At 36.5% G+C, this 72,089-nt stretch overlaps 2 long non-coding RNA genes and 1 other non-coding gene across 3 annotated transcripts; 2 read left to right on the top strand and 1 right to left on the bottom strand.

The window, feature by feature from the left end:
• The first annotated feature begins 15,887 nt into the window (after positions 1-15,887).
• LOC134731412 (uncharacterized) lies at positions 15,888-64,215 on the top strand. Its single transcript, XR_010113639.1, has 3 exons — positions 15,888-16,054; positions 62,643-62,788; positions 64,123-64,215. It is a non-coding gene; the product is annotated as an uncharacterized lncRNA (long non-coding RNA).
• On the bottom strand, positions 40,677-40,741 carry LOC129490906 (small nucleolar RNA SNORD37). Its single transcript, XR_008660376.1, has one exon. It is a non-coding gene; the product is annotated as a small nucleolar RNA SNORD37 (small nucleolar RNA).
• Positions 54,354-56,703, top strand: LOC134731411 (uncharacterized). The gene is made up of 3 exons (XR_010113637.1): positions 54,354-54,374; positions 55,480-55,525; positions 56,375-56,703. It is a non-coding gene; the product is annotated as an uncharacterized lncRNA (long non-coding RNA).
• Positions 64,216-72,089: the final 7,874 nt, after the last annotated feature.

The raw sequence follows: 72,089 nt of genomic DNA, 5'->3' as shown, positions 1-72,089 counted from the left end.
AATAAAATGACATGCAGTATAGCATAAACAAAGATGAAATTTGCACATATATCATATTTTATCTTTTATGAATTTTATCATATTTTATCTTCAGGTCAACTCTGTTCATTATTCTAAGATTTATTATCCCCATTTTATAGTTGGATTCATCGAACTGCCTGCTCAATTTTTCAACCTGGATACCTAGTAGAAATCTCAGACTCAAAATATGTTCAAAAGTGAACCTTTAATATTTGCCATTCTCCCCAAATGGTTTAACCCACGGACTTCTCCATCTCAATTGATCTGACTCCACTGTAGGTTGTTTAGCCAAAAATCTTAGTTATTCTTGACTCCTTTCTTTATTTCCATTCCACATTTAATCTACAAGAAAATCTCATTGGCTCTACCTTGAAAATATAGCCATATTTTGACCACTTTCCATTACTTTTATTACCTTCACTTTAACCTAAGCCATTGTCATCTCTTACCAGATTCACATAATATACTTTCCTAATAGGTACCCCTGCTTCTATCTTTGCCTGCCCACAGTGTAATCTCAACAGAGCAATCAGAATGCTCCTTTCAAAATGCAAGTCAGATTATGTCACTCCTTTACTCGGGATATGTGAAAAACCTGCAGTTTCTCCTGTTTTACTGAATGGAGTCCTACAATGAACTAAAAACTTTCCAAGCTCTTCCTTCTGTCCTCATTATTTCTCTGGCCTCATTTTCTCTTTCTTCCTTGCTCATTCTATTCCAGACACACCTGACTCTTTGCTCTTTATTGAACAGCACAGGCCTCAGGGCCTTTGCATAGGATGAGATTTCCTTTGCTGAGGTTGCATGTTCCCCAGGTAGACATGTGGCAAACTCCTTTATCTCCTTTAGGTCTTTTCTTAAATACTGCCTTTGTAAAGAGGCCTAACAACCAAAGTTAGAATTGCAACCTGTCCTGACTCCCTCATCCCCTTTACTCTATTTTTTAAAATCACACTTACCAACATATAGTATGTTATATAATTTACTTATTATTTACTTTGTATATTTTAAAATGTCTAGGTGTCTGTTTCCTCCCTCTAGATTGTAAGGCTTTTCTTTGTTCATTGATGCATTTCAAGCATGGAGTTGGCTTTTACTAAATTTTACTGAATTTTATTATGTAAACTTTGGTTTTTGAAAGTTTAAATATCTTGTTCCAATTCAAAAGAGACAGGTTTAAATAGCTCTTACTTCAAGTCCCTTCAATCTTTGAACTGTTCTATAAGGTTATAATTAGTACCTTAAGAGAGGTACAAATAATGGAGAATTATGTTCAGTAGGGTGAAGTCAAGAAATGTTACCTGACGGAATGACTGACCTTGGAGGATGGAATAAATTCCAAGTTAAAGTGAGGGAAAGGGCATTCCAAGAACAAGGAAAAGAATAAGCAGAAGCATAAATGGAACTGTTCAGGAGATGTGTCTAAGAAGCAGCTCATGGGCTGGATAGATCAGAGTACAGGGGGGATAAAAGACCACTGGGAAATAAGGCACCAATGGTTGGCTGCTGCTTGCTCTGGGGAGCCTTGGGTGCTAGGGTGATAACTTAGCATTTCATTTAGTAGTCACTGGAAAGCCATTTGACATTTTCAAGCAAGGGGGTGACACTATTAAAGATAAAGTTTAGAAAGATTAATATGTTGGTTGAGAGTAGAATACATTAGAGTTTGAAAAGGATAGGTGGAGAGTCAGTTAGAAAGCTATTATGGTTGTCCAAGTGAGGAGTAATGAGTGCTTCTGTAACGACTGTGTAAGTGAGAGTGGAAAGAAGGGGAGAGATATGACCTTGTAAAGGCACAATGAATAGAAGGGAGTGGAAGGAATATAAATTGGCAAATAGTATAAGGAGTGCTAGAAGAGTGGCTAAACATGATGACAAAGGTTTTAAACTAGAATGACTGAGCAAATAGAAAATTAGAAGAAGCTAGTTTAGGAGGATCTGTTATGTCCTCTTTCTAGATGCTGCACTCAAATGATTGAGAGCTCAGGTTGGCAAAAAAATAAAAAATAAATTTAAAAAAAGCCCTCCATTTGACCTGGAGGGCAGCAATCCTCCCAGCATTCTTCTATTTCTCCATTCACTTATATAAGTGTTCCATCCACTTATATACTGTGAATAGAAAACTGTCTTTTACAAAATTGTTTTCAAGCACTGGTATAGTTCACTGGGTATACAAGATGCAAATTTTACACTCTAATATATAGGAAAATGTTTCTAGGGGATTTGCATGCTTGTGTGTGTGTGTGTGTGTGTGTGTGTGTGTTTCTTAATGCATTGTAGTGGAATGTATCAACCCCAAACTCTCTTCCTAACAGCACTTGTTCCTAAGGTGTATTAACTCAGCTGTAGTAGCCTTCTCCTTGATGTCTCTTTTTATTACCTTGTTCCACCTCAACTAGGTCAGGACAGGACTACAAAAATACCTTAATTGCTGCAATGATGGGAACTGAATTAATCTATAGCAGATGAACGAGGATAATAAAATCATTTTCTTTTCTCTCAATGGTCTGTGCAGCATCATCTCTTCTGATACACTTCAGTGTCTGACCTTTTTAGCTGACAGGATGTTCACTGCTGAGGCTTTTTAAAGACATCTATCTCTCCACAGAAAAATGGAAGCCAGACATCCAAGACCGACTTATATTTGTCTGTGAATCAAGCTGTCATTTTTTGTTCTGCCAGAGTCTGTTATCACGTCTGGACAAGTAATTATTCTCTAGGTTAGGTTCTTACAACCTTGAATTTTTAGGAAAGTCCTTGAGACTGAAAGCAGTCACTCTCTTACTGCTACAGTTCATGCATACTGGTGAGTTATGTGGTGGCTTGGCAGCTATTACTGCGATTAAGAATTTAGTCTATTAAGCACACAATTCTTTTAACTTTGCAAGAGCTTCTAGCCTCCATCTGTTTCCCTTATTTATTAAAATCCCTATTTAGTTCTCCTACTGCATTTAGGCAACTGGTAGTACATTTCCTAAAGAGTAAGTGTACGCTGGGACACCGAAGGACATGATGGAGCGAGAACAATTCACAAGCTTCTTTAAGTTCCTTATGTAGCCCAGCTGGAATCATGAAGTGGCAAAAAAGGGAGTTTCCAACTTTCTTCTTTCTCTACTGGAAACAAAGGAAACCTGTTACGTGTTGCAAAATGAAGCATGGGCACAGCAAAGTCAGATGGAGTTGATGACAAAGAACAGGAGGTCACGGATTCATTTGCAGATGTTGGAAACACACTTCAGTACTAGGAACATGAAATCAAATCCAGAGTGATGCAGCTCACTTAAGTTGCTAAGCATTCCATATCAACTGAGAATTCAGGAGTTTCCAATGAAAAACCTTAGGTCAGATTTCAGGGGAAAAAGTCCTCAGTGAGAGATTTAATAATGTATAAAGAGGCCTGTACCTCCTACAGAATTCTGTTTGAAATAGAGAATTTCTAAAATAAAATTCTCATTACCTACTTCTTGGAAGAGAAAGCATTTGCAGGCAGTTAGACAGTCACTCAGTCACAGATATATTGTAGTGTGAATTTAAGTGTGGTAGTTTGATAATATTTCAACTACATTTTGAAAAGACCTTCCTCCTTTATCATGCTAACTTTTCCTTAGAAAGTCACATTCATAGGCAGAAGCTCCCTCTACCCCTTTCTGCTCTCCAGCCCCAATGACCCTGCTCCTGAGGATGTCATGATCAGCAGGAACTGGCACATCATCCAGAAATTTAATCTTTAAAATGTCATCAATAATATAAGGTCACAGCTCAGCACCCAAAATAAAGATTGGAAGGGACAGGAGGATTGAGAGTGAGAGCGGGGGACTCAGTCCATGTTGTAGATTGATAAGAATGAAGAGGAAGGCATACTTTCCAGTTCTGAAGAATGACAGCACAGGCAAAGGGCCTGCATAGATCCTGGTGCACATCTTCATCTCCAAGTGATATGTGACCTTGACCGCTCACCTTCTCTTCATATTTCAGGATGAATGACAGCCATTTCTTCTCTTGTCATTTGTGCATGAAAGGCCTAAAGAATATGTATTGTTAGATAAAACACTATTAAAACAAAATATAACATGATCACTAGTTTTTCCCATATGGATGTCAGAAAGGCACTAAATTTGAGAAAATTAGACTGCTTCTAAGAATTGCACTTTCTTTTCTAAAATCTGCTTCCCTCTTTAGCCTAGGAACTAGCTATTTTGTGTTGAGATAGCCTCATCTGAATACTTTAAAATAAAACAAAGAATATAGGACACTCAATTCATTAACAAGATTCACACGAAACATGACTAATATTACGGGTATCTTTATAAATGTATGTATTTGACAGCAATTATTCAGTGATACCAGTATGATACAGGTACATACTTATCAGCACTTCCTGGTTGTATCACTGACTTGTGTCCCTCATTTCTAATTTTCCTTATGCCTCTTTCACTTAGGACTAGAGCAAGAACCACTGCCCCTTCATTGGTTTTATTCTTAGTCTTGGGACATACACAACAGTGATTTTCAAATGCTTTGCCATTTGTTTGCAAATCAATTATTGAGTTTCCAATATTAACGGACTCTCATTATTTATCATAAGTAATCTTTGTCTACCAGTATGTCCAACCAAAACAAGGAGGAAATTCTAAGAGCAAACTTGTTTTCTGTATCATGTAATCTAAACAGTTTGGGGAAAGAAACAATTTTTAGTTGTCTTTCAGGCTTAAATTTTGTGAGATTAAAAGAATTCTTCTTCTTGTTCTATAAGCTCGTGGTTAAATTTTTTCTAAATATTGGACTCTGAAGGCCTTAATTATTCAGAAAGAAAATTCAATTTCTTTAGGAAATTATCTTCCTCCTTCTTTTAGGAATCTGAGCTTTGCCAAACAGAAACAATAAATAGGAAATAGGATGTCTTTTTGAAGTAATTGGAAAAGCCAGAATGCCATCTTTCAACTTGCATTGTGCATTACCAAATGGGAACTGATTTCTACAAAACATAAAAGGTTATTTTCCATGTGTTACTTGGCTTAGTGCTTGAAAAAAAAACATTTTGTATTTAGAAAAGAAAATTATTAATTGAACTCCACAGCATGTCTCATCTAATCCTCAGGAAAATGCTGTATTTCTGAATAAAGGCTGGGGAGTGCAGCAGTTGTACATGAGATCGATATAAACAAACATGCACCTTGAGATACCATATACCGGTTGGCATTACAGCAATAATGAAACTGTAATATAAGCTTCAGGACAGATTTCTCTAATAGGCAACTTCAAAAAATATTTTTGCAGTTGAAAGCTGTTTTCAGAAAACTGGAGGCACAGAATAAATGTTATTCCAAGGTCATTATGCCCAAGTTCTGCTCTCAATTTGGGTGCTGTTTTCTTTCTTTTTAAACTCTTTCTCTGAAATACAAGGATGTCTAGGATTCAGTTGTTTTAGGACATAGGCAAACCTGATACATCCACTCTGTTTCATGCTGTGTGTTTGTAGTGAGATTTGAGCCCAATGTCCTCAAAAGGTGTTTCACTTGAGCTGTCTGGATTCAAGGAAGCACTTTTAACATACATCACTGACTTTTACTTAAAGCTGTCTATTATAGTGGCTGCTACCTAAGACTATTGTGTAACCATCGCCCTTGGTTTGTGAAAGGACGTGTCTGTCTTTGCTCTTGATCATACCATCTGCCCACAGAAGGAAAATTTCCAGGCCAGTAATTATGTTTTGCAACATCCACATTTTTTACCATCCCCACTCCATAGCAGCCAAAAAGATACTGTTATACTACAGAGATGACTGTTGACAATTCCATTCTTTCCACTGGGGATTGAGCCCTTGGCAAGTGGTGGCTACTTAGAGAGGCTGACATTTGGGATTTCCCTTGCCAAGGTAGAGTAGGGTTCGAAAGGGCTAAGGAAGTTCTTGACCTAAGAGCAGCGACTGATCCTACCAGTGTGGACATTGCAATAATGCCACGCAAGCAATCAGTACAGAAATGCCTTTCTTATCTTTTACAACATTACCACTGTGCTGAAGTGATGACTCCTGAAGGAAGCTAAAAACATTTTCTGGACAGTGCTCCCCTGAATACATGAATACTTTAGAATGCCACCCCCTGCAACTTAAAACCCAGCTCCAAACAAATAGCTCAAATCAAATTAGAGGAAGTTAGTCAATATCTCTCTCTCCATGACACTGGGGATTTTCTGGTAAGTCATGATTCAATCCTTTGTTAGAGGGAAGAAAAAAATATAAATTAAAAATATCTCAGCCAAGCCATTCCCAGCAGCAATAACCGAACTCTCTGCTGGCTAAACAAGAGGCCACCAGACTGCTATCATAACCTCTCTGTTTGCTATGAGTTTAGACCACAATTAATTTAAAATTTCTGCTTCCAAAGTAAAGTAAGGGAATACAATAATCCCAATTTACTTTTATAATAAAAAGCTTAAGTGGAAAGAGCCCACTGGGAATGCTCAGCCCGGGCCAAGGTAATTCTCATCGTGAGGAGAGGCGCCGGTTTAAAATGCACAGTCACAGGGCAGCCGGCGTCTCTTCCCAGAATGCTTCCTCTGGGCTTAAGTGGGTTCTTTTATCTGTTTTTCTCTTTTTGGTTTTTAAAAAAGTAAAGTTGGACTTGCAAACACTAGCAACGATTTCCTTAGAAAAGCAATTCTAAAAAATCAGGAGTCCCTGTTCAAAGAATGCTCTCCAAAAGCTATAGGGAGCAGATGAATTAAGGAGCAGATCGTAAAACAAAATACATCAAACATATAAAGCATCCAAGTAGGAGGCTTTAGATCTCCATGAACAGTTGGACACATCAGCCATAGCAGAGCAGGACTGGGCAATTGGATATATACAGAGAAATGGGGGCAGGCATCCAAGAGGCCTTGCTCAAGAAGGTGGTCGGGGTCAACAAGAACCAAGCATGGGTCACAGATGGCATCTGAGAAGGTACAGATTTTTCCTGGGACTCTACTATCTGGGCTAACTAATGAGAGCAAAACAAGGTCCTTCTCTGCAGCACCAGAACTAGTGTAGCAGGCTAATTATTCAGGTTTGTTCTTAGGCATAGCGAATGGGAAATAGGCAGAGCTAATGAAACTTGGTGTAAGATGGAGGCATTGTCACAAAAACAAGTTCCCCAGTGAAATCCTAATGCCTATATTTAATGGGTAGAATTTTTATTTGACCCTCCTGTGGATGATGACAATCACATCCCTTGTTTCTATGCCAACAGAGTTTTCGGTTTCTCTTCCCATCCTTCTGCCCATACTCAGTCTCCTTCACTCCGTACTCCCATATGGCCATGTTTCAGTGTTTCCAAGAGTTCTCTCAGTGGCTATCATTCTTTCACATGTTCCACTCCTCTATAGGTTTATCAGCAATAAGTAAATGACTGTCTAATCAGCTCCCACCCTTTTGAAAGCATTATACTTACATAACCAAGGATCTGCCAGAAATCTTCACCTGCATCCTAAAGGCACTTGAAATTAATCACCATATTTAAAATTAAACTTATACTCTCCAATCTTTCCCCCATCCTTCCCAGGCAAACTTGCCTTTCTCCTTCATTTCTCTGTACAGTTTTCACATTGTCATCTGCTATGGACAGAGTCACGTCTCCCCTTAATTTGTATGTTGAGGCCGTAAACGCTCAAGGTGATGGTATTTAGAGATGGAGCCTTTGAGATGCAATTGGGTTCCATGAAGTCAAAAGGATAAGGTTTTCATGATAGTGATATGAGATAATCACTTATGAAAAGAGATATGAGAGACCTTGCTGTCTCTTTCTCCCTGCATGGGTACAAAGAGGAGGTCATGCGACTGTACAAGTGGCAGCCATCTACAAACCAAGAGAATTGGCCTCGGAAAAAAACCTTGGTCTTAAACTCCTGGCCTCAAAAACTGAGAAATAAATTTCTGTTGTTTAAGGCACTCAATCTGGTATTTTTGTATGGCAGCCCAAGCTGACTAATACACCATCTTCAGTCACCTGGGATAGAGAGCAAATATTAATTTCAGTTTATTTTGTCTCACTTACCTTCCATATTCAATCAACTTCTAAATTATTGACTCATCCTCTCTGATTTTTAAATGTGTCCTCTTTCCTCTGACTCCACTGCTTCTTCTTTAATTCAGGTCATATTTTATATATATATATATATATATATATATACACACACACACATATATGTGTATATATAGTATATATATTTATATATATGTATGTATGTATGTGTATATGTGTATGTATATATATGTGTATATATGTGTGTATATATATGTATGTATATATATTTATATATATGTGTGTATATATATGTATCTATGTTACATATGTTAAGGACACAGTAACATACAGAACATCACAATGACATTAAATTAAGAATTAACAACAATTAATATTAGAAATTAAACATTTCTACGTTTGGAAACTGAAAACACTAGCAATGAATTAACAAAGTAATCACAGTAAAATTACATGTTTTAAAGTTAACAAAAATAAAGGGATTACAAATTAAAAGTTGTGGGAGTCATCTATTAAAATTTATTTAAAATAATTACATATTTTAAGTATAGTCAGCAAAATAGGAATATGATGTTTGCAGATGTACAATTAATCTGGTGTCATAAGATGATATGGCAGAAGATAAAATTAGAAAATAAGACAATTTTCTGTCTGGTGATCAGACAGGGAAGTTTTTGTTGTCATTGTTTTTAAAGAACACAGAATTATTCAGATTTTACCCTAAAGCTGTTGGTAAGACATTGAAATGCATTACATGGTCAAATTTGCATTTGGAAAGATCAGTCTGTTACCATTATGGAAGACCGAGAAGTATGTACATGGATTGGGGGCAGTGTAAAGGAGAGCCGTCAGAAGGCAGAGAGATAATTTATGAGGCTATCAAAATAGTCCAGATAAATATAGTATGTCCTGAATTTGGCCACTCACGGTGATTCACGCCTGTAATCCCAGCACTTTGGGAGGCCAAGGCAGGTAGATCCGTGAGGTCAGGAGTTTAAGACCAGCCTGGGCAACATAACAAAGCCCGAATCTACTGAAAATACAAAAATTAGCCAGGCATGGTGGCAGTGCCTACAATCCCAGCTACTTGGAGGCTTAGGCACAAGAATCGTTTGAACCTGGGAGACAGAGGCAGAGGTTGCAGTGAGCCGACATCACGCTACTGAACTCCAGGCTGGGTGACAGAGCGCGACTCCATCTCAAAAAAAAAAAAAAAAAAGTATATATATGTGTGTATACGTGGGTGTATATATGTATACACGCACACATGTATCTGTGTATGTATAGTATATATTGTATGTATTATATATAACATATATAAAACAATATTTGTTTTGCATAATATTAATAGCAAAAATAAATCTGTACAACAAACCCCTGTTACGTGAATTTACCTATATAACAAATCAGCACATGTACCTCTGAATCTATTTTGTTTTCTTTTATATATATATTCTTTTACTTCTATTAATACCTTTTGTTCTGCTAGGAAAAGTTCAATATTTTCTTTGAAGTTGTAATTTTTTTCCTCTGAATTAAAGGTTCATCTTTTTGAAGGTTTATATTTAATAGAAGTTTTCATCATTTTGTGTGTGTGTTGTTATTGTTTTGTATTTAGTTTTAGATTTCCTGCCTGCCTTTTCTTTCCATATCTTTACACAAATTTTTTCAACTTTGTAGTAATCTCTAACCTCACCTGTCTTACCTACGATTCAGACATAGGTTTTAAAAACAATTTTTCAGGATTCCTTATGTATAATATTTATGTTATCACAGGTAAAATTACTTGCTTACTCTTCCATTTAGTAGAGAAGATATTTTTATTTATTTATTTTATTTTTTATCTTTTTTTGAGGCAGAGTCTTGCTCTGTCCCCCAGGCTGGAGTGCAGTGGTGGGATCTCAGCTCACTGCAAGCTCCGCCTCCCGGGTTCATGCCATTCTAGCCAGGATGGTCTTGATCTCCTGACCTTGTGATCCGCCTGCCTCGGCCTCCCAAAGTGCTGGGATTACAGGCGTGAGCCACTGCGCCCGGCCCGAGAAGATATTTTAAATAATTTTTCTGATCATAAAAGTATTAATAATACATGTTTGTTGTCAAAATATAAAAACTTACTAAGAAGAAACAAAAAGCTCAAATTCTACCATACAGATATAGCTACTTCTAACTATGTTTTTGTAATTTTCTGAGCATACCCATCCACTTACATAATTTTATATTTGGTGTTTCAATGTATAATGTTATGTAAGCATTACTCAAGACATCTAATCTCTTTTTTTTAACTTTTAAGTTCAGGGGTACATTTACAAGATTGTTACACAGGTAAACTTGTGTCATGAGGGCTTGTTGTACAGATGATTTCATCACCCAGATATTAAGGCTGGTACCCGTTAGTTATTTTTTCCTGATCCTCTCCCTCCTGCCACCTTTCACTCTCTGAAAGGCCCCAGTGTGTGCTGTTCCCCTCTATGTGTCTATGTGTTCTCATCATTTAGCTCCCACTTACAAGTGGGAACCTGTATTTGGTTTTCTGTTTCTGCATTAGTTTGCTAAGGATAATCGCCTGCAGCTCCATCCATGTCCCTGCAAAGGACATGATCTTGTTCTTATTTATGGCTGCATAGTACCATGGTGTATAGGTCCCACATTTTCTTTATCCAGTCTATCATTCATAGACATTTGCATTTATTTCATGTCTTTACTATTGTGACTAGTGCTGTAATGAACACACATATGCATGTGTCTTTATAATAGAATGATAATTATTTTTTTTGAGACAGAGTCTTGCTCTGTCACCAGGCTGGAGTGCAGTGGCACAATCTCAGCTCACTGCAACCTAGGCTCACTGCAACTTCTGCCTCCCAGGTTCGAGTGATTCTCCTGCCTCAGCCTCCTGAGTAGCTGGGACTACAGGCAAGTGCCACCACGCCCAGCTAATTTTTGTATTTTTAGTAGAGACAGGGTTTCACCATGTTGGCCAGGATGGTCTTGATCTCTTGACCCTGTGATCCACCCGCCTCGGCCTCAGGTTCTGGGATTACAGGTGTGAGTTTCTATTCCTTTGGGTATATATCCAGCAATGGGATTGATGCGTTGAATGGTATTTCTGTTTAGGTTTTTGAGTGTATATTAGTTTAGCCATTGTGGAAGACAGGGCAACATTTAATCTTTTTTGAAAAGATAATTTTAAAATACATATAACATTAAAAGGTGAAGGTACCATAATCTATAGAGCCATTGCTCTATTGTTGGATATTTAGATTACTTCAATTTCCATATGGCTGTTAAAAAGTGCTGTCAGTTGCAGCACATAATTGCATATATATCCTTTTCATATGTTTAATTACCTGTTTAAAATTATTTTCAAGTAGAATTTCTGTTTTAAAGATGGACACTTTAAAGCTAATTTTTATATTGTCAAAGTTCCACAGAGAAATGTCATACTAATATCTACTTTCATCAATACTACAGACTGTTCCAATAGCAACATATTTTATAACTTGCTTCCAATGCTATTGAATTAAGTACTGTTCATTCTGTTCTATTTTTTCTTATTTCTGTGGCTTAGAAGGGGCAAAAAAAGAATTGTTCAGGAAACATTGAAATATTGAAATGGTTACATTGATATTTCTCTTGATTTTATATTAAAGAAAATTAATTTATATCCTGCTCTTACTGTCTGTATTCCCCCATAAAAATGTAAAGAAACACATTAGATGACATTAGATGAGAGTTGAATACATACCAACTCCTAAGAGCCAGCAACACTTGATGCTATAATTTACTTAGGACTTCTTTTTTTTAATTTTTTTTATGGGCAAAGACTATAAGACTGTCTATCAAAGCTGAGCCTTTCCTAGACCTGTGTACATATCAATATACCATAATGAATATTTTTGTATTTTTTTAACAGTAATGGGAAGAGTTGATTATATAAATACCTGTTTTATGTGATTTTGATCAAGGGGTTGAACAAACAGATGAAACATTCTTCTTTTCTGCTATAAATACACTTTCTTTTTCACGAGCAAAGTGAACCTGGGTAAGAGCTATCTTGAAATGTGCTGACCTTGGCACTATCCAATTTTGGATTAGGGTCTGGCATTATATATGTCTAAACAACCTAGACTTGGGAGTATATGCTGACGTCTGACAATTGTTTCATTTATTTCGAGGTCACAGAATCTGCGGGTAAGGTTTGATTTCACCAGAAAGAAATGGAGATAAATATCTGCTTTAAAACATCTAGAGAACCAATCAACCTAACAATGTGTAGTGGTGACCTTAGCCAGAGATGAGGCAAAAAAAAAAAAAAATCTTTCTGAGTCTTGGGATTTGGGCAGGCTCAGAGCTGGAAGTGGACATGTTCCACTGTTGCTGGGACTTGGGGAGAAAGTCTTGAAGAGGTCAAATACCAGAGAGGAATGTCAGATATTTACACAATAAAGGGCAATGTGGAGTCCTTATGTTATTCTCTGGTAGTTCTTATCTTCTCATGTGTTGAATTCTACAAAAACAAAAAAGTCTTATGAAATATTACCACCCCCTCAATGTGGTCTGCAGGGGATTAAAGTTAAGGCCTGACCCATGTTTAGAACAAAACAATACAGGAGAGAGAAGCAGCCTTCAGTGTATCAATTCATGGTGGCCAAGACAGTTCACAGGATCCAGGAGTCCAGATCCAGAGAGCAGGATTAGGATCCATAGTGCAATGGGTATGAATTTATAAACATGCCCCAGGAGGTTCCAGAAACAATTAGAAAGAAAATCATAGCAGAAAAAAATGTGTCTAAAGTCAAATTAGGTGAAGATTTATATTGTTAAGAGATGAGTATAAAAAGAAAGTGTGACCCAATATTTAGCATAGTGTAACCTTGAATAATCTGTTTAATTCCTCCATACTATTACAGTAAACTTAATCTCCCACACTTTGTTTTCAGTATAAATAGTAATCTTACTTCTTTTCACTTTTTTAAACCCTTTTAGGATTCTCTGTGTAGAGTTACCAGATTAACTATTTTGATTAACCAAATTCAATGACATGATTGATTTAGCTGAATTATATCTCATGGTAGAGACATATTTGATCAGTTGTTTTGGAATGGTAAAAAGACAATTAATTCTACCTTAGGTCTCTGCTTGCCAAATTAAAACATGCAGGTTACTCAATGTTTTCTTCAAATTGAATGAACAGACCCTTTATATCTTCCCCTGGGTTTTTTCTAAATTATTTAAAACTCCTCATCAAAAATGTTCAGTTGTGAAAATTAAATTTGACCACTACATTCTAAGGAGTGGTCTGGCTAGCTCTGAATATGAGGAATCACCACTTTCTGGATCTATTTGAGATCAGCAAGTAAAAATAATAATCATCATCATCAAAGTTTGTATGTTTAGAAGCTTAGATTGTTCATAAAAGAAAAATGTCATATACTAGACTTCAGTAGTCAGTTTCCTAGCATGCCAAAGATAAGATAAAGGAAAAATGCTATCTTGATTCATCACTAAGAATGCAATAAAAATATTAATTCACACATGTATTGAAAGTATTTAAGTAAAATATATCTGATATATACAACACACTGATGGACTAAAGGTTGTTCATGAGCATCGAGCCTGTCTACCTTCCTTGGAAGCAAAAATTGAAGAGATTATTTTTTTTCTTTCCTAAAGCCCTTTTCATTGCAACAGAACAAACAATGAAATTTAGCTTGTTTTTTGATCATTTCTTTGGTTGCAAAAAGAGAGAGCATTAGGTGAAGTATATCCTCGATAAAAGACTCTGCCATAGGGTGAAACCAGCACCTTCATTATGAAAACAGTTGTAAGGGAAGACAATATAATCATTGAGAGAAAATGAAGTTTCATCTTCCCATAAAGATTTTTTTTAAAAATAAAAAATAAAAATAAAGTATGTATTAGCTTTGTAGAAGATGGTCTCATGGTCTTATAAGACGCCTCTCATTATTGTGTTTCTGTGAACACACAATTTCCAAAGGAAACTTACTAGTGTTTCCATATTTGATCAGCATTAGATTTAAATTTGTTTTAAGATTTAGAACAAAATATGCTCATTCACTTTCAAGTTATAAAAAAAGTTAGATAATATTTCATTCTTTTTAAAAAATCTACCTCCTATGTGCTGCTTTAGCTCAAATGTTAAAATTTTAAATAGCATTTATGACAAGATTATCATTCTTAGCAAAGCAAGAAAATTAACTTGGGTTAAAGGCTTTAGCTTTTCCAAGGGTTGTCAGAATTTCAGCAGGAACTGGATTCTTGTACAAGACGGTTCAGGAAAAACACAGCCACTCTAAATGACATTCTTTCTTCCTCACCTTTTATATGAGAGTCAAGAAAGGATATGGCCAAATCATAACAACTCTACAGATCCTTCTTAGGCCCTATGTTGTACATAAAGATTTTGAGATTCAGTGATAACAGCAGAGGAATAAATGCAGGATGAGAGGCAGAGTGAATTGAATTCATTATTTTCTACAAGAATAAACATAAGGATGAAAATACAGACCAAAGGACCATTATCTGTCAATTCAATGTGGCTTCCGTGGATACTCTAAAAAACCAGTGACATTTCCAAACAAAAGTATGGAGTGGGTAAAAACTTCCACAATAGTGGCCCTCTACTTCTGGAAGATAAATATTGTCCTCTTTGCGTGTCCCACTTCCAGACTTTATTGCTAGTCTCTCCTTTTTATTTCATATTTTAAGATATAATGGAAAACAAATGAATAAACAAACTTCTACACTCAAACAGGTCAAACAGTCCTTATGTAGACAATGTAAATGCCATATTCGCTACCATTCTCAAGTTTATGTTAACTGAAACCACCCAGCTAGAGATGAAACACAAATAAAGGCCCCAAGCTGATGAGTCTAATTAGAAGAAGGAGTTAAAATTTTATAGTGTTAGAATATTAACTTGCAGGAAGACTCTTTGTATTACCATGAAATCCGTACTAAATTTAAGATGCTTATCTCAGCCTCTGTTTCTCCTTAAAGGAACTCTTTTCTTGTTCAAAATCACACTTAGAGAGTAGAATTAGTCAGATTCCCCAGGGAGATGAAATAGGTCTTCTGATTAATGTTTTGTTTGGGTGTATATCACTTACCCGAATCAGAAAGGCTTGTTGTGGAATTGAAATGTCTTTGATGTAGGCTGTTTACTGTCATGTTCACACTTTCCCAGGAGACTCTAAAGTGGCTCTGCTGTTGATGGTTGCCTTGCTCACTAAGGAGAGACCTGTTAATCAACTATCAGAATCAGTCTTAATGTTAATTTTTGTTGGACCATGGATTGACAGAACAATTGGTGGTGACATGAATTAAAATGAATCTGTTGCCTGCACCCAAAACTAAATACCTCTGTTTAAAAAGAAGTGAAAATGTTAAACATACAGAGCACAGGAAAGAAAAAAAAAAAAACATGAACTCTCAAGAATTAATTGAAGACGTTATTCCTAAGAAAGCTAAGATCAATTGAAATGATACAGGGAAACTAGCTTCCAGAGAAAATGGATGTTTACTGAGAATCCCAGGTATTAGATAGAAATGCTCTATAATCAGCAAAAAACTGAAATCACACTAGTTCATGTAGTTCTAGGCTTGAATGGCACAGAATATGCAATTTTGCAGCAAGAATTCCAAATGCCAATATTACCTTCATTCAGAGACTTGAACCAAGTGATACATTAAAGTTTCTATTTGTTTTGGAAACATATTTCAAATGCTTCAGAGTTTTTCTTTAACCATTTTTTTTAAAATGCATGAATTTGGTTCTGATTTGTATATGGGATAAGATGTAGTTCATGATTAAAACGTTAAGTATTGAATTTGTTTTTAGTTTGCTTCAGAAGTCTTTCTAGTTTGATCTAAGTTGGATTTTAAATTTTTCTAGGTGAAATATTGCTTCAGTATACTGATCCTAAGCAGGTAGATGGCCGACCACGAAGAGATACTTGGAGGAAGTGTGAGCCTAATATACCATTCTAACTGTGAGTAATGGATTCTGTTAATTATATTCCATTAGATCAAGTAGATACAGTATGATCAATGGTATGCCAACTAAGCAAAGCCTTAATCCCAAAATCAGGTGGTGAGGATGTGGAGGAATTGGAATCCTCGGGCCCTGTTGGTGAGAATATAATGGTGCAGTTGCTGTGGAAAACAGTATGGCAGTTCCTCCAGAAGTTAAAAATAGAATTACCACATGATCCAGATATGCCACTTCTGGGTATATAGTCAGCAAAAATGAAAGTCGGGACTGGAAAAGAGATTTTTACACTTATGTCCACAGCATATTATTTATAATAGTCAAAAGATGGAAAACACCAAAGTGTCAAATGTAAACCATTGACTAATAGATAAAATTATGCATATATATATATATATATGCAATTGAATATTATTCAACCCTAAAAAAGAAGGCAATTCTGACATGTGTTACAACATGGATGAACCTTGATATTAAGCTAAGTAAAATAAACTAATCACATGAGGAAAAATTACTGAAAATGTCCTTTGTATGAGGTACTTAGAGCAGTCAAACTCATAGAAATAGTAAGTAGTTGGTTGTCAGGGGCTAGTGGAAAAGGGATATGGAATTTAATAGGTATAGAGTTTCAGTTTTGCAAGATGAAAAGAGGTCTATGGATTGATGGTGATTTATATAGCACAGCAATATGAATATACTTAATGCCACTGATCTGTATACTTAAAAATAGGTAAGATGGTCAATTTTACATGATGTTCGACCACAATTGAAACTGGAAAAAGTTATTCAGATGAAATTGTGAAAGAAATTTTTGTTCCGTGTTTTATTTGTGTCATGACCATAAAATATTTCTAAGAGATGATGAAAAAATAATTTTCTAAGAAAATATTGAGGCCCTGTGTATTAGACTCAATTACTTTTTAAAAAAGTAATTAACTATTAACTTCACAGATGTGCAATATCAAGTAGAATAAATATCTGATCAGCTTAAACTAATTTTTTAAGAATCATTCAATTACTTATCACAATATAAGAAATATGTTTTCATTATTGTAGGTACTGAGCTCTCATCATAGAGCAGGAAGTGAGAAAATATATTTTAAACAAGATATCTCAAAGTAGGGCCTACTTAGGTATTATACCTTTGGGGTGAATTTAAAAAGTTGTATTTCAAATGCTCTGATCATGAATGGGAATACTGAAGTGTTGTCATCTTCTGAAAACCTATTTCATTTTTTCAACAGCCTTTTTGAGGTATGTGTACATAAAATACAACTATTGTAAGTGTACAAATTTAATTATTTTTAGTATATTTGAACAATTGTGCAACCATCACAATTTCATATTAGTTCACACTTTCCCAGGAGACTCTAAAGTGGCTCTGCTGTTGATGGTTGCCTTGCTCACTAAGGAGAGACCTGTTAATCAACTATCAGAATCAGTCTTATTGTTAATTTGTGTTGAACCATAGATTGACAGAACAATTGGTGGTGACATGAATTAAAACGAATCTGTTGCCTGCACTCAAAACTAAATACCTCTGTTTAAAAAAAGGTGAAAATGTTAAACATACAGAGCACAGGAAAGAAAAAAAAAACATGAACTCTGAAGAATTAATTGAAGATTTTATTCCTAAGAAAGCTAAAGATCAATTGAAATGATACAGGGAAACTAGCTTCCAGTTTCACGACACCATAGTGTTCCTTTACCTCTGTCTGTTGTCAATTAACATGATCACCCCCAGGCTTAGGCAAGCACTGGTCTGCTTTCCTTCTCCATAGTTTGCCTTTTCTGGAAATTCCATGTAAACATAATTATATAATATGTCGTCTTTCGTGTCTGGCTTCTTTCACTTAGCATAATGTTTTGAGGTTCATCCATGTTTCAGTAGTCCATTCTTTTGTATTACAGAATAGTATTCCATTGTAAGAATATACCACATTGCATTTATATACTTCGACAGGCATTTAAGTGTTTCTAGTTTATTATTATGAAGAATGCAGTTATTGTTCACATTCAAGTCTTGGACAAAAGTTGTCACTTTCTTTGGGTAGATACTGATGCATGGAATTGATGGGTGATATGGTTTGGATCTGTGTCTCCACCAAATTTCGTGTTCAATTGTAATCCTCAATGTTGGAGATGGGGCCTGGTGTGAGGTGATTAAATGATGGGGGTAGATTTCTCAATAATGGTCTAGCACCATCCCTGTGGTGCTGTTCTTACGATAGCGAGTGAGTTCTCTTGAGATCTGGTTGTTTAAAAGTATCTGGCACCTCCCTCCTTGTTCTCTCTTGTTCCTGTTCTCATCATACAACATGTCTGCTCTGCCATTGACTTCCACCATTATTGTAAGCTTCCTGAGGCCTCCCTAGAAGCCAAACAGATGGTCAGCATCATGTTTCCTATAAAGCCTACAGAACCATGAGCCAATTAAGCCTCTTTTCTCTATAAATTACTCAGTCTCAGGTATTTTCTTAAAGCAATGTAAGAATGGCCTAATACAATGGATCATATGATAGGTTTTGTGTTTAACTTATGAAACTTACAAGCTGTCTTCTACAATGTGTATACCATATTTCATTCTACTTTAATGTTTCTTCATATTCCTACCAACGATTGGTATTATCAGGCTTTTTGATTATAGCCACTCTAGTGACTGTAGCTCACTGAAATTTTAATTTACATTTTTCTAATGACTGATGATGTTGAGCATCTTTTAATGAGATTATTGGCTCTTTAACATTTACTTTGATAAAAGCTTTGCCAGTTTCCAATTGGATTGTCTTCTTATTAATGAGCTATAAGTGTTCTCTAAATATTTATGATTAAATCCTTAATCAGATATATGATTTGCAAGTATTTTCTCCCTGTCCATGGCTTGTTATTTTATTTTTTAACAATGTCAACAAAAGTTTTCATTTTTATGAAATCTAATTTGTTACTTTTTTATTTCATGCAATGTGTTCTGTGTGTCTTATCTAAGAAACATTTGCCAAACCAAAGATCACTGATATTTTTTTCGTATGATTTCTCTGAAAGTTTTATAATTTTAACTCTTAACACTTAGGTCTATAACACATTTTCACATTTTTAGCTGATTTTTATGTAGGACGTGAGGTAAAGGTGTGAGTTCATTTTTGCAGATGAATATTCAATTGTTCTAGCACCATTTGTTGTATAAACTATCCTTTCATCATTGAATTGTCTTTGCACCTCTGTCAAAAATCAACTGACTATTAACTTGAGGGTTTTTTTTCCTGCCTATCCTTAAGCAAATACCACATTGTTTTGATTACTATAGCTTTAGAGTTTGTTTTGAAATGTAATGGTATAAGTTATCCTATGCTGTTTATTCTAAAAATTGTTTTAACTATACTAAGTCTTTCATGTTCAGTCTATAGATAAATTTGAGGAGAACTGCTCTCCTAATAATATGGAGTCTTCCAATCTGTCAGTATGGAATTTTTCTCCACAGATCTTTCTTAATTTGTCTTCCAAAGTTTTGTAGTTTACCATGTACAGGTCTCATATTTCTTTTGTTATATTTATTCTTAAATGTTTTGTTATTTTTATATTATGAATAAACAACTTTCTTAGTTTTATATGCAAATTTTTCATTGCTAGTATTTACAAATAGAAGTGACTTTTACATTGATCTTTTATCCTTTGATTTTTAAAAACATTTATTAGTTCAATTATGTTTTTGGTACATTTCTTAGAATTTTCTATATTGCCTTTGAATAAAAACTGTTTCGCTTCTTCTTTTCAAATGTCTGTGACTTTAATTGCTTTTTCTTACCTGAATACATGGGCTAGAACCTTCTGTGTGTTAATAGTAGACATTCTGGCCTTGTTTATGATCTAAAAGAAAACATTGTCTTGCGCAGTTAAGTATGACATTAGTTGCAGTTTTTCATGAATACTGTTTAGCAGGTTGAGGATCTTTCCTTCTAACGTTTTTGGGTTTTTATCATACATAGGTGCTGAATTTTGCATTTTCTCTGTTCTTTATTAATATCAGTAATTCTACCAATTGGTTTTGAATGATAAACAAACCTTGCATTCCTGGGATAAATCCTACTCGATCGTCATGTATAATCCATTTTATATGTTTCTGGAATGTGTTTGTTAAAATTTATTAAGGGCTATTGCATCTATATTGATAAAGAATATTGACCTATAGTTTTATTGTGATAGGTTTGTATGGCATCATTTTGAGAGAGATATTAGACTCATTGATTTGGAAAGTATTTCCTTTTTTTTCTGAGTTTGAGTAGGATTATTTCTTCTGCAAATATTAAATAATTCACCTGTGAAACCACTTAGGCTTGGACTTTTCTATGTTGAAACATCTTTAATTACTAATTACTAACTCAGTTTCTTCTTTTTTTAATTAAAAAATATATTTAGGGGGTACAAGTGCAGATTTCTTACATTTATGCATTGCAGAGTGGTAAGCTCTGGGCTTTTAGTGTACCCATCACCCAGATAGTGAATACTCCACCCAATAGGTAATTTTTCTGTCCTCACATCTCCACCCACCCTCCCACCTTTTCATAGTCTCCAGTGTCTATTATTCCACTTTGTATGTCCATGTGTAGTCATTGTTTAGCTCCCACTTATAAGTGAGAACATACAGCATTTGACTTTGTTTCTGTAACTCAAGTTTCTTTATAAATCCTTCGTGTCTCTGTGGAGTTTCTATTTCTTCTTGAGTTAGTTTTGGTAATTTGTGTCTTTCTAGGCACTTGTCCATTTTATTAAATATCTACATGGTCTAATTTGTCTACATTAACATGATATTCCTTTGTGTTTATTTTAATTTCTCTACATTAACAGTGATGTTCCCCACGTTATCCCTGATTTTTGTCATTTGTCTTTTGGTCATTTCTGTTTTCCTTGGTCTATAAAGCTAAAGTTTTACCTATTTAATTGATTTTTTTAGGAATCACATCTAGGTGTCATTGATTCTCTGTTGTTGCTCTGATTTCTATTTCATTGATTTTACTCTGGCCTTTATTATATCCTTCCTTCTGATTACTTTGGGTTTCTCTAGTTTTTCAAAGTGGAATAGATTATTGATTTGAGATTTGTATTGTTTTCAAATATAGGCCTTTGAAGCTATAAGCTATAAATTTGCCTTTGTGACCTTGAAAATAATGTGTATTCTGCTATTGTTAGGTGAAGTGTCTTATAAATGTGAATTAGGTCGAGTTAGTGTTGTCCAAGCCTTTTATATCTTTCCTGATTTTCTGTCTAGTTGTTCTAGCAATTATTGACAGTGAGGTACTAAAATCTCTAACTATAATTTTTTGATTTATCTATCTCTTCTTTTAATCCTGTTAGACTTTGCTTCCTGTATTCTGGGGCTTTTGAAAATTAACATGGCCATTATATTTACCTTATAATTACAATTTGCAAAAACTGTATATATATATATATATATATATATATATATATATATATACTTACATATATGTATCTCCTTTTACTTTCAATCTGTGTCTTTGAATTTAAAGTATGTCTCTTGTAAAGAGTATATCATTGGGCCTGCTATTTTGTTTAGTTTTACAATCTGTCTATTGATTGGTGTTTATCCCATTCACACTTGATGTCATTGATACATGAATTTACATCTGCCATTTTGTTATTCATTTTCTTTAAAAGTCTCATATTTTGTTTCTTCATTCTTCTTTCATTTCTTTTGTATTAAATTCTATTCTGTGTATCCTTTTAGTTTCTCTGTCAATTTTTTAAATGACATGTTTCAAAGTTATTTCTTAAAAGCTGCTCAAGGGATTACAATATATATCTTAATTTATCAATATCTATCTCATACTGAAACTCCTTAAATACAGTTAAATATAGCAATCTTGCTACGTTATACCTTCATTTCTTCCCCATTACTTTTTGCTAGTTTGTACATATATTTTTGCTAGAAATATAGATTTAGAAAAGGAAACACGTTACTTAATGTTTTGTATTTATTCACATATTTCCCATTTATTGTGCTCTTCCTTTCTTCTTATGGACTTGGGTTACCACATCCTTTTCTTTCACCTTTTCAGTGCTGCTAACAATAAAGGCTCTCAGCTTTTGTTTATCTAGGAATGTATTGTTTTCATACTCATTTTTGAAGGATAGCTTCACTTAATATAAAATGCTTGACTGACAGTTTCTTTTTTTTCATTCAGCTCTTTGGATGTGTCATTTCACACCTAATGTTTCCTATTGTTTCAAATAGGAAGTCAGCAGTTTATGATATTGTTGCTCTCTGTACGTGAAGAGTCACTTTTCTTCTGTTGCTTTCTAGAGTTTTTGTTCGTTTTTGGCTTTCACTAGTTCAACTATGATGTGTCTAGGTGTGAAGTTCTTTGTTTTATTCTACATGGGATTTGTTAAACTATTTGGATCTGTTGGTTAGTTTTTAAAAATTCAAATCTTTGAAGTTAGAATTATTTTCTTTCTTTTTTTTTTTTTTTGCTCCCTTTTCATTTGTGGCCCTCCTAGGACTCCATTACAAATACGTTTATATATGTAATACTTTCTACAGATTTCTGTGACTTTCTTCATCTGTCTCTCTGTATTTAAGATTAACTAATTCCTATTAATCTGTCTTCCAGTTCATTCTTTCTCTTGCTGCTGTATACAACCTGTCATTAATCTGATTTAGTAATATGTTATTTCAGTCATTGTACTTTCAACTCCATAATTTTATTTCTTTTCTATAGTTATTATTTATTGATATTCTCTATTTGAGTCATTATCATTATATATTTCTTTATTTTTAAAATTCTTTGGTTGTATCTATAATAGCTGCTGTGAAGTGTTTTATTGTTTGTTTGTTTTTATTTTTTGAGACAGGGTCTCACTCTGTTGTCAGGCTGGAGTACAGTGGTATGATCACAGCTCACCACAGCCATGACCTTCCAGGTTCTGGTGATTCTCCCACCTCCACCTCCCAAGTAGCTAGGACTACAGGTGTGTACGACCATGCCTGGCTAATTTTTTGTATTTGATGTACAGTCAGGGTTTCATCATGTGCCCAGGCTGGTCCCAAACTCCTGGACTCAAGCAATCTGCCTGCCTCAACCTCCCAAGATGCTGGGACGAGGCGTGAGCCACCATGCCTGGCCAGAAGTTTTAATTGCTAAATTCATCATTACCCACTCTGAGAGAATTTATACAGACTTCTTTTCATGTTTTGAGCATACATCATACTTTTCTGTTACTTGACCTGATAGTTAATTTTATGTGTTAATTTGCTGGGTTATGATGTCTGGATGTTTAGTCGAGCATTATTCTGGATGTTTCTGTAAAGATGTTTTTGAATGAAATTGAGATTTAAGTCAGTGGACTTTGGGTAAAACAAATTATCATCCACAGTTTGGATGGACCTCATCCGGTCAGTTGAAGGCCTTAATAGGACAAAGACTGATCTTCCTGAGAAAGAAGGAATTCTGCCAGCAGACTGCCTTTGCACTTGAACTGCAATTCTTTCTGGAGTCTCCAGCCTGCCAGCCTACACCATCATATTTTGGATTCACTAAGGCTCCATAATTGCACAAGCCAGTTTCTTAAAATAAGTCTCTCTATATATTTACACATCCTGTTGGTTTTGATTCTCAGGAGAATCCTGGCTAATATAATTTGCATATCTCGTAATTTTTTGTAGAAAACTAGATTATATGATATATGTAGTAATTCTGGAATCTTGTTTTGTTTGTTTTATTAACTTGACTGGGTTTAGTCTGTGGAATCTGTTTCCTCCACACTGTGGCATCGATATCTCTGCTCAATTTTTAAAATGCTATTCTTATTTTGAAGCTTGGTTTTCTAGGGTTGCTCCTGTTTTATCATAGTTTAGAGGTCAGCCAATGATTAATCACAGGTTGTGCTTAAACATCTTGAGACTGCGTAAGGCTTCCAACCTCCGCCAGTGGATGTGTGAGTCAGTCAGGGAGCAAATTCAATGTTATGATAACACGACTTGGTTTTCCTAACTACACTTCATATCAAGTCATCCCCCTCTAGCAGCAATGCTGCTAGTTTTCATGGCTAGCCCCATCCTGATTACATTAACTGTGCCAGAGTTACAGAATCTTTCTGTTCTTATACAAAGTTAAGCAGTTTTTCTTGAATAAATGCTTCTAAATTTATTGTTTGCCAATGGTTAATTTCCAGATAACTAAAATGGTTATGGCAATTTGGTCCAATTTTATGAACATTTTTCTGGAAGAGGGCTGGCTGATTTCTCTACTATTGCTTGAAGCTTCATTCTGAAAATCTATTTATTTTGAATCTGCATCTTTCATGTATAACATGCATCTCATCCAATGTTGAATCGGCACTTTTGACTTCCTTCAATCTACTTTCTGCTCTGACCACTCAACAGCAAATGTCACAGAGGTCTATTCTTAGCTCTGGTCTTTCAATGTTAACTCTGGCCTATATGAAGTTGTAGAAAGCAAACTTGTCACATTTGCTGAGATCCCAAGGTGTAAAATGGAAACTAATTATATAGATCACAAAAATCAGAATTTGATCAACTGGTTAAAAAGCAATAAGGATTAACATAAAAACAAGTGTTTAGGTTCTGAATTGCACAAGTGTCATTGACTGGTTTGCAGCCTCTCTGCATTACTTCTTTCCCCTGTGTATCTTCCTAACCACCCAACCAGGGAAATCATTTAATGCCTAGGTTCAGGTTTATTTCCTGACTATCCATATGATGTTTAAGCTTTCATGTCAGGTAATGTTCATGAGTGTGTCTATCTCCTTGCTTGCTTCATATATTAGGCACTCAGTGAATAGAAGTTTTGTTATTGCAAAGCAAGTGTTTTTGGATTCCTCCTCTACTTCCTCATTCTTTCTAAAAATTCTAAGCATCTGTCTATAGAATCACAATTTTTCTCTGCTCTGTTGTTAAGAAAATGAGGAGAAATGCTGGCTTCTCCTTATCTTTCATTCCTTATATCCATTCACTTTGCTATCTTATATTAGTTATTTTATCTATAAAATATTACTTCGTGAATTTCTGTTTCCACTAACCTAACCAGGCTCACACCACCTTATACCTATATTATCACTATCACTTTGTAATGCTCACCTGACATTGGTCAGAACATGCAGTGGGGTTTTCAGGGATAGGCAAGAATGAGCAATTCAAGTTCTTTTCTTTTGATTTACTCTTGAAGCAGCTATAAAGCAGGAGGCGATGTATATGAAAAAGACAAAAATGCAAATGCTTGGTCACAGTTTTTAGATTTTCTTGGTATCTTGTGGAAGCATGTTCAAATTGCATTCTTGGCATCCCACATGGTTTGAAACATCTATCAGGACAAAGAGTTCAAGAATAATGATATCGCTGTCTTTTAGAACTCAGTTATATCGGCACTCACAAGTGAGGTATTTTTATCATGTAATACTATAATTCTGCTCCTCAGTTTGCCTGATATTCAAACAAAGGGCTTGGAAATTCTTGCTGTGTTTGTAGACATTGTCTATATTCAATGCCCCCTATTCTTTTTCCATTCACTCCTAGCCTCATGCTAATCTAGCTTTTGTCTCCAATATTCTGTTCCGAATATATCCCCTTTTTAAATTTTCAATTAACTCCACATTGTTAAATCTTATGGCCAAATTTCTGTCTTCACCTTATTTGTGCCACCTAAGAATTTGACACAGTATCTCATTCCATCCTCCTTGATATGTGGTCAATTAGCTGCCAGGATGCAGGTGCTGCTGATCTTCCATTTGCTCTTCCCAAGGCACACTTTATTCATCTCCCTTCTTGTGTCTGGCCCTGTGAGGCTAACCTGCATGGATTACATCAGTAGGATCTTGTGACTTCTGGCTTTCGGTGACACCCAGTCAATGAGAAGCCCTAGTAAGAGATGAGAGGGAGAAGAATGAAGTCAGGTATGTATTTTCTTGACTCTCTTCCTTGAAGGTTGCCTTGAGCTGATTATATGCCTTCTCTCACAGTAGTGAAATCTACACGACTCCCTCAATTTATAATCAACCTTACCCAACTATCTCCCTCAATTTATGATAAACTCCCTCCTCGACTCATGAAGTCTAGAGACAACTAGCATTGGGACACTTTACTATCGCCAGTGATTTCCTGAACCCACACCTTTGTAAACAATTTTCACTACCTCTATTTCCACTGGTATCACTCTACTCCAAGCCTCCTATTTTATGTGGATTATAGCACTAACCTCATCACCTGTTTCAGTTTGTGACCTCTTAACTCTATCCATGAGTCTATTCTCAACACAGCAGCCAGAGTAACCCTTTTGAAATCTAAGTTAATATCATGTACCACTCTGTTTCAAAGCCTTTTAGGAAAATTTATTGAAAGTTCAAACCAAAGTTCTTATTGTTTTCTGAAAGCCTTACATTCCCTGGCTTTTTTAACCCCTGTAATTTGATTTTGAAGGGGTGTCCTGCCCCTCCACTCCTGTGGGTGTTTCTTGTCAGGTGGGACGAGAGACTGAGAAAAGAAAGAGATACAGAGACAAAGTATAGAGAAAGAAAAGTGGGCCCAGGGGACCAGCACTCAGCATAGGGAGGACCCGCGCCAGCACTGGTCTCTGAGTTGCCTCAGTATTTATTGATCATTATCTCTACCATCTTGGAGAGAGGGATGTGGCACGACAATAGGGTAATAGTGGGGAGAGGGTCAGCGGGAAAACATGTGAACAAATGTCTCTGTATCATAAACAAGGTTAAGAAAAAGGTGCTGTGCTTTGACGTGCACATACGTAAACATCTTGATGCATTAAAGAGCAGTATTGCCGCCAGCATGTCTCACCTCCAGCCCTAAGGCGGTTTTCTCCTATGTCAGTAGATGGAATATACAATTGGGTTTTACACCCAGACATTCCATTGCCCAGGGACGAGCAGGAGACAGATGCCATCCTCTTATTTCAGCTGCAAAGAGGCCTTCCTCTTTTACAAATCCTCCTCAGCACAGACCCTTATAGATGTACATATATGTATGTGTATATATACAGATATATGTATATATACATACACATATATGTATTTATATGTGTATATATACATATTGTCTTTGTTATTTGTAATATATATACACATATATGTATTTATAAGTGTGTATATACATATTGTCTTTCCAATCAGCTTATAAGCTTCTCAATGATAATTATGTCATGCAATTTTTTGGTGACTTCTGAATGTCGCATAGAGAATGTTCAAAGATATTGTGAAATTAAATAGAATTTGAAATTTTTTTCTTTTAACAATAATTAATGTACCTTTAATTCAAACATATTCAAAATACTTTCTCAAATATAAGATCAAATTTTTCTAGATTTATGTGACCTCGTATTTGCTTTTGATATAAAATTCATTATATGCTTGCCTTGAAAACTTAACTTCTCATACGTTTGTTCTGAAACTTAAAAAAAAATTAGATTTTTTGAGGTGTTTAGATTTGAATAAAATGTAAGAAATTTATAAAGACTAAGGTCCTCAGAAAATATGTCATGTGCATGCTCTGGGTCACTCACATATTTGCAAACTACATACGGATACAGAATAATATCTAAGAATTCTTGTCTTGAATAAATTACATGCTCATTAATGTTCTAAAAGTGACTCCACATGTGTATTGGGATATGGAGTCGCTTGTCCAATTTGTGTTTATTTCGTAACTGGGTTACTTTATTGATTCCACATGGGATTTGGGAGGCTGGTGATTTTTCTTACAACATCTATGTTACTTTAATAACAGATCTCTATTTAACAATAAAATATTATTTTATAATATCATTATATATATGAGTCTGATAGGCTCTGGGAAAAGGCATTCAGAAACATTATCTCCAAGTTATTGTACTGCCCACTGAATTTGATTCTTTACCATCTTTGTTTCTAAAGCATAAAGGAATAAAAAAGAAGTGGGAGAGATGAAAGGACAAAATTACAGGTGGGCCATATTGACCAGCACTATGGAGCATATGTCTCTTTTCTGTAAATTAGGTTTCTATTCTTTTCTTGATTGATATTTTGTTTACCATTTGATCATCCCAGAATTGGTCACTTCATTTTATTAATCCCTTTCAGTTCTCATTCAAATTGCTTAAGAACATTAGAGTGTCTTAATCTCCTGTTTAAAAAAACGTGGTTGGTTTAATTTTTAATATTTTCATATTCTAACCATCTGATACCTAAGTGAAAATTTAGTTTCTGTTGTTTTGAAAACAATATTTTAGAATAGATTATTTAGAACCATGTAATTTTCTTCCCAACCCTCATTCTAGGTCATATGTTCAAAATGTTATTGCTATTTGGCAAGTGCCCAGAGTCACACTACTTAAGACTCCTACCTGGTCTACCTCCCATCCCTAGTCATTTCACCCTGCTTTCTGAGACCAATCCCACAACCTTTTGCCTGTTCCTCTGTCTCGTCTCTGCTCTCAACCTCTCTTTCAGACCTCCTATACTTCTCCTTTCCAGACTTCAACAAAGTTCACATAAAAGAGACACAGGGCTGAGAGAACACATAAGTGAACTCGTTTCAAAACTAAGTACAAATGCCAAAGCTCTCTCTTTTTAGTTTATTCAGCAGCAATATAACCTAGTGGCTAAAAGCACAGACTCTAAAGTTTGGGTCTGTGTCTTGTCTTTGCCTCTGTTATTGGAATCTTGGTTCATAATTTCTAAGAGCTCAGTTTTCTTAATTGGAAAATGAAGATAAGATAATAAAAGTCCCCTACATAAGTCTGCATGAGGATTCAATATATTAGTATTTGTGTTAATATATAAATACTTAATTTTAACATATAATACATAAGTACTTAGAATAATACTTGGCCCATAGTAAGTGCCACTTATGCTATTACTATGTAATTACAGCATGTTAGTACACTATTACCATCACTATGGCTACATTACAGATACATACATTTTAGCTGATACTATTATTATTAAGCTTGTTCACAGTAATGAAGGGGAGACTACTCATGGAAAATCATGCTAGATTATGTTCTCTGTTATAGAAATGTTTTTTAAAAAACTTACGAACAATCTCTCCTTCATCTTTAAGCACATATATGGAGTCTACTAAGACAAAACAGGGCTACAAAGCATATTTTTTATTAATCCTAATAATTTGTTACAAACTCTTGATAGCTTCTTCTGTTCTTTGTTAAAATTTTTTAATTGGCTTTTATCTTTGAGGAAACATCCCAACATCTCCAAATCTATAATTTTACTGTGGTCTGCAGTTGTAACTAAGCAGACAAAAAAAAAAAAAAAAAAAAAAGGTAGCAATTACATTGAGGGAGAGATGCCAAAACTATAGACAATTTAAGTCTTCTGGAATTTTCACTCTTCACAGTTTGCCACAGTCATGTGAGAAATCAATGTCTTCCTTTCCAATTGCATTATTATCACTGGGTCTTTTTCATTACTTTTGCAATTTGGGGCATCTTGGCTACAAAATTAAGAGATTATTTTCTCTCAAAACTGAATAGATAACAAAATAAAAACATAGACATGTATAAATTGTACACTTTAGTATTTACGGATTGAGATGTCAATCACAATATTAGAGATATAAGAAGGGACAATTACAATAATTTTACCATCAAAGAATCTATTCACATTCATTTTGTACCAATAAAGGTTAGGATCTGTGCTAGTCAATGCTATGGTGGATAAAAATAGATATCGTTCACTTTATCATTGTGTTAGGCATTACACTAGGTGCTGGGGAGAAAAAAATGAATAAGACACAATGTAGGGCTTCATAGCCTGGTGGGAGACAAAGCCATAGCTGTCAAGCATCTCCAGCTTAGTTATCAGAAAAAAAAAATAATAAATAACACATGTAAAAGGCTTGGCTTGAATTTCATTACCAAAAATCTAAGGCTTGCAGACTATCACGAGCAAAACTTGAGTGAGAAGGCCGGGCGCGGTGGCTCACGCTTGTAATCCCAGCACTTTGGGGGGCCGAGGCGGGCGGATCACGAGGTCAGGAGATCGAGACCATGGTGAGACCCTGTCTCTACTAAAAATACAAAAAATTAGCCGGGCGTGGTGGCGGGCGCCTGTAGTCCCAGCTACTCGGAGAGGCTGAGGCAGGAGAATGGCGTGAACCCGGGAGGCGGAGCTTGCAGTGAGCCGAGATTGCGCCACTGCACTCCAGCCTGGGCGACAGAGCCAGACTCCGTCTCAAAAAAAAAAAAAAAAACTTCAGTGAGAGAAACTAGACCTGGAAGAGTACATTCTTTGTGTTTACATTTCAATAAAGTTCAAAATGAGACAGAACCAAGCTATGGTGTTAGTAATAAGGAAAGCATCTCCCCCTTGCAGGGGGTGGTGATTGGAAGGGAGCTCAAGGGAGGCTTCTGTGATGCTGAGCTGAGAATAGTTATTCAGTTTCTTGATATGGGTGATGCTTATATGAGGTTGTTCACTTTGAGAAAAAAACACTTATGATTTTTACACTTCTCAGTAGGCATGTTATACTTCAATTAAAAAAAATCTCATGACTGGTTAGAATTCCAAAATCATTCTTCTGATATTCTGCCAGATGTCTAGAGAGAGGCACAATAGTATCCTCTTGTTTTTCTCTTTCTCCAGGGCTCCTGCATTTCCTCAGGGCTAGCCTTGTGTCTTCCTGGGCTAACTCAAATATAACAGGTAGTCATGTCCTTAGGGTCCACTGAATATGTATTAGCATGCATGTTTCATTAACTTTGGCTTCACAGACTTGATTGGAGGCTTTTGAAGCATATAGAAAAGTGGTTTACACTTGAGATCATGCATGGAACTTTAAATGTGATAGGTATTGTTCATAGACACGTTCTTTGTCCACCTTTATGGAGTTTTCCTACATCTAGTTCTAGATTCTCCCCATTTTTCTCATTCTCACTTTTCTTCTCTATATTCTCTTCCCTCTCTATAAGGTGCTCCTTGTGCACTTCTATCCTCTCTCATTTACCTGACTCCAGCCGTCACTGCAGGGAAATGTTCTTTGTAGGCTTTGACTCACTACATTCTGGCAGCATCTCACCCCAGTCACACACCAAGTGTTGCATGAGGCTCTTCTGATGCTGTGGCCTGGGATGCCAGGAGAAGCCTGCACACATGCAGGACCCGAGATTGCAGGAGTTAACATCTGACACAATCCTCAACCAATAGAGAGCTGATGGATGTTACTCCTTGTCAGTCTTCTAGCGGACAATCCTGAGAGGCATTTTATATGTTTCTCAGAACTTCCCGGAGTGATTGACATGCTGTTGTTACAGCAGTGATGGACTGAATAACACCCCTCCTTTTCTTCTTACCTGTTTCTGTTATTGATTTCTTATTCCTGCTCACTGCGATTAACTGTCACATAAACTATCTTATTAAAATCTTTGACTGAGGCATTGCTTTCTGGGGGCCGTGGTTAGGACCAATTGGTACTAAAAAGTAGATGTGCAGGATAGGATTCCAGAACGGATAGAAATAAGAGCCTTATTGGGAGCAGACAGTGGGATGAAGATGAAGCCTAGGCATGTTGTGACATCACAATTAGTAAGTTTCTCACTTTCGGTGGAATAGGATGAGGCTGGGTGAAGGGTGAAGCGCTGGGGGATTCAGGGGCTCTAATAATGCTTTGGGGGCAGTAGTAATTTGAAGGATTGAGGAATTTACTGGCCGCTATTTACAATTTTAGAAGATTGAGCCTATACAAAGAGTTAAATTACCAACTCTCAAATTAAGGCCTTCAAGGTAGCATCTAGAAAAACCGTCATATCCTGCAGCCACAGAGCAGATTTTACTCATAACCAGACCAAGGAGCTTCAAAGCAAAGTCCAGCCTCGAAAAGTTTCCTGTGCTTTGTCTACTGGGCCTCATCCAGTCTCTTTCCCATCATTGCAGTGCTTACACAGTGGGCTGTGAAAGTAGAGACCAAGGTGGAAATTATGCGTGGCTCTAGAAATATATACGCCCTCTTCCCAAGGCTGACCTAGCTACGACACTTCTGAATACTCAACCTGTCAACCTCAGAGATTGATGACGATTCTCCTATGTAAGATCATCCTGAAGAGACTAGTCAGCCACTTGGATGTCTTTCCACCCTGGAGGAGGCAGCAAGAGTTTATCCAGGAATTGATAGGGACTCCAGATCTGCTTTTGTTTCCTTGCTCAAAGTTCCTTTACCCCCAACATCATCTAAGAGCACAAACAGTGCCTTATTCATTGGCATGCATTTTTTTCACAATATCGTCTCCAAATGAAGGATCCATTTTATAGCTATGGATATGTGACCATGGAATTATATGGCCCTCATATAAACATATGCATGCAATCCCCAGAAGCAGTCGGCTTAATAGAATAAGAATAATCTATTCAAATATTTGCTAGCTGCTAGCTTGGAAACAAAACCTTGCAGTGTTAGAGTCCTAAATCAGTGTGCTGTTTCCTCAAAAGCTAGAACACCTAGGTTGATAAACTAGCACTGGAAGAAAGGACTGGCCCCTCTCACCACCATTTCCAATAACCCATTTGTGGATTTTGGGCTATCAAATTTAAGCTATGTACTTTGAACCTTAAATGTCCACATTCCCCAATATGACTCCTTGCACCACGGGATAGACTAACAAGGAGTAATATTTATCCATCAACTCCCTTTTTGTTGAGGATTATAGTAAAAGGTGTTAACTTTCAAGCATTTATAGGCTTTGCATGTGTGCAGGCCTAGCAGGCTTCCCCTAGAATCTCATGTCATAGTTTGTTTTCTATTGGACACAAAATTTCTACTGAGCTTGAAGCTATGACTATTGGCAGATCACTTTAGGATCCTCATGTCAGTGGACCAGAAGACAAAGAAAGAAGCTCCTAATTAATTTGAGGTGATAGGGGGTTGTTATATTAATGGCAACAGAAAGGGGGATATCTGGAACTCAAGGTATTAACTGAAGCATTTCTTAGCATTTCTATGCCCAGTGATAATAGTGAATGGGCAATTTAAATAATTCTCAATAAGGGCAAAACTAATGAGGGCTCAGACCCTTCAGCAGTGAAAGTCTGCATCACCCCCATAGGCAAGCAGCCAGATTAGCTGAAGGCTTAGCATGAGAGAAATTTAAAAGAGGTGATAAAGACAAGAGATGATAAAGATCAATTAAGACTTGGTGATCAATTGCATTGGAAAAGGGGAGAATTGTGTCTTGTTTCACAAACTTCCCTCTACTAAATGATTTGAAGGTCAGAACCTAGAAGACTCGATTAAAGATTGGACTTAATGAAAGGCAGGAACACAGCAAAGAGTAAACTGTATCATATGACTCTTGTTCACTGTCACATTTTCTTGACCTCGTCTCTGATTCCAGTTATAGCTCCATCAAATTAATTCTGTGTAAGCTTCAATATAGCTTGAACTGACAGTATCTTTTCTCAAGCATGCATCAAAATATCTTTCAAGCCTTCATTGACTCTGCACCATAGGATGCTGATGGAGCCTATTCAGGGCATATGCAAGCACACCTGAAATGTGAGGGTTTTCACGCCCTCTGGGCAATGCTCTACCAATGGGGGATGGAGGATGATCAATTAATGCTTTTTTTTTTTTTTTTCCATCTTCAGGTGGAAATTTGAGAGGCAGCAATATATTCGTTTTCCTTCCTTCCTAGTTTCAATCTCTGTGATCCCTTACTCCTGCTCCCTGGAACCACCTTTCAATAAACTCCTCGTATCTAAGTTTCTGACTCAGGTTCTACATTTGGTATTAAAAACATACTTTCTTCCTCTCATTTCATTTAAAGCATCTTCCTCCCTTTTCTGATGTCTTGGTACCAGCCACATCTCTGCCCAGAAGATCTCACTTGTCCCCAGAAGGCTTTCAAAATTATATTTTCCAAATAGAGAAATGTCTCTCCCGAAGCAGAATTCAAGCATCTCTTTTTGTTTATTTACTGGCTGATTTTCCTTAGCCTACAACTATGCTCAAGTTATTCCTATCTAAAATATCCATGCACACATACATGTCTACCAACATAAATTCTAAAACAAAACAAAGTCACAAAGGGCACAAAAACTATTCACTTGACTTTATGTCTCTCTTCTCAAAATAATAGTGACATTTGTTGAGTGTTTACTATATGCCAGGTGCTATTTTAGCCAATTACATATAATATCTCATTTTATTTTCACAAATCCTTGGGAGATACTATTACTATCCCAAATTGTAAAGACAAAAAGCTGTGGTTCCTTGATATTAGGTAACTTTCTCAAGGTCTAATCTTAAATGTGCAAGCATGGATTAAAACGCAGATCCATGCAGGTCTCTGCCTCTGGAGTATGCATAATTACCTAGTACATCAGGGTTGCCTTAAGAACATGGATACTGTTTTCAACTCTTCACTTCTCACTTTCCTCTCGATTCACTACAATGACTTCCCATTGAAATAGCGTTTGCTAGGGTCACCAATGTATACCCCCAACATGCAAAATCCAATGGATGCTGTTTATCCCTAGTCTTATCTAGACATCTGTAGTGTTTGATGACATTGATTAGTTCCTCACCTTAATTTTTCCAGACTTGTATATCTTACTGTTTGTTCATGATCTTTTTCATAGGTTTTTCTTCTCACATTTTAAATATTATGGTTACAAGCTTCAGGGCTCAACGTTTCTTTTCACTTTATAATCTCTCTTTGGGTGACTGCAACTACTTTCTTGCATTGACCTCTTAGCTGCATTTACAAAAACCAAAGTTTTACCTGAGTTTTCTACAACTAATTTGTGTAAAATTTAAATAATCATTGTCTCCTAAAATTATTTTTTTTCTCTTTCACCTTAGTCATCTCCTTATTAAAAGTAGAAATTTGGAATCCTTCTTGAGGTCTGTAGGAAAGTTGTTTCAGACTGTCCATTTTCCCAAATATTATCAACTTTAGGGGACAAAGCCAGATGTCCTTAGAGAAACCTTAACTCAGTCAGTCTTAATTGCAGGAGCTAAGACGTAACTGAATACTTTATGCTCAGTGAGAGATAAGAATGACTTCAATGGGATATGGTGCGATGCTTTAGACTTACTTTGCAGGTTATTGTCAAAATATAGTTATTTTGGAAGCTGAGGAAAAAAAATCTTCCAGGGAAAAGGAGCTTTCTGTTAGCCTCTAACTGCATGCTATCATTTTTACTAAATAATGGTATTTTTTATTAAAACATTTTCTCATGGTCTGTTGCCACCTAAAAGCTTTGAACTGTGGATATATAGAAAAAATCTGTTCTGACTTGCCTTAGCCTTGGGACCAGTCTTAATAGAATATGCAGCAGTGTTTATTTGCAAGCTGATTATGAAACTTGTTTTCATTTAAACTCTTCTTGATTTATTAACCTCATTTAGAATTGTAGAGTTTTAGATTCTTTGCAACTGATTAAAACAAAGTGCTGTTGTCCTTCCCAGAATAGAAACTGTTCCTTCCTTCTCTTCCATGTGGAAGTCAGTTTTTTGAGACCGTGTTTGTTTTTTTCTTGGTATCTTTATGGTGTGAACAGCTTTACTTTGACAACTGCTAATCATCTGAAGTAAGGACAATGAAGACAGCCACAAAAACTTTCTGGAATCACCAAATGCATGTCCCTTTCTGTATTTTCTTTGTCAGCCTTGTCTCCTAGTCAAATAGCAGTTTTAAAAAAAGTTAAATTGTTCCACCTTAGAAGAAAAGCATACCTATAAACTCTTATGAATAAAATCAGATGAAACCAGTTATTTGGATGGCAGAATTGTTTTTCATGTGCTGCAACTCATCTCTTCCTGGGGCATTTCAGACTACATGGGAATACATGGACCTGATGACAAGGTCTTCTTTATGTGGCCCCAACGAAGATGTGTTTGGATTGCAATATAGACCTTGTGTTGTTCTGCATGTTCTTTGTGCTATGTTGACTGCAATGGCATTACACTTACCCGATTATTCATATTATTAGGATTAATATTATTTTTAAAGAATAAAACAGTCTCATTGGCTTAATGAAATGCTAACACTTGCTTATTTCATTGGTATGTGTATACAATAATTTTAAATATATATATACATATATATGTATATGTATAATCAGTGATTATCCTTGTGACTGAAGCAAAGAGTGTCAGAATTAGGTGATGTGAAGTTATTTTCATACTTACAGTCTGACTGAATTGATATTAAGAATTTGGTTCTTATTTTACCTGCTATGCTCATTCCATACTATATCACTATTTTCAAATATCATTCCCATAAAACAGTTGTTGACTTTTAAATCTTTTTTTCTGCTCATAAGCAGAAGATACAAATAACTTAGATGGCCAATGTTTTTTAAATGTAGACTAGAAGTATTTTTAAGCAGGGATCATTTCATCTAACCCCATAAGAAAAATTAAGGACTTAAATTATTAAATTTTCCTGTGACCTCCTAATCAACACTTCGTGCTTTAGTTGTAGAAGAAAAAACTCACTTTGTCTCTGTTTGATAAATACTTTAAAATGCAATGTCTATACACACAGTTTGGTTCTTCAATTACTTTTCCTCCACACTGAAAAACCATCTAACACTATTTAATGGTCTCTCCTAGAGCACTTCATGATTCAGAGTCTTCCAGCTGTGACAAATCAAAAGGCACCTATGTATTCTTTGGGGTTTTTATTTGCAAAAATGTCAAAAATTCAATTTAGTTTGGATTTTGATGTGCATTAATCTTCACGACCTTTTATGCATCAATTAACTGGTAAAAGTTACCAGGGCATCTCTTCACTGAATGTGTCATGAAGGCCTTTAGTCTTTTTTTTTTTTTTTCTTGTATACATTCTGTGTATACAAGAATTGTGAAATACTTGGGTTTTTCATTCTGGAAACGTGATTTATGTAAAAACAAGTTTATCTGGGCTTTCTAAAAGTGTATGCTCTCTACCCATCATGGCTTTGGTGAGGCAGGGTCATAGTGGGAGCCCTTACAACAGAGCTTAAGGGAAGTGTGTGTGTGTGTGTGCGTGTGTGTGTGTGTGTGTGTGTCTGTATTTATTATTTATAAATTATAGAACTGGAACAACTTTAGAAGCCATGAGCCCCAACCCTCTCACTTTGCAGATGAGAAAAATACAGCAAAATTAAGTTGGGTGTTTTGTAAGATCAGCCAGTTAAGAACATATTCAAGACAAAAAAAAACTCAGCGATTTTTAGCCCTTCTAGAATATCACAGTACCATTGTCACTTTGAGACAGGGTCTGTGTTTAGAGGTTATAATTCAATTTTACCCACCTTCTTTACCTGCACTGAGTGCCTCCAGATCTTTCAATGAAGGTAATGGCAAAACCACAATGAGTTTTGTCCAACCTAATACCTTTAGTCTTGCTAGCAAGAATGAGTTGATTCCTAATTGTGAGAAAAATTTGGAGCTACCTCAGCCCCACTGAAAGGAATGAACATCCTGTTAATTTTATATCACCACTTTAGCTTAAAACTTTTAGCATAGAAGAGTGATGTGGTTATTTGGCTTGCCTCCCTCAAACTCATCAGTAAGACATAAATCATTTCTGAATACTTCTAGCTTTCTCCCCATTCTTTAATTTTGGAGCCAACTTTCCACTTAATCTATTATTCCTGGACCCTAGACATGGTAATTAACCTCAGAGATGGAATTTAGTCAAAAATGCACTCTGCAAACAGAGTTACATTTGAGAAATTTTAATTGTGTTCAGCAACATTTCTTAATTTAATCTGAAAGGTTACACTATCTTTCATGTGAATCAATAACCATTTAATTTCTGATGAAGGTTAAAATGATTTTCTCTGACTTACTAGCTTGGCATAAGGCTATGCTTTGGGCCATTACTTCACCCTGTAAAGTCTTCGCTTGAATTCCTCTGAGCTCTAAGAGAGTGGAGCATCTTTTAAGAAATAGGTCATTTTATTAAATGTTAAGTTGTAAGACAGACTCAACAACAGCTTCTCTCTTTGAAGAGCATTAGCTCTAAGATAATGGAGCGTTTTTATTTTGTGCAATACTTGGAATGAGAAGATCCACAGCTCAGGGGCAAGACTATGGGGTTAATCATTTCTCTCCCTCATTGAACAGATTTCATTATTAGAATTCAATGTCTAGCTGAATCTATAAGTTATTTCTTATTAGAACATAATCCTTTCGACTTAAACATTTTTTGTATTATATAAAGTCTCTGTTTATAGACATTATTAATGATGACCGTTACATTAATAAATTACAGTGATGATTTGGGAAAACTTCCACCTAGTCCTGATGACTTTTGTTTCATTACCAGTCTGTTGCAACACCTTTTTAGTGTATTGAATTTGTTCTCAGTTGTAGAAAGAGAAAGAAATATCCATGACTTTGAGTTGTAAAAGCTTGAAAGCTCTATAGTCATAAAGTTAGAATTATCATTAATATTTTTCTTATCACTAATACTCGAGGAGCACATGACGCTATAGCCTATAATATCATGTAATATATACTTCAATTAAAATACTCTAAAGAAATGAGTGAGAATCATTGCATTTGAAAGCAAGAAAGAGAGACCTTGGAGATCTCCTAGTTCCACCGATCAGGATGCCACGTCTGAGTTAGATTAAGTGACATGTCAAAGGTCACATAATTAATGGCAAATTTGGCACTAAAACCTTACTACGTCAGAACTCTTTCCACTAAAACTTTACGTTTCTTGAATATTTAGAACATTTATCTTAAGACAGAATGGCATAAATTCTGGGCAAAGACATGCCAAGAGTTCCATTATACTTAAGTTTTTAAATGTTGCTCTTCTGGCCTCTGCTCCTTGGCTAGCTTTTCATTTCCCTGTATACAATTCTCCCTCTAATATCTCATGCAAATACTGATGACCACACTGCTGATTTTGCCCAGATATCCTGTACTGATAAACAATACAGGAAATTATCCCAATCTACTCTGCCTCACAAAATAATGACCTAAAGGTTCTCAAGTATGCACTAATTTGTCCTCCAAGCATACCATTGGCCACCAAAGTCTACTAATTCCACTTCAGGAAAGACTCCAAAATTGGTGCCTCGATTTCTCGTGCTTCTCCTATCTTCCTCCTGGGATCACTGCAAAGCCCCATCACCTTCAGTCTTCCTATCACATGATCACATGCTTTGACTTCCCAAATATAGCCTCTATACTCTTCTAAGTTAGTTCTTCCTAAAGGCAAATTTGAGCCCATCATTTCTAAACTTAAAAAGCTGCATGACTCTGCAATGCCTTCATGTTCCGGCTCAGCCCACCTCCCCAACATAGAGTTCCCCTACTACCTGGCAGACTTATGCTGTCATTGAGTAGACCACATCTCAACCTTCTCCGCACCAGCCATAACTCTCATAACCCTAGGCTTGGCATATGATTTCCTTCCTCTGGAACACCTTTTCTTCCCATTTATTGCTTCCAAAACTCTTATCCTAGCTCAAAACAGCAAAGAAAAATATTACTATCCTATATAACATTCCTTGAGACCTTTGGTAGTAGTAATTCCTGCTCCCTACTGCTACTTCATTTTATTCATACATTTCTTATGGCATTTACTGAATTATTTATTACAATTCGCTACTTCTCTTATATTATTCTACTCAAAACTTCCTACGGCCTTGTGAATAAAAGGCAGGCAGCAGAGTTGAGTGGATCTGGGTTTGATCCCTGCCAACCAATCAGCAATGATGTGACCTTGGCAAAATCTTGGTAATCCTCAGTTTGTTAATTTGCTGAGAATTGATAATGAAACTTACATGTGGATCTGATGTGTGGGATGGTGATGATGCATGGAATGTGCCTTAAACTGCTTTGGCAGCAGTCATGAGTCAATGCATGAGAGACATGCATCCCTGTATTCCCAACTCTTAATTAAGTGCCAAGCACATTCAGCACATTTGCTGAAATGAAAATCATACAGTATTTATACTGTTCTAAACTTAGCTATGTAAAAAATATGTCTTCCTTTGTTTCTTTATACCTGCATACATTCTCAAACTCAGATTTTTGCTGAGGGTGAGTGCTCGTCAATCCAAGATCACTCAGTCACTTTCGTTATGAGAAGCAGTATTTTGGAAAACTAGTGCTCGGTCGATTGAAGATTCCCTCCCCGATTCACCTTTCTGCCCCACAGGAAACAGAAGCAGGATGTGTGTGCTCCAGGCATCTGGGGGATATTGCATTTGTATGCCATTTGTGCTCCTGTCTGCCTTTAGCTGAGGTATAGCACTTGTCACCTGGTCTTGGAAGTCAGTCACTAGCCTGCTATATTCACCACTGATGTCCTTAGGTGACAGAAAGAGCAGTGAAAATCCTGAGTAAATTTGAAAGGATTCTAGAACACAAAGAACTGGGGTCTGACTTTCCAGGCTGTTTTTCCTCTGGAAAACTGTAAACTTTGTAACTAAATCCCATTTCTGCATGACACCAGGGGCTAGAAGTCTGAAATCAAAGTGTCAGTAGGATTGGTTCCCTCTGAGGGCTGAGCAGAGAGAATCTGTCCAAGCCTCTTTTCTTGTAGATGGCCATTTACTCCTTGTGTCTCTTTCCATTGTCTTCCCTTTATGCACGTCTGTTTCTTTGTCCAAGTTTATTCTTTTTCTTTCTCCATGGGCCTCAGATGCTGGTTTTCTTCAATACACATCAGGTCAAATTGAAGAAATGTTACTTATCATGAACTCTTTTTTTTTTTTTTTTTTTGAGACAGGGTCTCACTCTGTTGCCCAGAGTGATGTGGTGCAATGTCAGCTCACTGCAGCCCAGACCTCCCAGTGTCAAGCGATCCTCCCACCTCAGCTTCCTAAGTAGCTGGGACTACAAACATGCACCACTGTACCTGGCTAGTTTTTGTATTTTTTGGTAGAGATGGGGTCTCACCATGTTGCCTAGGCTGTGTTCAAGTGATCCACCCCGCTTGGCTTCCTAAAGTGCTGAGATTACAGGTGTGAGCCACCATGACTGGCCACAAACTGTTCCCTTCAGCCCAGCTGGAGTTCTGGACCCTTCTCAGGGAACAACAGTTATCTCTACATCAGTTATGTCCCTCCAATTCTCTTTGTTTTGCTGGCCAAACACATAACCCTCTTTGAGCAGAAAAATGACTATCTCATCATGTCTTTTTCTCCATGATAGCGTTTAAGCAGAGCTGCTCAAACTTTGCAATGGATAAGGAAAATTGGGTTGTGTGTAAAAATACATTATCCTGTCTTTGTCCTTGTAGACTTAGGGTATGGCTCCACAACCCGTAATTTATGACACATACTACATGTCTGATACAGATGGCTTGCAGACCATTCTTGTATAAACAGTGGTTTTACATTGTGGAAGACAGTGTGGTGATTCCTCAAGGATCTAGAACTAGAAATACCATTTGATCCAGCCATCCCATTACTGGGTATATACCCAAAGGATTATAAATCATGCTGCTATAAAGACACATGCACACGTATGTTTATTGTGGCACTATTCACAATAGCAAAAACTTGGAACCAACCCAAATGTCCATCAGTGATAGATTGGATTAAGAAAATGTGGCACATATACACCATGGAATACTATGCAGCCAAAAAAAGGATGAGTCCATGTCCTTTGTAGGGACATGGGTGAAGCTGGAAACCATCATTCTGAGCAAACTATCACAAGGACAGAAAACCAAACACTGCATGTTCTCACTCATAGGTGGGAATTGAACAATGAGAACACTTGGACACAGGGTGGGGAACATCACACACCGTGGCCTGTCATGGGGGAGGGAGTGGGGGAGGGGGAGGGATGGCATTGGGAGATATACCTGATGTAAATGGTGAGTTGATGGGTGCAGCACACCAACATGGCACATGTACACATATGTAACAAACCTGCATGATGTGTACATGTACCCTATAATTTGGAGTATAATAAAAAAAACAGTGGTTTTAGTTATAAACTCATGCCTTGAACTTTCAATATTTTTAATATTTAAAACTGAACGTTTGGAATAAGAAAATAAAAACAAACTTTTTTTCTTAAATGCTTATTGAAAATAAAACTTCCGATTTTCAAGTTCATTACTTCCACTAGATATTTTCATAATCTATCTAAAATTTTAAAATCCAGTAAATTGGACCTTTATTCTTTTGTATTATCTCTTCTAGTGTTCACTGTACATGGTAAGCTCTTCTTTCTGCTTGAATAGTGAAAGACAGAAGGAAATAATTTCCTAAAATCTACCTAGTTTATTGTTGTATATTTTCATGCTACATCCTCACCTACATGTGTATGTAGCACGTGTGTGTGTGTGTGTGTGTGTGTGAGAGAGAGAGAGAGAGAGAGACAGATAGAGAGACAGACGAATGTGGGAAAAAATGTGAGGTACAATGTGTAAAGAGAATGGTATACGGAACTCATCACAACTAAGTTGGAATCCTGGCTATACTATTTTTCATTTGGGCCAAGCAGGAGAGTCATTTGATTTATCTTAGTTTCAGTTTTCTTCCACTGAACTTTAAGATTCTTTTAGAATGCCACTATGTTTTAATTTATATCTCTTTAATCTGGCACATAGTAGAGAAATTGTCATTATTGAATGAATAAATGAATAATGTCCTAGCTATCAATACAAGGCATTACAAGGGTTCATTTTACTCCCAATTCATTTATGTTCAGTCCAAAATACTGTGTTTAAGAAATGAGTCTCAATTTGGCCTTGTCTTCTTTTCAGAAGCTGCATGTGCCAGTCTTCAGGAATATACTGACTTCCTGGCTGCTTTAGCAAATATTAGATTGCCCTCCTCTGACTTCCAATAGAACTTACTTCTTGTACTCATGATTTAATATGTGGCAATATGTTATTTTATCAATTTAGGTCATAGTTTTGGATATTTCTCTTTCTCTCTATGAAATGCTCAGCTCCTTAATGGCAGAGACCACACAATATGCCTCTGTTTTTCACGTTACCAGCAAAGGGCCCCTTTCTTAGGAAGTGCTGAGTGTGTTCTTGTATTTAAGAATAATAGCAATGACAGTAAAATTAAACTATTGTACACAGTTCTTTAAAAAAAAAAAAAAACTATGCTGATATAGTTCTGTCAGATGAAGAGACGTAGACTCAGAATTTCAGTGACTTGAAATATGCCCACAGCCAGAAAGAGGCAATGACTCCGCTGTTCAGATTCTGACTCCAGGGCTGTTTCCACTACACCATGATAAATAAGGTCTCTGTTTTGTGTTAAACGTTAGGACATTTGGTATGAAGTTGTTAGATCTGATATGAATTTGTCTCTAATAGGATTGAGATACCCTGAACAGGTCACCAGGGTCTGTTGTATAATTTACCTTTGCTTGATGGCTTTAAAAGGAGGATCAATACCTGCCTTTTAGGCAGGGTTTAGGCATTGCCCTGCCAAAAGGAAAGAAATTAACTACATGTTTTTAAAGATTCCTTTTGGTTCTATAGCCAAAGGAATCTTGGTTCTTGTAACTTAGTTATATTTACTTTTTTAACTCTGAATTCTGCCGGTTCCTGGGCATTTTGTAAATATTATGCAAATCTAAGGTTAAATCAGCAGTGACAAGTCAAATTTGGGAGGTCAGGGAAGGTAGAAATCAAGTTACCATCCAGAAGAGCTCAAAACACATGTCACCACTAATGAGATGAGAAGGAATAACAGCACACAGTATTAATCTTCATGTCATGCTTCAACGCAGGATTTTTAAGCCACTCTGACAAATTCTAGATTTTAAACACAAATGAGTGGAAGTTTGTGGAGAACCCTGAGAACTTGGAAGTGTCTTTGTTGTTTGACTTAGTCCACCTCCATTCTGAGTTTTTCCTCACCTTGAACATTACTGCATTTAAATTCTTAACCCCCTTTCCAACCATTTTTACTCATTTGTCGTTAATATGCAGATTACAGTGGCTGGTGTTCGGAAAGGGGATCAGCAAAACATTTATCATTCGATGCAGCAACTTGAGGAGTTTTGAAAAGCAAAGCATGTGGAACCCCATTAGCAGATAAAGAACACAGGATTGAAAGAACCGAAGGACAAATCATTTATTTCAGTACATCTTGTATAGCAAAGCATTACCAGAGGCAATAGGTACAAAAGATCAGATCAGCTTCAGAAGAGCTAAATGATATTCATTTGCCATCTTCACCAAAATAAGATTGCATGGAAATATTTTTTATTTTGAATGTTGAAGATAATTTTAATAATGTGATTTTTTGACCCACAGTCCAAGGCAAAGCCTTATCCCGGAAGATAATAGAGATGAGATAAATTAGAGGACTATAGCCAGATACAGAAAAAAAAAGCGGAACCTTTTAATACTAACAGATAAAACAGGCAGTTCAATGCCGATAAATGCAGAATAGTGATGCTTTTGATGGGTCTTTATCACAGAAGGCCATGTTCTTCATAAATTATGAGCCATAAAAAAAGGAATTTCAGTCAAAAGACAAGTCTGTTTGCATCATCAATGAATGATGAGAAATAGAAAGACAAAAACCAAATAGGAATGCATAAAATAACTGCTTGATGCTTTATCAGCTAAGTTTCTACACTGAAAAGTATAGAGGAACAAAAGACTACCCAGAAAAAAAAAATTCAAAGACAGCCCAAAATGATAGAAATACTTTTATTTTGAAAAAAATGAAACTATTTTATTTGTGAAAAATTGTGGTTGATCTAACAACTTCTGAAGTCAATTTCACATGTAGATGTTTTTAGTATTTTCTTATCTCAAAGGGCATCTAAAACGTATTTGAAGTGATGTTTAATGTGGATTGACATTCATTGTTTTTGTGAAGGATGTATCCCAATGTATATACATATGTGCTTCTAAATATTTCGTCACAATTATCTTTAAAAAGTTAGCTAGTGAATTTTTTTGGTGAAAAATGTAAATTGAATTTGAGCTTCTGACTGATGTATTTTCTGAAATTTAACATTTAGCTTTCTGGTGACGTTTTTGTAAAGAGAAAACAGAATGTGTTTGAGCTTCTGTTATATATTTTTTCTAAAATATAATATTTATTACCATTACCTAGTTCAGATTTGTAATATTTACCATCAATAAATATGGGTTAAATTTGCCAATTATGATTTTGGACACAGGTCCTAATATTTCAGGTATTATATCTATAATTTAAGTAGCAACTTGCATGTGGTATGTCTTATAGATCATGATTTGGCACTGAAAGTGGTAATAATTCATCAAGTAATACTTTTCCTATAACATGCAACTTTATTAATATATCATGATAGATCTTTGATCTTTCTTTATTAATATGTCATGATGGATCAAGGTAACTACTCTTATACACCAGCACTAAGAATCAATATTATTTGGAGGAGGATATTTTAAAAAATAAGAAAGCAATGTGTCTTAATGAAATGGGCCATGGTTCAAGAACCAAGAGCCCTAATACTTGCCTTAACAGACAAGCTGTGTTAACTCTGAGAATGTGCTATTTTTGCCTCCGTGTCTCCAAATTTAAAATAAGAAGGCTGAGTAACTAAATTGTTTTTGAATTTTATAACCTTATATTTTACTGCTGGTATATTTTTTGTGACTCCTTTGCTTAGTCAGTACTTAACCTTACTTTAAAAATTTATTTTAACGTGTCTACTAACATCAAAAGCAGTTGTCTTTTGAAACTGACAGGTGTTGGGGAGAAAAGTATTTGAATCACCTAAAAGGCTTTTCCAGCCCCCTTCACTCTGTTCAGATCTACCTCCAGAACTCAGAATCACTACTTCTAGGGGACATAGTGTTGATGAGCTTTCTTTTCATCCCTCCAGCATGCAGGGGTAGAAAAAGACCGAAGACCACTGGTCTAACACCTTCACAGACAGCCTTCTCTAAGGTCACAAGTGCTTGTCAAGCATATGTGTTCAGGGAAACGTCTCTTTGGGAGATACTGTCTTCTTAGCATCACTTTTACCTCTTGAGACTCCCATAGTGAGTCAGCGCCAACAACCAACAACTTTCTTTTTTAATGACATGATTCAAAACTCTGTGTTGGTGACATTGATCCTCTCTTTTTCTTACCACATTTGATGTCCTCTCAGTTTTTAAGCTGCCTTAAAGATTCCATATCTCATAATTACTTTGCTGAGAGCAACAGAAATAGTCTTTGACTAACAAACAGAAGGAAATTTATTGGAAGGATATAGTGAGCTCAAAGAATGTATAGGAGGCTGGAGACCTGGGCTTGAATGGACAGGGAATCAAGGCAGTGCTGGAGAAAAGAAAGAAAAAACCACGATAGTGGTCTGGTAGCAATGAGGGCTGACTCTCAGATAAAAAAGAAAGCGAAACATTTTCTTTATTTTTATTATGTTACTGTATATTAAGATTCCTGGCAGTGTACATCCAGTGAAGGATACTGGATTTCTGTTAGAAAGGCATGGGGGCATTGGGTAGACATTAATAAGCCACGCATTCATGTATGTTCATATGAGCATCTTCCTCCTGTAAAGCAGTGTCTGCAAATAGCTACCTATTTCATTTCTTCTTTTGATAAATTGACTTGATCTCTCTTCTTACCATCTCGTTTTTTAAAAGTATGAGTTACCTTCATTTATGATCTCAATTTCATCCTGATCATTGTTTTTCTTGGAAAAGTACAGGTACCCCTCTTAAAAAACCACTATGTAATTGTGTTTAAAATCAGTTCTCCATTATGGTGAAAAGGAAGTTAAAATATTCAAAAGTTAAATTAGGCAAACTTCTATTAAAATAGGAATTATTTGATAAATTAACACTTATAATCCCTAAGAGGATTGCTACCTAAACTGATACATAAGGTATTCTCAAGTTAAAAATACTATAAAGGAATATGGTATGTGGGTAACATCAAGTGGGACTGCTGTGTGATATTTCAGATGAGCTCATATATTACCCCACGTCTAATACTTTCACAAAATGATGGTATGTTTCTCCTGCTTTCTGATCTCTTTTTGATAGAAATGGTCTGGCATCTTTTTCCTACATCAGCTCCGTTCATCTATTGAACTTTAATGATATGTTTTTCTTCCAGTCCTCTAACAATTTCCACTAGATATAGCTACTTTTAAAGGAACTTCTGTGTTTCTTATGGCACTCTATTATTTTCTTTGATCATCTAGTACTTTTTTTTTTTAAACTTAGGGACATTTTCATTTGCAAAGATCCACCCAAATTGTACTCAGCACAAATCCAGTCATATAGAAAACCCCCTACAAATGAAATCTGACTGCCAAGTAATTTCTGTCAGCCTTAACACTGGAATTTGCTAAATTTTGACATGATTCTGATGAAAATTAGAAATTATGTGAGTTCCCCCCAATACTGGACTTTTCAGGGGTTTGCTATCCAGCTGGTGTGTTTTCCAGCTCTTTTGCTTCCCTCCTTTCCTCCTGCCACCTCTTCAGACCATTTCCATCCATCAGACATGCCTTTAGGGATAAAAAGAGAAGGTGAGATGAAATGCAAGCTGATCCATTTTGTTGTTTATCTACAGTTCTGGTTAGAGAGAAGGTAGAGGGTTTGTTGAAGAGAAAAGATGAAATGTGGCAACTATTGGCTAAATTGCAACCAGAGAATTAGCTTGGGAAGTTGTTGATTTATGCAACCCATGCTCCCATTTGCACAGATAATTGAGTTAGCTTTACAAGAATTTAGAGTTCCCTCACTCATCGATATTTTATTCATGAGTTATTGCCCTTAAAAATACGTAACCATAAAAGAAGTCCTCTAAAGGAAACCCAGCCTCTGAAATGAGGCTCACAACCATTACACTGATGATCTGAAAGGCACACTTGCCTCCTTCAGTTTATGATGATATCATTGCCTTGGCCACAATCTCACTTTTGTTCATTTAAATGGCATAGGAATAAACACTACTTGCATCGTAGTTTGTACATTAATAGGCACAACATAAAACCAAATTACGAGGCTGTACTCTTCCTCAGCATTAGCTACCGCTAATGTTTTTCTGTGGCAGTGACAGATGCTCTGATACCTATATAACCTCCAGAACAGGAGTTTAATGGATGTAGTATTTACAGTATTTAACTTTGGAAACCTTGAAATTAGTGAGATTTATTTTTGTGATGCTTTAGAGTAAGAAGTTAGCATTTCTTTAAAGACAATCATTTCTTAAGGAAAATCTCATATCTTATGGAAAATCTCAAGAGTGCTTAAAACTCTGTTGAAGAAAGAAAAAACAAGGGCAGTTCAAGCAGAAATATAAAGAGGTAAAAAAGAAGCATTTATATGGCCAAGAAACATGAAAAAAAGCTCATCATCATTTGCATTAGAGAAATGCAAATGAAAACCACGAGATACCATCTCACGCCAGTTAGAATGGTGATTATTAAAAAGTCGGGAAACAACGGATGCTAGCAAGGATGTGGAGAAATAGGAATGCTTTTATGCTGTTGGTGGGAGTGTAAATTAGTTCAACCACTGTGGAAGACAGTGTGGCGATTCCTTAAGGACCTAGAACCAGAAATACCATTTGGCCTAGCAATCTCATTACTGGGTATATTCCCAAAGGATTATAAATTATTCTGCTATAAAGACACACGCACACATATGTTTATTGCAGCACTATTTACAATAACAAAGACTTAGAACTAACCCAAATGTCCATCAATGATAGACTGGATAAAGAAAATGTGGCACATATACACCATGGAACACTATGCAGCCATAAAAAAGAATGAGATCATGTCCTTTGCAATGGCATGGATGAAGCTGGAAGCCATCATTCTCAGCAAACTAACACAGAAACGGAAAACCAAACACCACGTGTTCTCACTCTTTAGTGAGAGTTGAAAAATGAGAACACATGGATACAGGGAGGGGAACAACACACACTGGGGCCTGTTGGGGGCTGGGGACAAGGGGAGGGATAGAATTAGGACAAATAGCTAATGCATGTGGGACTTAAAACCTAGATGATGGGTTGATGGATGCAGCAAACCACCACGGCACACGTATATCTATGTAACAAACCTGCACATTCTGTACATGTATCCCGGAACTTACAATAAAATTAAAAAAAAAAAAAAATCCAACAGCCTTTCCCATATTGCCATGTTCAGTGAACCACACTACTGCACTGATAAATGTGAAAAAAAATTGGCAACCTAGGTACTTTCTATCCCACACCCTGTCACTGCCCTGTTTGTCAAACAAAGAAAGCACCTGTTGAGACAGAAGCCTTGCTGGGAGTTTCCACAAAGTTTGATGATCCAACAGATGTAATATCGTGAGCAGCAACTGCACTGGCAGAGCATTATCATAATAGCCCGACCTCCTGAGCTTTTCCTGATTACCTGGATCTTACCTCCCAAAGGGAAAATGGCTTCAAAGACTGAAGTTCTTGCCTGCATTTTTCAAAGATTCAGCAACTCGAAGCTACAGCTTCTTCCAGCTTGTTTTCAACATGCACAATAGTGCCAGAAAATGACACCGAGTTCCCCTAGGAGCCCAAGAGGACATGGAGCAGCACTGTCACGGCTGGTCTTTTCAGACAGATCTGCACAGTCCTCTGTGTTTTCTTAAACACCAGAAAGAGGAAGGCTCCGGGTTTCACTGTTTTTTGTTTGTTTTCTTTGTCGCCTGTTTGTTTTTAATTCAATAGTTTAAAAACAGAGCCTTAGCTTCCTAAGTCCATTTTGAAAGTCAAATGGATTAAAAAGAGTTTCAAAACAGTGCTAGCCCAAATCCGGTTGAAACTTTTAATTAGTCTGATGTTATTTTTAGACTCTCTCAAATCTCTGTAATTGAGCCCTTTGCAGTTGTACAAACAAATAGAAACCTTGTAAGATCTTGAAATTCATGATAGTTTACTAATGAAGTCAGCTTGGCAAACTCTTCATTGAATATTGTAATTTGATTGCCATCTTATTCTGATTGGACCCTGGTTTTGCATTTAAATGAGTATGTATTATTTGAAATGCAAAACAGCATGTTATCTGGGGTATTTTGCAAGAACAGACAAGATTAAAAACATCTAATGTTCCATTTTATAAAAACATTACAAAATGGAAGTGCAGAGCTGACTTTTAAAATTTATTAGTAACAGCTTACAATAATTGGACATTAATTAATCCTAAATTACAAGACATTTCTGTGGAAATGCCTATTACATCCTTTCCATCAGTACTCAGCAGATTCATTAGTATTATTTTTTGTTTGGAGCACCGAAGGCATTAACAACAGTTTCTTACTATAGCAGTCTTTGTTATAGAATTCACTGTTACGCATGTGAGTTTAACACAATACGTTATCAATTACTGATTCCACAGCTACTGACCTTGAGTATGCAATTTTAAAAAAAAAGTGGCAGCAGTAGCTAAGGCAAGCTGAATTTGTGAATTGGGGTCTGTATCAACTTGTTCCAAGCTTTGATTTTTATCAGCCTTTGTGGTAGGTGGATTGGAAAGAATTTTCTGATTCTATAAACTTTTATTTCTCAACTGTGGTTTTTGTGTCTTACATAGAAAATTGTTTTCAATTGCGTTACCCCAAAAAAGAAGATTTCCATTTGAGAGAAGCATGGGGGCAGCTATCTCTCTATTTGATTGTTTGGCTTTCTGAAATTTCCATTACATCTATTTTCAGACACATATAGTAACCCACAATCTAATATGCTGGACTGTTCTCTCCCTTTAGTATTTTGCTGACAAAAGCCTGTCAGAATGGGACCTTAAGTTTATAAGTGTATTTTCCAGGTCTTTGGAATAATTTTTAATCATTTAGGTATCATATCAAGTGAGTTATAATCTGGGAATTAATACTTTATGTGGAATTTGAACTGTGAGAAAAAGAGATTTCTTCACCAATTTATATCTCTGACCTCAAATTAAGGGAAAGTCTTAGTGTAATGGAGGCATTTCATTCCCTAGGGGTCTCTAGTGATGGAAGAAAGTGGCAATGACAATGCTACAACAGAGGGAAGAGGGAGCAGAGAAACAGCGTGGCTTTGCACTTGTCTTCTATTGCAGGCCTCTGCCATCCTAACCACCACATTAATTCAACCTGAGTCCAGCCTGATGGACAGTTTTAAGAGTTTTATAAAATTGCTCTGTCACTTGTAAAATGCATGCAAGTACCATTGCCATATAATCCATTTGGTGAATTCTATCAAAGTAATTTTGATTTCTGATATTCTAAGACTAGCAAGGGCTGCACTTAATCTTTCTCTCTGAACTCAGTATCCATAGATAACATAAAATCCTGATTTTTTAACTAGGAACAGTTAAAGTTTCAGGACTAAAAGATTAAAATCAACTTTCCTGGCTGAAAGAACGGATGCTTAAAATTTGAGAGCAAATCTTTATAAAGATCGGTCGTTCTACTAAAATAAGGATCAAGTGTTGAGTCTGGACTGATTTTGGCTTGAGGTTGGTGCTATATAGGTCCTCATTTTATGGATCTTGTTTTATGCAAATGAGAGCTGTCAGCCTCTTGTATGACCCTATATGCACAAGCAATCTGATGGATTGGGGTATTGGGGGAGCTGTTAGTATTGGTTGAATATTCTTTATCTGAAATTCTTGGGACCAGAAATGTTGCAGATTTCACATACGTACATATTTTGATTTTGGAATATTTGCACATACATAATGACATATCTTGGGGATAGAACCCAAGTCTAAACAAGAATTTTATGTATGTTTCATATACATCTATACACATAGCCTTAGGAAACAACGTTTTGTCTGCATTTTGACTGCAACTTATTACGTGATTTCAGGTGTTTAATTTTCCTCTTGTGGCATTATGTTGGTGCTCAAAACTTTTGGGTTTTGGAACATTTCAAGTTTGGCATTTTCTGATTAGGGAGGCCCACCTTGTGTATCTCCTGAACTGGCCCTACAAAGTTTTTTCTATTTTCTTTTTTTCAAATTGGAGCTACAGGAAACAGATTTTTTTTTCCTGTGTTGAAGGAAAGGAGATTATATGAACCCAGACTTCAAGTTGCCATGATTCAAGTATTGTCAAAAAAGTTAACCAAAGAGAACATAGTGAAAGAAAAGTATGGTTAGGGGAAAAGAAATAATCAGTTGTTCTAGTTTTCCCAGAGCCACTGCTTCCCTTTCCCAAGTCTAATCATGCCTGCGAATACATCCCCTACTTTGGCCTAAGCTTGTTTGAGCTGGATTTCTCGCTTGCTACAGAAATGATCCCCCGTTACAAAAAAATTATTTCTCCTTTTTCTCCTCATAGTAGGAAGGGAGTAAATTGGAGCTTGGGCATGAGAAATGTATTTACTCTGAACTAAATCCCCACCTAGCTGTAGAAGCAGAAGATAAATATGCCCAAGCATCATCTCACCTGTTATATGTCAACTAGTAAACTACTTTTCTGATTTTCATAGCTTTAGCCCCATTTCTGATTTTAATATCTGACTTGAAGTTTTCCAGAGTATATTTCTAGAACATCTTAGGCACCTGAAAAGAGACTGAGATGTTCAAATTGAATACTAGATGACAACATGGCAAGTTAAATGTGTCTCTTGTCCCCTGAAGTACACTTCAGGACTTGGTGACTGATTGCACAAGGGGTACAAAGAAGAAGGAAGAAACAAAATTGATTAGAAACCTGTGTGATTGAGAGTGTGGGTAAGGAGGAGCCACAAATGGGAAGTAGGGTAAGAAGTATTTGAAAAGGTAATAGAACAAAAATGTGGCAGTGTCAAAAAAGTTACTGTTACAAAGAATGTAAAATGAGTGATAAACAGCACTGAAAAATGCGAGGGTTTAGAAGGAATAGAATTTAGAAACAGCTTGCACTTGCCAATTGTGAGCCCACAGTTAACCTTTGAAAGAGCTTCTGTAGATAAAAGAAGTGAATGAAAGTAAGACAATAACAAACAGAATAGAAATGGAGAGGAAAAGAGAGAGAGGGAGGATGAGTGTAAGAGAGAAGAAGAGGGATTCAGAAAAAAGTCCCAGGGATTATGGGATGGGAAGGAACAAATGAACAAATTGATCAATTAGATAACAAAGACGGACAAATAAAAATAGAGAAATAACAATGCAATGATATTTTAAAAAGGGAAATAGGAAATTAAGGGAGCGAAAATGAGGTTATTTAAATTTCATAGGTGGATTAGGTCATCTAGTAAGACTGAAGAGTGTGGGATGTTGGGAAACTGAAGATTCCAGAGCATTTGGGGAATATGTGCTATGATAGAACTGACTAGACTATATGTCTGTGAAGTATCAGTTACTATTTTACAGAGTGTATTTGCTTTAGAACACATAAACATATCTTCAAAACTTCTAGTTACAGAGCTACTTCTGGTCACCCTTGACAGTCTGGTAACTTGGCAAAGACAGATGAAAGAAAATGAAATGCAAGAATTCACTAAGATGGCTGATGATGGGGTTCGGGTTTGGTAGTAAGTAAATGAACTCAGAAATAAACTGATGTCCTGGAATGAGAGGAAGTTGACGTACTGGAGGCCATCAATCATTTAAATAACTATAAATTGCTTCTACAGTGCAGAAGTAACATGCTTAGGAATTGGGGGAGCAATAATGCATAAGATGTGCTCTTTTCACACAGTCACAATTTGGTGAAGGGTGCGGCCACCCATAAAAGCAGAGAGATTCAGTAGCAGTGAGGAACTGGGAGGACAAAAAAGACAGGACATGGTGGTAATAGAGAAGAAGCTTACAGTCAGATGTCTGAAAAAAGTAGCAGAAATGGTAAGCAGATTTTTAGGTCTTTGTTGTAATTGCATACTTAGTATTTCATAACTAGTATATGTATCAAAACAAGAGTTGGGGCAGGGATGGAAAGAGGAGTGGCTTGGCTTAAGAAACCAATGCTCTCTTTTTAGTGTTGTTCTTGTGACCACAAAGGAATTGGCTCCAAGTCATTTGTGGCATTCTTGTTACTTCTACTTTAAACTGAATTATGATCCAATGTCAAGTCCTGAATCCATAAATCTGGCCTGACGTTTCATGTGCTCCTAATAGATGGTGCTGGAAAAGCAGTTTCTGACCTAAGCTCCATAAAGGAAATGAGGAAAATGCAGAGAAGGCTTCAGGCTAATCTCTAAAGCTATTTGAGGCCTATTCCAGAAGTCTTCCTCAATTCATCTCATTAGGTAATCTAAAGAACCGTCACTTCTTTGTGATACACAAAGTTCTTAATCCACATTAGACGTTCATAATACATGCAGTAACATTACTATGCCTGTAGAATCTCATCTGGAATTATTGGAAAGTAAATAGTTAAACTGATTATATGACATCATAGAGCCAGTGTTCTTCCTCACTGTTTGTGGTACCATTTGAAGCATTCCACTTGATTTTCAGAAAGGTAAATTTAGACTCATCAGCTTGGATGTGGACAAAGTTTAAAGGCAAGCTAGGGTTACAAACTCAAATATCTATGAATGTCTAACAACTAGTAGAAATGAGTGAGTCTGGCCAAGTGTGAGAAGACAAGAGCAGAAGCTGAATGTGAATACTGCCAGCCTCTGAGTCCCACTGATGTCAGGGAGGTTAGGAACTGCAGCAAACTGGACGCAGTCCTGGGGCAGCTGCTGCTCTGTATTAGCCTATTGTTGTGATGGGGAATGCCAATCTGGTGTTGCCAGATCTTCCAATTTTTGTTCTAGAGTGGCCAGAAAACTGGATTTTTGTAGAAAAGTACTGATTTTAAACATTAAGCCTTTAAGTGGTCAGTCTGTGTTCCCTGTTTTAGAATTCACTTCTCAAATGGGTGTTTGGATACTGCACAGCCACAGCCTAAAGCACGCATGTGCACAGTCAGGTTACCTTAAACCAGTCTTGGACAGGCAGCATGGAAGAACAATCAGACAAAAAGGATTGTTGCTTTTTTTTAATGTTGTTTTTTAGTCTCTTCTACTTAAGAAAATGTCTCGGTGTATTGTATAAAGCCTCTTGAGATGCATAGATAAATTATAGGAAGGCTCAGCTCCAAACATGTAACAAAGACAGGTAATTTCTGTATTCATAAGCTGTCTAGAATCAGCACCTCTCTGGTATTGTTTTCTCCTGTTACCTTGGTTTCCATTCTGAGAATTAGCAGCATTCAACACCTCCCTCCTATTCATCTTCGAAGAGGAGGGGAATCACACTCCTCTGCAAGAGAAGAAGAGTTTGTACAATGCACTACAAAATTCAGTCCACCCCTTGGCCTCCAGGAGAAGATTAAAAATGTTGACTCCTTAAGCTTGGCCACCCTTCAGGCTTTTCTAGTTCAGTCTCCTTATATATTAGATAAACAGAATTGAGGGGTGAGACATTTTAGTACGTAGATTATTGGATGTCAATGACCAGACTCATATGTAATCAAATTAACACTGCCGAGGCTTCTGAAATCATATGCTCCTAGATAGAGTCACATTTGGACTAGGACTCAAGTTTTCTGACTGGTGCTTTTTCTATTGTATTGGTAGAATGCCCAGATGAGGCTGCTCAGCCTAGCCTAAGCACTGGATCCATGTAAGTTGAAAATAACAGAACAACAAAACTCAAAAAGAGTTAAAAAATAAAAGGGGTTTATTGACTTCCCAATCTAAAATGTCCAGAGGTAGGATGGGCTTCAGGAAGGATTTAGTCAAGTCTTAGCTTCATTTCCTCTACCACCATCATAACCAATACTTAAATTGTGTTTATATGGGACAGGTGCTATTCTAAGCACACCCTTATGAGGTAGATATAATTAACTACATTTTCATACATGAGAAAACTGAGGCACTGGGTTTAAATATCTGTCCCAGGTTTGCATTTTAGAGTCGGGATACAAACTCAGACTGCTGACTCCAGAGCCCTTGCTCTTAACCTCTGTACAGATTCTGATTAAATGGACTAGGAAATGGCTTAGGGATCTGTGACTAAAAAATACTTCCCAAAGGTTGCAATGCACATCCAGACTTAGAAAAACAAATCTGCTACGCAGTTGGCTAAGGGTACCATCCATGTTTAAAAAAAAAAAAAAAAAATCCCGAGGTTCACTGCAAAGAAACACTATGGTGGAATTTAGTCCCAAATTCTTCTCTGCAATGCTTACATCCCAATGGAGAAGAGAAGTAAACAGTATCTACTGATGAAAGAAAATTCGGGATGGAACTGCTGAGCACTGCTGAACACAAAAGCTTGCCACTGCAGGGCCCCTTAGCCTGAAGAACCCAAATATTACAGTCACAGTATGTCTTCAGGGTGTTTATTACCTAGGTATTATAATTCTTGTGTGATGGCAGTCAGAGACTGATTATAATCAGGCGAGAGAGAAGAACTTCCTGGGGACACAGTGCTTCACTATAGATTCCCTACCTCTAATTCTCAATACAGAAATCCTTGCAAGAGTACTTTCATGGATGTCAGTGACAACAATTAAGCTTGAAGAGCATGAGAAGACATTTTAATCAGAAGCTGATTAAGAACAATGGGGGCATATGTATCATTGATTGTGTCTGAAGTACTCTGACTGATCTGGAAGATTATTCCATTAATATATGGATGTAAACAGACACCAACATTTTCTCAGGATGAGGCAACTTCACTTTGAAGTTTCCACCTCCAAATCTGGCATTTATTTATTAGACGACAAATAAAAATGAGCAACATTTACCTACCTAGGGAAGACATCTGGTGCTGGTTTCTTGTCTTTGGGTAGGACAAGCATCAAGTATAAGAAATAAGGTGATAGGAGTCAATAAACCAGAATATTTTTCATATTTGACTATTAATTGTTGCTCCATTATAAAATGAGACTAGAAATATGTCTGGCCCTAAACAAAAGGGCATAGATGTTATGAGTAATAGTAGTATCTAAGAGAATATCTTGAGCTCTTCATAAAAGAAAACAAACAAACAAAAAAAGCCCGCAAAGTATCAAGCAAAGCATTATGGGTAGTTTTCACTTTCAGATAGTATGTGGCACGTTACAAATACAATGTGGTGTTTTCAGGGTAAAGGAAATTCTCCTCCTAGCTTCCTTATCTAATCTCCACCTAAATCAAGCATCAGCCCATTGCTCCGCCACTTACCAACACTGTTGGGTACTGTTTTTTGTATAAATAAGCTTGAAATGTTTTTAGTTCATATCCTTGACTCTTGCTGATTAATAGTGCTTGCTTTGTGGCCTCACTATCCGTGGCCATGTCCCACAAAGGAGCCCTCCAGGGAATTTTATTCTGCTTTATTCTGTTGGTAACAGAGCAGAGAAATCCTCATCACGTAAGGAGTGAACTTTCCATATGGAGAACTCTATCATATGATTTTAGACCAGCTTCCCAGCGTTTTCTTCCAGTTCCTTCCCAAGTGAGCACTGAAGTATGTGTCAGGCAATCTGGGTTGTAATCTTAGCTATGCCAGTATCTCCCACTATAAGCTATTTAAACTCCTCTGAGCTTCAGTTGTCTTTCTTCACAAAACGAAATATAAATGAGATGATCTCTTAGTGTTTTCCAAAGTCGAAGTTGTTTGGATACTATTTATCTTTCCTTCTGGCTTGTCTGTCTCTTCTTTAGTCCATGACTGTCATACTCATTTGGTTTCCATGTCTTGCCAACTTGTTTTTGCCCAAATAGTAACTTCTTCTCTCATGCTCCTTGACTTAATAGTCTAACCATCTTTTATAGTTCTTCTTCAATCCCAATTCTTTTAAATACCCTTCCCACAGTGTGTGTGTGTGTGTGTGTGTAGAGAAGATGCTTGTTGGACCATATATCAGGGATGTAAAGATGACTGAGACAGACTTGGCTCTGTCCTTCATGAAGCTACAGACTAATTGATAATAGCTAACATTTTTTGAGATATAGTATCTTCACTTTTTAATTGAGAAAACTTGAGGCCCAGAAGTTGAATAAATTTCCTAAGGTCCCAGAGCTAACAAGCAGCAGAATCCAACCACTGTACATTACAACCACTTTTCTTAACTATCATGCTACATAGCCAGCACACCATGAAAAAGATGTAGCAAAGTGCTGATACTTCTGATTCTTGTGACATGACCGACATTGGCCCCTAAGCTGTTTCCTTCTGAGTCTGGCAGTCACATAATCACTGGCAACACAGTTTTCTAGGCATCTACTTCCAGTTGATACGAGTGGCACTTAAGGTAAAACTTTCGGTATTTGCTATCTTAGCTGATGTTTTTTTTTCCCAGAACTTCAAGTCATTTATTAAACAATTCAATGGTATTTAATCATTTATTTCATTTTATTTTTATTTCTATTATAAGATACATCTTCAACTATTTTTAGCTCCCACACGGACAGGGACACTTTCTTTAATAGATCTGTTTCGTGTAACATTGTTGACATGGGTTGTGCATTAGTCTGTTCTTACACTGCTAATAATGGCATACTCAAGACTGTAATTTATAAAGGAAAAAGATTTAATTGACTCACAGTTCCACACGGCTGGGGAGGCCTCACAATCATGGCTGAAGGCAAATGAGGAGCAAAGTCATATCTTACATGGCAGCAGGCAAGAGGGTTTATGTAGAGAAACTCCCCTTTATAAAACCGTCAGATCTCATGAGACTTACTTTCATGAGAACAGCACAGGAAAGACCCACCCCCAAGATTCAATTACCTCCCACTGGATCTCTCCCATGACACATGGGAATTAGGGGGGTTACAATTAAATATGAGATTTGGGTGGGGACACAGCCAAACCATATCAGGTTGTAAGGGCACAGTTAGCAGTGTGCAGGAAAGCACAGTGAGGAGGAGTAATTGAATGAGTGAATGAATGGATGCGTTTGTGCTGCTTTCATGGTGTTAATAAGTAATACCCGAAGGAAAGTTTTCTGCATGGGACCCAAGTCTCTAACTTCTGAGTTGGACAATCATTATATTTTTTCCGGTTCTCTGAGCATTATAGATGTGTGGGAGGATATGTTTTTAGGATTTATTGAGGAATGAGAAAGAAGACTTTGTCTTCTAACCAGTTGAATGTCACACAACAAAAAAAAACCTGATGTGTGTCATTAAACAACTCTAGAAAAGTCTACAAGGATATAGGGAGAAAATCTTTCCTGACACCATTTCCTCCCCTACATGAGACTGATTTAAGCTCCATTTCTGGTGCTCCCATGCTCCCCAGTGAATACTCAGCATCTACATTGCCTCATTTATCTTTGTGCCCCCAGCATCCAGGAGTATCTGACACTTCGGTAAATATTTGTGCATGAATGACTGTATATTCCTGTAACTTCAGGGGCTTTGGATGTGGGCTGGGGTAGGAGTTTTCTCACCACTTGATTATTAATGCTATGGATTTCTTAATAACTTTTAAAAAGTGTTTTTCTTTTCACAGTGAAAGATGAAAGGAAAGATAAAAAGGTTTTGGACAGGGGCAACATTTGGTGAGGACACAGTTACACAAACATATAAATGACTCGAACTCTTGCTAGAAATACAAGTATGCAAAAGGACAAAAATAATATTGGAGACATTTAAAATATAGAATGAGGTACTCTGGAAGTAGGGATATTTACTGAATTAGTAGAGTGGAGGCCCTGAAGATTATAAGAATAGTTAACATATATTAAGCTCTCGAGTGTCATTATTATTCTAAGTCATATTTCATGGATTAACTCTCCATATCCTTATGGGTTAAGTAATTGTGTAATTCCCACTTTATAGATGATGAGCTTGGAGCATGAAAGATTGAGCAATACATCCCAAATCACAAAGCCAGAAAGTCTTCAAGTAGAGTTTCAAATCCAGATTACCTGCCTCCAGCCCACGCCCTTCACCACTGTGCTGTCCTGTTGTAGAAGATGAGCTGTTCCTGCTTAATTCTGCCTAAAGCCAGCCCTAAAATAGTTCCATCTGATAAATCCAAGGTTTCTATTTCTAATATAATATGAAGACGTGCTCTGCTTTACAATTATTCTTTTACTATTGTTCCTAATTATTCTGTTTATGTTTACTTGGAATGCCTGGGGGATTCAATAAAGATACTCCAATACATGTGCACAATCCTGAAGAAATCAATAGATGGAATGAAAATGAAGTGAGATGTAAGCAGGCTTTCTATATCGAAATCATATTGTTCGCTGGAGACTGTGCCATTCTGCTTCTTCGGGAAAACAAGCAGCCTTGTGCTTCTGTGTGTTAGGAAAACAGAAGTCCTGGTCTAGAAAGCTGTTCTAATCAACCAGTAGCTGCAAGCTATATTACTGAACTTTGTGTTACAAGCGATGGTGGGTGCATTGTGACACATCATAGTTTTCATCTGATGATCTCAATCTGCTTAGAGTATAATAGTTTCTCTCAACCTTTACCATCTTAAGCACCACTAAGAGATTGAATCATCACAGGGAGGCCAAATGGAATGCATGCAATAGATTGTATAATGGGATGGTTTTTTTCTGTTATATAATGTAACAATCATGCCAAATAAAAAATGCTTGGTGTTGCTCTAAGACATATATTTATGCTAGAGCCCCCACATGGGCTAAGGTCACTGCAGGATAAGCAAAGCAGGCAGCTGTCTAAGGGATCCGTCTGTGGAATATGATTTTAGGCCTTTTTCCCCCTTTCCCAAGAACTATCTCCCCTTAATATTTATGCATTTATTCTGTCAACCAGAACTCATTGAGTACCTGTTATGGACCAGACACTTATATTAGAGTTGCAGAGTTATACATGAGCTAGTTTTTAATTGTAATAAGGTGTGATGAAAGCTATATTAGGAGGTGCAGACTGTCCCAGGATCCCGGCATGTCATACAAGGCCTTTGCCTTTAGATGCAGCTAGCTTTGTCTTCCTTGCCTCCTCCCAATTCAACCTAGTTTTGCCACATTGAAATTCTGGAGGTATCATTAAAAAGCCAGTTTTCACATACCATGATTTCTACAAGCTTCTTCCTTTACTTGAAATGATAGCCCCCATCTCTTCTGTTTGATGAACTCTTATCCAACAATACAGATTTAGTTGAAATGCAGCCTCCTTTTTGAAACATTCTCTGATTTTTCCACCTTTTTCTCCTTCCTGTCTGTCAACCTGCCTTTTTTAAAACTCCAAAGCATTTTGTTTCTCTCTATGGCATTTTTTATTATATGTCACAAGATATAACCCTGTAGACAATTTTTTACTTTTATTGGTTTATAAACTCTTTAGAGCAGAGATCATGTATTTCTTCCTTTCCAGCATTTATTGTAGAAAATTGCATACTGTTCGATAAATGCTTTCTAATTAACATAGTGAATGAATTGAAAAATAAATACCACTTGCTTAGGAGCTATTGTGAAATTTACATATTTCATAACATTTAATTTTTTAGAATTCTGCAAGATAAATATTATCCTCACCATTTTGCAAATGAGGAAACAAAAATGTTGATAGGCTAAATGAGTTGTTCAAAGCTACACAGCTTGGAAATGGTGAATTTGTCTGGTTTCAGTGGCCATCTTCTATTTTACTATCCTGCAGAGAATAAATGAGAATGGTTGTGTAATTATATAAAGGGTCCCTTTGTTCTTGCTACTCAAAATGTATTGGACAGATCAGCAGCATTGAAATTACATGGAAGCTTGTGAAAATGCAGAATCTTAGGCCCTAGTTTACATCTATTGAATAAGAATTTGCATATCTAACATGACTTTCAGATTATTCTTAACATTACAGATTAAGAAGTATCTATCAGGTTTTTCCTAGATTTAGCTTGTGACCTAGCCTTTATAAGACTTCCTAGTCTATACAGCTCATCTCAGATACACAGAATATTCATGCTAATTATTACATCCATCCAATAAGCAGAAGGAAGCCCACAGTTGTCAGTGAGGGTCTGTCCTGGATCCTGGAAGACTAGTAAGACCTTACCTAACTTTCTAGTATCCTTCCTTCCTTGTTTTTCCATTCATCTCCCTGAATCATCCTTTGAGAGAAGAGGGCTAAGTAATGCAAAAAACAGAACACCTTTAACTTACTCACAAATGTGAAAATACTCCAAGTACTTTTCACTAGGATTATTTGATTATGAGGAATAAAGTATTACTTAAGCTAGCTAAAGAAAAGCCAGCTTAAGAATACATATGGAGGGCCGGGCACAGTGGCTCACGCCTGTAATCCCAGCACTTTGGGAGGCCGAGGTGGGCGGATCACGAGGTCAGGAGATCGAGACCATCCTGACTAACACGGTGAAACCCCGTCTCTACTAAAAATACAAAAAATTAGCTGGGCGTGGTGGCGGGCGCCTGTAGTCCCAGCTACTTGGGAGGCTGAGGCAGGACAATGGCTTGAAACCGGGAGGCAGAGCTTGCAGTGAGCCGAGATTGTGCCACTGCACTCCCGCCTGGGCAACAGAGCAAGACTCCATCTCAAAAAATAAAAAAAAAAAAAAAAAAAGAATACATATGGAGTAGTTTCAGTAGTGGGCTTTCATAGATATCAAAGTAGATGATTAGTAACAGGACTGGCCCTCAAGGAAATGGATCTAAACTCAAGGTCATTTAAGAATTTTAGGAGTTTTAGGGTCTTCTCTTAGTGATTTACCATTAATAGATTTCAACTACCACATCTCTGTCCTCACCACCATCACCACTGTGTGCTCCTCTGTCATTTCCTCTTCTCACCATAATTTTTTTTTTCTTTTCATGCAGGTTCTAAAGATTGACACTGTGAGTGGCTATTTTCATATATTTTGTGAGGCCACATGGATCCTAGATCATTGGGTAGTAGTATATGAGTTGTGAAAAAAACTTTTGTGGTCAAATTGCTATTTCCAGTTCCATACCCATGGTTTGAGGTATATCATCATTTCTTTTATAAATATCCTTTTAGCTTCTCAAGAGACTTGAGAAGATCAGTTTCCTTTAAAAGGATTACATATAGATCACACTGTGAAACATGTCTAGGGTAAAAAGGAATGAAATAAGTTAACTTTTTCCAAGTCAGTGTTGAAGAACTAGCTAGCTTATTATATACTCTGTAGATGTGACTAATTGTTAAAATTCTGCAAGATATGGTGTTACATTAAGAGATAAAACATAGGTTACAATGTCCCATTGGCTTAATTTTTTAATCGAGTAGTAATTGAGTACCTACTACTAGTCAGATATTCTGTAATCTGCAATTATAGGGATGCAAAAAACATAGCTGAGTCCTTCAGGAGTGTTATAATTTAGTGGTCACAGCTGTACAAGGAAATTTTTCCAAGATTTTTGTCAACTAAAAAAAAAAACGTGCATAGCCCATGAGCCTAAGATGTGGCTTTTGTGTGTATTGCTACTCTTGTTCAATTTTATTCAAAATTTTGTGTAGTGAAGTTAACATTAATTTGCTGCTAAGATAATTGTCTTCACTGATCCAAGCAATATGGAAGGAGGCAAGAATGAGTAACTCTAGCTTATGCCTGAAAAACATTTAAAGAATATTGAAAGACTAAGAACTAAATACACAATTTCTTGGTGGCTATTTTAGGGGCTGTCATAAATGTTAGGTCTAGAGTATTGCCTTACCCATGGATAAGGAGGGCACATAATGTAAAAATAATAGTGCTCTGTTATGTCAGCTCTTTGGAAGTATCTATTCTAAGAAATGTTTGGAGTAAGGTTTATTTGTAATGAATATTAGTCCATTTTATTCCAATATACAAAGTCAAGACAACTTTGTAACTCAGTTACAATCGAGGGAGACATGATATGAGTCCTTGCATGTGTATGCATCATGTATGAGCCCAATATTTACCCTGCCCAAAGTACTAGGTTTCAAAGATTATCACGATCCTGTGGTGATTTCCTATTTCCAGGTAGGGTGAGTTAGCTGAGACAGTTATACTTATTCAAAGTCTATTTTCTAGCATGGCTAGGGCTTGGTGACAATTGAGCTATAGAGAATATTAAATATTGCTAGACCAATTATACCATAATAACAGAGTATTATGCTGCTACATATTTTCAGGGAAAGTATTAAAAGCACTCCAAGAAAAGAATGATTAGAACTGTGTGATAGGTGAAAAGAAATGTCTGGTAAAACCTTTTCTAGGATTCTTCTAGATGTCTTCTATGTTAGAGAAGAATTAAGCGTATACTAAATATATAGGCATGGGTTGTTCTTATTTTTGCTTTCTCTTCCATCCAGTTGATTAGGAGCAATTACCAGCACAGAATATTCTTCACAGAGCTCCAGAGAACATAAGGAAAGTATTAGAGTCTGCTCTTGACTTCTTTTTCTCAACATTAGAATTATTTTTCTTCTTTTCTTTTTTTTTTCTCTGGTGGGTGGCTTTGTAAGGAAGAATCTTGGGGCCTTGTGGCACCTCAGCAGGGATGAGAAATTGATGTACTCAGTGATTGGTTTTTAGTTTATTCTTTCAAAGAAAGCTTATGCACTGTTTCTGCTCCTATATCACCACATTTGTGTCAAATTTGCCCAACATGCTTACTGCTTTCTTGGTCCAATGTAAATGGCAGTTCATTCTGGCATATGGGCCCAGACAATGGAAGCTGCTTTGGGAATTAGACTTCAGGGCACTAATTTAGATCTCATGAAGAAACAGGAACGAAAGCCACCAGTATACAATAAATATTTTGTTTGGATTGTTTTCATTAGGTAGGTTAATTTAAATGCATATTCCTCATTCCTGTCTAGTTTTATGTTACTCTACATATTATATGTCATAAATAATAGAAACAGTTAACAAACAGTAAACTTCCAAATTGGTCCATTAAAGTAGCAGTGAATATGCAGAGGGGTGCCAAGAAGTAGGGATGGAAGATTTTTGCCATTGTCTATAATCCCCTTCAGGCTGTCCACTATTATTTCTGAATAGGTATACAATCATACACTCTAAGTAAAAACCATATGATTGCAATTCCTTAATTATCTCTCCCAATCAAATTGCTACCCATAATCTTTTGCAAAATAGAAATTTTGGAAATGCTACTGTTGCTGTTTCATCGACAACATTAGCTGGGACTTTATTAAGTATCAAAAATATATTTCTGGTATTCTGCTTTCCTTTTCAGGACAAAAGAAAAGTCTCTGACAAGTTCTATAGTTCAGAGACTTGGTCAAAGACATTTCTTTCTTTCTCTTGGCCATGTCATAGCCTTTTCCAAATATGAGAAAAGCAATCATCAGTAGCTAGAAGAGTCTCTAGACTGAGGTATGTTGTTATAATCGGGTCAGTTGAGCCTACTTTCAGCTTATTTCACATCACAAAACTGTCATAAGACCAATACTTTCTTTGGAACAGGTACCTTCAAATGCCACCAGGTTGCAAGCCTGGGGCAAAGGAAGGTAAACTTGTGTCAGTGAGCACATCATGTTGCAAAGGCATCATAATAATTGTATAGACAGCAAAGGATTGCATTTCACTACTGTGTAGCATCAAATACATAAGGCAAATGCAAACAAACTACTGTCACCTACCAAGATTGGGAACCCAAGAGTAAAAATCCGAAACTGTTCATTACAAGCCTAAATGGGCCCATTAGACTTACATTAGACTTAAAAGAGAAAGTAGTGCTACTGAACTGTCAGGGATGCAAAATTTCCTATTACCAGAGAAAGATCACCAGAAATTCAAAAGCTGAGTCTATTGTATTAACTATGTTATTTTTAATTTGGAAAATTAATAAGGCCAATATTAGTATTAGTATTGCTTTTATGAACTTATTAATAGAGATGACAGAAGAAAAACCTGAACAGCCTCATTTCCATATTTGTCTTTTTTTTCTTGCTAGGAGTATTGCTAAAACAAAACGAGATTTTGGAGAAACTTGTTTGTTTCTGGTATATCTGGTGCTGATCAAAAAGAATCAAACAGAAAAGAAACTTCTGGTAAAATTTTGAAACCTTATTTCCATCAGAAGTTTATTTTGATTTTATTATGTTTGATGCTACTGAGAGATAAGACAATCATGAGAGGTTGAGTATGGATTTTTAGAACTGAGTGATGAGCAAAACTGACAATTCATATTATTATCAAATCCTTTTGCGTCTACAAAATAGAAGGTTCCTTGAATTTTCTGACATCTTCACATCTCATCCTGCCCCAGACTTAGAGGCTCTGACAAACATAAAATTTGAAAAATACAAGCAAGAAAAAATTTTCAGCTGCAAACCTGTATAAAACAAAGCAAAACCCACCAACCGACTAACCAAGCAAACAAAAAATAGTCTCATTCAGTTGAGGCTGAATAGTCTTTTTAATACAAGGTGGCTCCACAAGGGCATTTGACCTAAAATTGAACTAACGTAAATAAGAAATTGAAGTAGAATGTAAATTACAATGTTGAGAATTAGCTTTGCTTTGCTAGTTTCAGGTCAAAATGCAAACTCAAATCACGAGAAGTATTTGTGTTGCCTAAAAATTTATTGTACTTTTGTGTGTCCAAGTAATACCAGGAAATCTAGCTAATTACCTTTAGTTTATTAAAAACATGATAAAGCAAAGGAACATCTAGATAGTCTCACATACTCTGCACACAGCTCACAGCAGTACTACAACCTCTTTTGATTTGCTTCAGCAAAATGAAACCTCTTCCATTCAAGGATGCTTTCTTTTTTCACCATTGTCATCATGTGGCTATTATTACCACTATTATGACTACCACAATTATCTGAATATTTAATAAGTGTACATTTAATGAGAGACATTAGGCAGGGGAAGCATGAAAAGCCTCCACCTCATTAGCCTGGATAACTTATCAGACTTAATCAACAACTGACGGCTGTCGTTTTTCCTGATCCTATTGCATCAGCAACGTGGATACCATATGATTCGGACAGCTCCCTATTCAAAGAGGGCTCTAAGCATATCATTGCTTCCTGGAACAAGACGGGTGCTAACACTTAGGAAATTCTATGTTTCTTCTCTGAAGCATCCCACCTCTTTCGGAAACAATCCCAGAAGAGAGCAAAACCGTTCATGAGTTGGAATGATGAGGCCAATAGTGAAAGGAATTACAAACAAGTAACCAAGTAATCTTCATATCTGAGATGCTGTTTATTTACTCATTTATTTATAAGGTGTTTTCTCTAATCATAAAGGAATTAGAAAAGGGGTTTTAATTATTTAACTTCTTTGAGGACTAGCAAAAGAGTTGTTTCTTATATTGTACTGTCTCGTAAGGGACTAGCTTTAACCATATTCTCAATGCTATGACAGATTTAAAGGGTGTTAGCACCACCAATGCTGGGTTTCTAACCTACCTTTTTATGCATGATGCTATTTAGAGCACTGTTTGGAACACTACAGGAGAAATGTATGGGGAAAGGAGCCTGGAGGGACACTGGCTTTAATTTTAATTTCTTCTGAATTAGATAGCATTTTAAAATCCCAAGTGTACACATTAGTCTACAAAGCAGGAATAATTCTGAAAGTGCTCCAGCCATCGCTGCGTATGGCCAGGGAGAGGGGACAGTGCAGAGTGGTGAGAACATTGTGTCCTGCATTAAGTCCTGCTTCCCTCAGAGGCTATGTGTCAGACGACTGGTGCCCCGGTACTTCGGGCGGGTGAGCCAATTAGCACATTCCCTAGTCTGGAACTGTAGTTGCTGTGTATGTGATCTGCATACTAATTCATCTGAGATTTGACCTTCTGGGCAGAGAAAAACAAGAATCCCAGGTGAGAGAGAACATTGGCCTAGATTTTCCTACCCCTTCTCCTCTGTTCTTTATTTCCAGGCATCTTAACCCAGCTACTTTTTATGACTAACTCTGAGACTGGAAAAGTTTATTTCCCTTGAAAATTCAAATCAATGTATAGGATAAAAACTACCAAAAAATCATAGTTTTTACCTCCCTCTGCTAATGTCAAAAATGCAATGCAGGTGCTCCTTGTACGATTGACACCCTTGGCCCACATGAGGGCAGTACTACGTAGTCAAAAGCCTCTGGGAGCTTTCAGGGTGTACAAAGAGTCTGGTTGGAGACAAATTTGAATGCATAAGGCAGAAGCAGGATAGTTTTTCATAAACACAAGATTCCTTAGAGCCAATCATTACAGCATTCTAAATGTTCTTGCTGAAGGAATTAGGAAGGAAAGATGTCTACCAAATTTCCAGCTGCTGTTGCAATCACTTGCCGGGAGATGTTGGGGAAATTTTTTGATTGATGATTCCAGTTAATGCCACTTCTTTTAACATACACAATATGAAACAAACAAATTTTCACTGAATTATCAAATTATATTCCAGGTTTGTTCAGAACAGCAACAATATGTCTTAGGTATAGATTTTTAGTTTCTTACTGTATGATATGATGAGTTGCTTTTCGGTAAATTTTCAGATAAAGAATTTCTAGGGAAGCTGTAAAAGTAAGAATGCATTCATAGCCAATGGACCAATATATTGAGTGCATGGAATTTATTAGTGGCTTGATGATACTGAATAAACGTTTCCTTCAGATAGATCTCTTTTAAGTTACAACAGCTACATAAATGAACATTGGCCTTATTATGCACTCATCTTATCCGAAGGGTTTTTGATATTGGGAGGGGAAATCTTTTCCACCAAGACACTTGGGATTGATTAAGTTAGTTACTCATTAGGCATATTTTAGATATCCAAGGAAAGAGCTATAATGGTACAGTGAGCTGTAGTATCCCAAATCGCATAGTACTGAAAGACACAAAGTCACAAAGCATTTGTTTCCTTACTCAGAGGTGAGACTATAGCAAGTATACCTTTAGATGGTGTCTCATTTCAACCTTCAGAAAACAAATTCTGAGTTAGCTGATGAGCTCCTGATCACGTTAGGTTGTGTCAAAACAGGGACAATGAGTCATTAAGACAGTCTGAGGCACAGTGTCATGGTGCAAACTATACAAATTCTTACAGAAGAGTCAATGGGCTCTCGTGGCGATAGTTTCACTGAACAGAACAGAGGAGTGTCTGCCTCTGACACCATCAGCGGTGGTTCTTGATACCCTTCCTCTCTGTACTTTTTTTTCTTCCTGTCTCTTATCTTTTGGATAAAATTAAACACTGATTTCTCTCTGTCTTCTTCCTTAACTTTATTCCCCCTTTCTGCTGATACACATACCAGAACATCCAATTGCACCCATGGAAATTGTTTATCCCTGAGGGGATCATTTGGTACCCAAATGGCTATGGATCCTGTGCCAGAACAACAAGAGTATTAGAGAAAATTCAGTGTTTGCTTTTGCATTCATTTGTTTTTTTCAAAATCTCATTAGTACAAAGGTTATTTCTCCCATTAAACCAGCTACTTAGAATAAGGTATATTAAAAAGCACAACTTTTTGCTTGCTTTAAAATGGTAGCTTGAACTGGCATGATGGAAACTATCTTCCTGTTTTGTGAGTGTTTTAAATATGGAAGAAAGCATCTGCTTTGCCTCAGTCTGGGATTTGGTAGATGAAATTTCTCGGACTGATTTTTCTATTCTAGCTCAGAAAATGATTTAAATGGCTATGGATTTGAACCTTGCCATAATGTCACCATAGAGTCATCTGGCAAGTTGTGATAAGCAAGTGTTATGCAAAAATTACTGTGTCCACCCGAACCCTTCTGGAAGTCAGTACAGGAGCTCCGCATAACACTTAAGGAAATTATACAGTCGCTTTGTCTGTGTGGTCTATTCTAATGAGCATACAGGGAAGTGAATTGCATAGATGATATAGTGATAAACAACAGATTAATCTTTTTAATAACTTGAGATTTTGCTTGCTGGATTTTAACTTTTTCTCTCCTCTAAAATACTAAGTAGAACCTATAACACAGTAACGTGGTTTTCTATTGCTTTTGGTGTAAAGAAGATAGGATTAAGTTTAACTTATCCTTTTTCAATAATCATCTCTCTTAGGGCACCCACATAAAAGCACGTTCTTCTTTGTGCTTTCTGCTCTGGCAGCACCAGCCTCCCACCTCTTCCAACCATACTTACTTCCTCTTCCTAGTTCCAACTTGATCATTAGCAAGAGAGAGGGACGAATAAGAGGAGAAAGACAAAAAGTAATTAATTCACTGAAGTGCAGCTGCAAATGAATTTTTGAAATAAATTATTAATTTTCTCTTTAATATTTCTGCATTGATACTGCTCTGTATCTGGGGATTGGAAGTGAGAGCTGTTTTGCTTCACAGCAGCAATGCCCTGGGTAGAGACAGCAGCGCCTCATTGTAAATAGAATGCGTTGTGCTAACGTGGTATTTCTCTAATCCATCAGCAACGTGCTTTTAGCCAGCAGCATTTTAAATATGCGTGGATTTTTAAGTTTATGGCAGATAGGGGAGGCATGCATGATGGGGGCAGTTGCAATAAAAGGAGGTCAAGTGCCTTATTTTCAGTATCTCCTGGTGCCAGCTTCCTAAAGCACTGAAATCAAAACAAAAGCTAAACGTGTATAATGATTCTTGAGGAAAATGTGGCATCACAAATCCAAAATCTTTTTTGCTTATTTAGGAGGGAGAAAAGATGCTGAATTGTATAGGAGATGTTAGAGTTGGGAGTATTGACTGTCGACAACATGGAAAAGAATTATAAGTCTTTGTACTTCCTGACCAACCCGGGGTGGAGATCATGGAATGGTAGCAGGATGACAGCACAGGTCTGCTCGATTATCTTCACTGGACTCCTCATCTTCAATCAGCTTTGAATCCAGATTACAGAACGCACCTTTTATCACTCCCTTTGCTCAAATCAAATGTTATCAGGAAATCTGCTTTTCTTGACCTCTGTGGCATGTGGTTGGAAGGTAAACCTTAGCATTTTATGGAAAAACTATTTTTAGCAACAGAAAGCAATGGTGCTGCTTCTTTGTTCAAAGATGTTGGCTCCAAATGGCAGAGGAATGATTGTTTCCACTTAAAGTGATTGATATGTCTACATACACTTGAGAGATAGAATTTCATTACCTATTCTTTCTGTGGGGACTGACTGAATACAGTTTCAAAAGAAATAGGGAGCAGATATGTGTAACAGAGTACCATTTTCTTCAATGAAATGAAGAAAAAAATGCCAATGTATGACTATATGAGGGGAGAAATGGTGGATGTTAAATAAAGTGAACAAATATATAGAAAGAGTGAAGAAACTAACACAAGAATTGTTCAATACATACCATAATTAGGCTTTTAGCTTTCTGTTCAATGACAGTAGAATATTTCTATTGGTTCACTTGCAAAAGTATTTATTTTAAATTACCTGTAATGATTAAGCACAGAAAAAAATAAGTATTATAAAATGCTACCTAACAGAATTCAATTCATTCCATAACAATACCTAAGAATTAATGCTTTCATTTTGTATGGCATTTGAAGACTTGGAAAAACTCAAGTTACCAATACCTTGCAGATGATTTTAGAAGAGAAAATTAAGAAATCCAAACTCTAATTTGGGGTCAAACATAAAGGAAAACGACTTAATGAGCTCTTAAAAATGTAATGCTCTTTTATAAAACAAGAAATACTTCTGCAACCTAAAAATCTGTTTTCTCTCAAATGTTTTTCTCTAATGCTGTTTGGTTACCTCCTAAAGCCATTATTTCCAGCAGAGTCACAGAAATCCTCAGCTGTGTAGGCGGTCCCAGTAAATTTAGCAGCCAAGCCACATTTTGACATGTTAAGAATAGGCGTCTATAAATCTTCCCCAGCTTCTCCTGAGAAGATTAAATCTTTCTTTTCAAGAATTTGCTAAATTTCAGGAAATGCTGTAATGTAACAAATGACTTGTAGACAAGGCTGAAGAAAGAGTAGAAGATAATGGAATTTCTTTGTTCAAGAACCAAGGCCCCAGAAACTGAAGGAAACTCCTGAAAGTTCTACATTATCTACTAGAAAAGAGAGAGAGGCTGGGGCAAATGAAATCCATCTTCCTGCAGTAGCAGTTGGACTCATGAACAGGGACATGTCACAACCTCTAAAGAAGCCCCTATGTTGTCAAGGGAGATTTCTGCTTTCACAACCCATATCTTTAGAACAGAGATGCTACAAATAAACTTTCAATTAAAAGAGACCTTCAAATAGTCTGAATTGCCTTGTTTTTTTCCTTATACCTAGCCAAACGGGGACCCAAGGCCCTGCCCTTTGTCTCCCAAGTCTACTTCAAAATGCATTTCCTAACCTTTCTCTGAGCAAGAA

This window comes from Symphalangus syndactylus, chromosome 9 (genome assembly GCF_028878055.3).
Source record: "Symphalangus syndactylus isolate Jambi chromosome 9, NHGRI_mSymSyn1-v2.1_pri, whole genome shotgun sequence".
NCBI classification, from domain to species: domain Eukaryota; kingdom Metazoa; phylum Chordata; class Mammalia; order Primates; family Hylobatidae; genus Symphalangus; species Symphalangus syndactylus.
The sequence above is the reverse complement of the archived record's forward strand: the minus strand, read 5'-3'. Positions and strand labels throughout refer to the sequence as shown.